At 44.1% G+C, this 72,089-nt stretch overlaps 1 protein-coding gene across 1 annotated transcript; it reads left to right on the top strand.

The window, feature by feature from the left end:
- Positions 1 to 37,116: 37,116 nt before the first annotated feature.
- On the top strand, positions 37,117 to 65,888 carry LOC140211345 (gonadotropin-releasing hormone receptor-like). The gene is made up of 3 exons (XM_072281024.1): positions 37,117 to 37,647; positions 59,889 to 60,096; positions 65,647 to 65,888. The coding sequence occupies exons 1-3, from the start codon at positions 37,117 to 37,119 to the stop codon at positions 65,886 to 65,888; spliced, it is 981 nt and encodes a 326-aa protein (XP_072137125.1).
- The last annotated feature ends 6,201 nt before the right edge of the window (positions 65,889 to 72,089 follow it).

Here is a 72,089-nt window from a genome sequence, read left to right as displayed (position 1 = left end):
AACAAGGTAAAATCCTATGCCATTACAGGAAAGATACTGGCATGAATAGCAGAATGGTTCACAGGCAGAAGGCAGAGTGTGGGAATAAAAGAGGCCTTTTCTGGTTGGCTGCTGGTGACTAGTTGTGTTCCTCGGGTCAGTATTGGAACTGCTGCTTTTCACTTTGTGTGTCAATGACTTAGATAATGGAATTGATGGATTTCTGGCAAAGTTTGTGGATAATATGAAGATAAGTGGAGGGGTAAGTAGTGCTGAGGAAGGAATGCAATTGCAGCAGGACTTAGACAAATTGGAAGAATGGATAAGTAAGTGGCAGATGGAACACAGTATTGGGAAATGTATGATAATGCATTTGGGTAAAAGGAAAAATAGTGCAGAATATTATCTAAATGGGGAGAAGGTTCAATCATCAGAGGTGCAGAGGGACTTAGGAGTCCTCGTGCAAGACTCCCAGAAAGTTAATTTACAGGTTGAGTCTATGGTAAAGCAGGCAAATGCAATGTTGGCATTCATTTCAGAGGGAATAGAATGTAAAAGTAAGGAGATAATGCTGAGCCTTTCTAAGACACTAGTCAGGCTGCACTTGTATTGTCAACAGTTTTGGGCCCCATATCTCAAAAAAGATGTGTTGTCATTGGAGAGAGTCCAGAGGAGGTTCACGATGATTACAGGAATGAAGGGGTTAATGTGTGAGGAGTGTTTGCAGCTTTGGGCCTGTACTCACTGGATTTTAGAAGAATGCAGGGGGATCTCATTGAAACCTACCAAATGTTGAAAGGACTAGATAGGGTGGATGTGGAGAGGATGTTTCCTATGGTGGGGGTATCCAGAACTAGAGGGCACAGCCTCAAAGTTGAGGGGCGACCTTTTAGAACAGAAGTAAGGAGGAACATTTTTTAGCCAGAGAGTAGTACATCTGTCGAATGCTCTGCCATGGACTGTGGTGGAGGCCAAATCTGTGTGTATAGCATATTTACGATGGAAGTTGATCATTTCCTGATTGGTCAAGGCATTAAAGGATATAGTGAGAAGGCAGGTGTATGAGGTTGAGTGGGATCCGGGATCAGCCATGATGGAATGGCGGAGCAGACTCAATGGGCTGAATGGTCTAATTCTGCTCCTATGTCTTATGGTACTATAGTCTTATGGACATGTCTTTGGAATCTGACTACCTCCATATCTGCTGTTTGAGCCTTTTTCTATGCTTTGGGAAGAACCTTGTGTGCTGCTCCTCTGTTTTCACAGCATGCACTGTTATGTCTGCCCTGTGCAGCTCCTTAGCTTGTGCTGGTGTGGTCTCTGCTGCTCTACACATATTCACAGCCTTTTCCTGCATCAGGTCCTTTTCATGCAGCAGCTTTTCTCTGAGTCCATTATCGGGAGTTCGGCAAAGTATTCTGTGTCTAACCAATAAGTTTCTCAAGTCTCAAAATTCACAAGACTTGCTGAGTGTATGAAACTCAACTAAGTATTGATCTAAACTAACATCTAGTTTCTGATCACAGAAAAAAAACTTATATCTCTTAAGTGTGATGTTTTTACTTGAGACAAAATAATCCTCAAATTTTGTCATCAGGGTATCCAACGTAAAAGCTGTCCAAAGCTTCTTTGCCAATTACATAAAAAAAATAGGCACTTTCCATTTTTCATCAGTCCCTCCCCCTCACTGGCAGCTAAATGTGTAATAAATCATTGGAGCATTTCCAGTTATCAGTCAGATTGCCGGTAAACTGCATAGGTGTGATGGGGCTTAGCTTATCCATGAAGGGAACTCTCAGTCTGTCACCGGTGATTGCTGAATTTTGGGAACAATGTGCTCTCTTGCCTCATTGTCCAGCTTTTCTCCATGGTAACCAGCATCTGACCTCACCTACTGCTTGCACATTTTGTACTCATGCAGTCTCTTTCTCAGTCATGCATGCTATTCATTTACTCTCCACGTTTAGACCTGACACCATGTTATGTTTGTTCGCAATAAAGACAAACTTGACGTGGGTTTACGTTAGAATATTTTTTAGTAAATTACTGCTCAACCTGAGCACATGCGACCAGTTCACTATTGAACTGCTTGCATTACCCACTGGGAACTGAAGCTCGTTATTATGCACACATAATAATAGAATTTGAATTTGCCTTTTGCCGCAATAGGTTGACAGCAGTTGCAATTTCACTGGCTTTCTACTTGGCCTTGGATCACCTGGATAATATCATTATCAAAGTCAAGCTGCTGTTTATTGATTACAATTTCCAGGTCACCATCAAGAAGGTGACTTGTGTGAGCTACTTCGATGGAATCTATCAAATATTCCCATTTCAGTCTGCTACAGCTGAGAGCCACAACCACATACAAGATCTGTACAGTTAGTAATATCATTTTAAGGTGACTAAAAAAGTCTGTTGCTACTCAAAGTCGATGGAAGTTGAATAGACTCTGGTCGCTAGCACAGTTCCCCTTTAAGACAATGGAAGAGAAAATGCAACTTTAGTTTAAAAGTTTGTCTAAGGATGTGTGGCTTTCGATGTGTGGCTTTCAATGTGTGGTAAACGTACTGTCTCTGGAAAATAATTAAATTGAACATCTCAGAACTAGATTTCTCTACCAGAGGGACGTTAAAAGCTGTTGTATTTTTTATTGTTTCTCAGAATCTTGGTTATCCCCCATCATTCTGGATGCAGTGATACAATGGCTTCACAATTCACCGTGAAGATAGAAATGCTGAGTCTTTCAAGGATAGAGGAGGTGATGTATGCTTTAAGATAAACTCTTTGTGGTGTACAAAGGTTGTGATGTTGTCCCAGTCCTGCTCACCCAACCTGGAATATCTTGCATGGTGTCGTCCATTTTATCTGTGACAGGAGATTTCAGTGATCATCTTGGTGTCAGTGTACAACCCACCTCAGGCCAGTGTCAAACAGGCTCGAGAGGAATTGAGCAATATAATCAACAACATTGAAAAAGCACTCCTGATGCCTCCCTTTATCACTTTGGGGTATTTTAACCAAGCCAGCTGGAAAAAGTCTCTAAATAATTATTGCCAACGAATCATTTGTAGTACCAGAGGAATCACTTGTAGTACCACTGGACCACTGTTACACCACCATCAAGAGTGCTATTCCACACCCACAGTTTGGAAAGTCTGATCACCTGGCTACACTTCTACTCCCTGAGTATAGGCAGAGACTGAAGACTGCAGCACCAGTAGCAAGGACCAAGAAGGTATGGACAAGGGAAGTGCAAGAGTGCTTACAAGACTGCTTTGAATTAGTGGACCGGACTGTATTCAGGGATTCATCTTCGATTCAGAATGAGTATGCCACAGCTATCACTGACTTCATTAAAACCTGTGTAGATGAGCATGTGCCTACAAAAACATACTGTACATTCCCAAATCAGAAGTTGTGGATGAACCAGGAGATTCGTAGTCTGCTAAGGGCTAGATCTGTGACATTCAAGTCTGGCAACCCAGGACTGTACAAGAAAACCAGGTACGACTTATGGAGGGTATCAGAAAAGAAGAGGAAGTAATCTGAATGAGATGGGAGGTGGAACTGGATGTATGTCAACTCTGGCAGGGTTTGCAGGAAATTACTTCCTACGAAGCAAAACCTAACATCATGAATGGCAGTGTTGCTTCTCTCCCAGACAAGCTCAATATCTTTTATGCTTGCTTTGTTGCACCTGGTGACCCTGTGATCTCTATCTCAGAAGCTGACGTCAGATCCCTGCAGCATCCGGTGACTCTGTGATCTATATCTCAGAGGTTGACGTCAGGTTCTCTTGCAAGGTGAAAATTTCCTGCTATTCCAAAAGGGCAACAATTATACCAGTGCCCAACAAGAACAGGGTGAACTGTCTTAATGACTATCATCTAGTAGCATTCACATCTATGGTGATGAAGTGCTTTGAGAGTTTGACTAGAATTAACTCCTGTCTCAGGAAGGACCTGAACCCACTGCAATTTGCTTATCACAGCAATAGGTCTACGGTGGATGTGATCTCATTGGCTCTTTATGTGGCCTTGGATTACTTGGACAATACAAGTACCTATGTCAGGATGCTGTTTATTGACTATATCTCAGCATTTAACACAACCATTCCTACAGTTCTGATTGGAAAAACTCCAAAACCTGGGCCTCTGTACCCCCCCCCCCCCCAATGAAATGGGATCCTCAGTTTCCTAACCAGAAAACCACGATCTGTGCAGATCAGAAATGACATCTCCACCTCGCCGACAAAACTGGCAGACCAGAGGGGTTGTGCTTAGTTCATTGCTGTGTTCCCTCCACACCCAGTTGCACTCCTGCGCTCAGTTGTGGCCAGTTGCAGCTCAAATGCCGTCTATAAATTTGCTGAGGATATAGCTATTTTTGGCAGAATTTCAGATGGTGATGAGAGGGTGTGCAGGAGTGAGATATCAGTTAGTTGAGTGGTGTTGCAGCAACAATCTTGTACTCAATATCAGTAAGACCAAAGAGCTGATTGTGCACTTCAGAAAGGGTAAGATGAGGGAATACAAACCAATCCTCATAGAGGGATCAGAAGTGGAACGGGTGAGCAATTCTGAGGTCCTGGGTGTCAATATCTCTGAGGATTTATCTTAGACCCAACATATTAATGTGCCTAGCTATAAAGAAGGCACAGCCATGGCCATATTTCATTAGGAGTTTGAGAACATTTGGTATGTCAAGAAAAAAACTCATGAATTTCTACGAATGTACCACAGAGAGTACTTTAACTGGCTGCGTCACTTTGGTTGAAACAGAAGATCAGAGTTATATTTCCAGATGAAACTTGGCTGGAAGTATATGTCTCCTTGGAAGTAAAATAATAAATGTGTTGATAATGTGATCCACTCTCTGCTGAAGTTTGTTACTATATATTGGAAGGCCTAGCTGTTCACGACAGAATTTGGAGGTTCCACCGAGACTTCCCTAGGTGCAACAGTGACACGGGAAAGTCCAATATCAGAATGTCTGCGAGAAACACTTCAGGAGTAGCAGCCACCAAAGGAAAAATAAGTATTTTACCCTTGGCAGTTCGGCTTCAGTTTTTTCTTGCTTACGTCCTGTACACTGCGATCAATGCTATGGTCTTGAGTGGATCAGTTTCTCTCATCATGATTCCAACGCATTTGGAGTGATGTCAGAAACTTTGAGTAAGGAAGGAGGTTGACCTAGTTTCTGGGACGCATGAAAGAGATGTGTGCAAGCATATAACCATATAACAATTACAGTACGGAAACAGGACATCTTGGCCCTTCTAGTCCGTGCCGAACTCATACTCTCACCTAGTCCCACCGACCTGCACTCACCCCATAACCCTCCATTCCTTTCCTGTCCAGATAGCTGTCCAGTTTATCTTTAAACAACAACATCGAACCTACCTCAACCACTTCTACTGGAAGCTTGTTCCACACAGCATGTATAGTACACAAGAATCCGAGAAGGAGAGAACTTTCAATTATGATGAACTTGAAGTTATAATTTTGACCTAACGTTAATAAGACTAGGCTTCTTTGTTCACCCTCAATGTTTTAGGAATAGCTTCTTCTCCTCCACCATTAGATTTCTGAATAGTCTTTGAACCCATGAACACTACCTCACTATTTCTGCTCTCTATTTGCACTACATATATACTTATATGACAAGGAAACACACACCAGTCCTCATCGAGGGATCAGAAGTGGAAAGGGCGAGCATTTTCAAGTTCCTGTGTGTCAGTATCTCTGAGGATCTAACCTGGTCCCAACATATCGATGCAGTTACAAAAAAGGCATGACAGTGATTATATTTCATAAGGAGCTTGAGGAGATTTGGTATGTCACCAAAGACACTGGTAAAATTCAGTGGAGGGCGTTCTAACTGGCTGCATCACCTTCTGATAGAGGGAGTGGGGGCACTGCACAGGATCGAAGTAAGCTTCAGAAAGTTGTATGCTCAGCCAGCTCCATCATGGGCACTGACCTCCCCAGCATCCAGGGCATCTTCAAGGAGTGATGCCTCAAAAAAGTGGCATCTATCATTAAGGACCCCTATCATTACAGACCCCCATCACCCAGAACATGCGCTTTTCTCATGCTACCATCAGGGAGGAGGTACAGGAGCCTGAAGGCACACACTCAATTATTCAGAAACAACTCCTCCCCTCTGCCATTAGATTTCAGAATGGACATTAAACCCATGAACATTATCACACTACTATTTATTTTTCGCTTTTATCACTACTTATTTAATATAAGATTTTTAATATATATACTTGTTACTGTATGTAACGCCCTGGTTAAGATTTGTACTGCTATGCTGTAACATGTTTTATTTTAGCAGTTTTCTGTAAAATTAGCATGTCTTGCTGGTAACAGTGATTTGGCTTCTGCTAAAGATAAAGAGCCATGTTGTCCAACGTAGGAATGTTGTGTCAGCCTTCCTGTAACTTCCTACCCAGTGGAAGATTTGGGAGAGCTGGACAGGATCAGATTTCCGAAGGACAGTAGTCTGGTTTGTTTTTTTTTTTGGCGGGAGCTGCAGAGTGGGGGTCAAGGGAAGATGTCACAGAATACTGTTGAAGGAGAGTCCCCATTGCAATAGGCGTTCTTTGCAGTTGAATGGCTCCAAGGAAGAAGGGCCAATACCCCTGAGAGAGCCAGTTCATTTGAAATGGTCCTTGAAAGAAGTTCAGAATGTGGTGGGTGCTTTCACGTCTAGTGCATGAATAAAGCAATACACCCCCAGCTACCCCAGAACGAGCTCCAACATCTATGTGCATGTTGGACTGATTTAACTGTAATGGGCCCTTTTATTGTTCTTTTCTTTTTCTGTAACTGTCTGAAGTTGAAAATTTGATAAATATACTTTATAATTTTATGCTGGTGTAAAACCTATCATTTCTATGTATGGGCAATAGTTACACAGTGTTCTCTACAGCCTATGTTCCTTAATTAGAACATCTTAACTTCCCTGTTTGGCTGAACCCCAAATCATACCGACCCTAGACGTGTATTTTTTATGAAAGGTGGCCTTCTCACTGCTGAGTCACGTAGCTGTTAGCAGAGTTAGCTGATGAGCCAAGTTTGTATGTGAGCCCTGGTGAGCAGGTTACATTCATGGGTGCCACATCTCGGATTTTGGATACTGTTTTAGGATTGATTAAGCAGTTTATTGTATGATTTATTTGTGTATTTAAACTACTATTTGGGGAAATTGAAGTGTGTCATAATTAAGGTACTTTATTATGGACGACATGGGGATTAATATTTGGTCATTTTGAAGTGGTTATCCACAAGTCATGGCTGTGTTCTGAGCAGGGTGGATATTTTTTCTCCCGATGAACTGCTACTCAGAGTGCTGAGTTCTATAAAAGTGTTGGGAAAAGTTATACTGCTTCAATAGCATTTTGACCAATTGGCTGGTACGGATGTCATGTTAGTCCAGTCTACCAGTGGTGTGACTGAAGACACGCTGTCTGATAGGATAGGGGCACCTGGAGAAGTGGGGCCATGGCCAGTTCATGTCTCTAGAGAAGGGGGAATATAGCTGAGGGTGAAGACTTTAAAGACAAGTTGTTTTCATTTCTGCGAAGTGAGGGTAAGGAATTGTCTGATGAGAGGGGTCTAATGGGTCAATCAGCAGTAGATGGAAATTCTGAACTGGTTTCAGCTATAACATCACTGGTTGATAAATGCCAAAGTGTACCTGCGGAGAGCCAATGTTATCATAGGCTGGGAGTGTTCTCTGGAGCCAGGCCTACCCCTGATGGCGAAGAAGAAAATGGGGCTTAGGCTGAGCAGACATCTCAATTGCTGGACAAATGACCATACTTGGATAATATGAGAAAAACAGTGACTGATAGAGAGTCTAAAGGGTCTGGTGGCTGATATAGAGAGTTTCCTAAAGGCAGAAAACCCATTACCCATGTCAGCTAATTACTTGCAAGCTCTGGAAGATGGTTTTGGCACTACTGAAAGTTCAAATGATCTTATGATGAAGTTTAGGCACACATTCCAGGAGAAAGGGGAGAAGCTCCCTGCCTACCTTTTCAGGTCGGAGAAACTGCTGCAGTCATTATGCCACAAGGGGGACAGTCCACTCTCTGAGAGAAATTACATGAAGATGGAGCGAGTTGTGAAGGGCGCACTGTGCCATGACATGATTGCTCTACGTATTCGAATGACCTGCAAGATGCGCCCAACTCAGAGAAGATAGGTGGAAAACGTGACTGAGTAGCGGAATATTTCCTAAAGCCAAGCAGTGTCTTCAGTGGTAGCCTCTGCTACTAAAGTATCCCCTGATGTCACAGAGATCGAGCTTTCGAGGAATGAGGTGAAAGCCTTCAAGCTGAGCCGATTCGATGGATTTCTTCTATCATGTTTCAGTCAAACGTGGTATTTCTGTTGGGAAACCCGACCTACCTGTCTGACTTACGATGCAGAGGAACACTGCTGACAAGGCACTCTCGACCAGAGAGGTGACTGGTGTTTTCTGTTACAACAGAGAATCCATCGCATATTGGACAGTTTTTAGTGTCAGGACACTTATACGAGGGGTGATCGATAAGTTCGTGGCCTAAGGTAGAAAGGGATGAGATATACTGCTCTTGTTACATGCACGTGCAGTTCAACTCTTTGAGTGAAAATGCAGGAAGTTTGAAGTTAATAACTCAGCTCCTTCTACCTTAGGCCACAAACTTATCAATTACTCCTGCTGTGGACCACTTCTGGAGGTCCAAGACGCCGACTTCTACAAAGAAGCGATCTGTATGCTCCACAACCGCTGAACTAAGTGCGTAAATGTAGGAAAAATAAATGTGCTAGGTTTTCTAAAATTGACTCCTTCTACCTTAGGCCATGAACTTATCAATCACCCCTCGTACAGGTCGACCTAACATTGGGGACAAATGAAAATTTTCTGAGGTAGTATGAGAAAGGAAATTAGTAAACTAACTAATAACGAAAGGGTGTCAGGGACACCAGGCACCAGAACTAAATGCTGAAATGTAGTGAAAACTGGCAAGTTGTTAGAATATTGGTAAACATAAATAGTACAAAATAATGATAAAGTAAAAGATGTGGTAGGGTGTGTCTTTCCCAGATCCTGAACGAGCAATCAGTGCCTGGAAAGAAAAAGTTACAGTGAAAATAATACAAAGTGTTTGAAGCAGATACAAAAGCTGCAGAGTCAACACTGCTCAGAGAGGAATAAAACATGCTTTTGGATCTGAAAGACGGGAAGAAGATGAATATGGAATGATGCAGCAGATAAGGTGACCAGATATGGTTATGATGAGGATCGTCCCCACCCCTAGTTACTATCAGAGAGGGAGGGGCCGGGGCAGAAAATCAAAACCAAAATATAATGTACACTACTCATTCTGGGAACAGCAGCTGAAGGGATATTGTTAAGAACTTTGGGACATATGTGCCCAGAAATGATTTTAGTGTGTTCCAAGTAATTAGTTACCAGACAGCAATACCCAGTCTAGTTGGTAAATGAAGAAACAAGATTGATTGTAATGTGTTTGCATCTGAACATACACTTCACTTTGCCAGAAGCACAGCGACATGCTAGGGGAATAAATGACAAATTAAAGAATGTGATACTGACTGTTCTGGGTAATAACAACGGGGACCCAAATAGATGAGTTACATAACTGTTACCAGAGTAAAGGAGAACACTTTGCTGCATTTGCAGCCCATTTGTGGATGGTGTTCCAAAGTTGTATGGATCAACATTAGATCAAGATCATTTAGAGCCAGACCCCACAAAATAGATGGTTAAGGACATTAGTGTCTCATAAACCGACTAATTCAGAAAGACGTTGGAACAGTTTGATCCCAATGACCCTACACATACTGAAGCATGGATACTTAGGAAAATGATTAGAGTATGGATATGATAGGGTCTTTTAAGAGACTCCTGCATAGGTACATGGAGCTTAGAAAAATAGAGGGCTATAGGTAACCCTAGGTAATTTCTCGGGTAAGGACATGTTTGGCACAGCTTTGTGGGCCGAAAGACCTGTATTGTGCTGTAAGTTTTCTATGTTTCTACGGGAGAAAGAACTACAGGAGCTAGATTTTAACTTTGGGAATACTCCAGAGGCAGCTAAAGTGTTTTCACTTTGAGAAAATTGATATGGTATGGGAAATGCAGGTGAAGGAACAAGCCAGCAGAGAGATTATAGAAGGGAAGTAACACATCACAGGAATGCACCTTCACCTAATCAGGGAAGCTGCTGTCAGGCTCAAATCTGCAGTTTCAACTGTAGATCTGGGTCATTATGCTCAAAACTGTACAGCAAGCAGTTAATGTAATTTAAATTCTAACTAAAATCAGAGATTGGAGTTACAGAAGGGTCAGAAAATGTTGGAATTTTGGTTAGTAGGGGTATTTCATGTGTTAAACTTGTTGAATGATGTTTGCTTGTGCATGATGGATAACTTCCAATATTCCTTTTTTCTGGATTCTTAGAGTAACATATTTCCTCAGTGTTGTCAAATTGTATCTGAATATTGTGGTAATGATTTAACCCTTAGGAGCAAGAGATTTTCTGAAATGGTATAAAGTGTGAATGGTTTGCAGGTAGAAGGGCTAAAGTGTGTGTACCTCAATGCAAGAAGCATCAGGAACAAAGGTGATGAACTGAGAGCTTGGATACATACATGGAATTATGATGCAGTGGCCATTACAGAGAATTGGCTGGCACCAGGGCAGGAATGGATTCTCAATATTCCTGGATTTCAGTGCTTTAAAAGGGATAGAGAGGGGGGAAAAGAGGAGGAGGGGTGGCATTACTGGTCAAGGATACTATTACAGCTACAGAAAGGGTATGTAATGTAGCAGTATCCTCTCTTGAGTCAGTATGAGTGGAAGTCAGGAACAGGAAGGGAGCAGTTACTCTATTGGGGGTATTCTATAGGCTTCCTGGTAGCAGCAGAGAGACCGAGGAGCAGATTGGGAGGCAGATTTTGGAAAGGTGCAAAAAATAACAGGGTTGTTAACATGAGTGACTTTAACTTCCCTAATATTGATTGGCACCTGATTATTTCCAAGGGTTTAGATGGGGCAGAGTTTGTTAAGTGTGTCCAGGATGGATTCCTGTCACAGTATGTGGACAGGCCAACTAGGGGGAATGCCATACTAGATCTAGTACCAGGTAACGAACCGGGTCAGGTCACAGATCTCTCAATGGGTGAGCATCTGGGGGACAGTGACCACTGCTCTCTGGCCTTTAGCATTATCATGGAAAAGGATAGAATCAGAGAGGACAGGAAAATTTTTAGTTGGGGAAGGGCAAATTATGAGGCTATAAGGCTAGAACTGGTGGGTGTGAATTGGGATGATGTTTTTGCAGGGAAATGTACTATGAACATATGGTCGATGTTTCGGGATCTCTTGCAGGATGTAAGGGATAAGTTTGTCCCGGTGAGGAAGATAAAGAATGGTAGGGTGAAGGAACCATGGGTGACAAGTGAAGTGTAAAATCTAGTCAGGTAGAAGAAGGCAGCATACATGAGGTTTAGGAAGCAAGGATCAGATGGGTCTATTGAGGAATATAGGGAAGCAAGAAAGGAGCTTAAGAAGGGGCTGAGAAGAGCAAGAAGGGAGCATGAGAAGGCCTTGGTGAGTAGGGTAAAGGAAAACCCCAAGGCATTCTTCAATTATGTGAAGAACAAAAGGATGACAGGAGTGAAGATAGGACCGATTAGAGATAAAGGTGGAAAGATGTGCCTGGAGGCTGTGGAAGTGAGCGAGGTCCTCAATGAATTCTTCTCTTCGGTATTCACCAATGAGAGGGAACTTGGTGACAGTGAGGACAATATGAGTGAGGTTGATGTTCTGGAGCATGCTGTTATTAAGGGAGAGGAGGTGTTGGAGTTGTTAAAATACATTAGGACAGGTAAGTCCCCGAGGCCTGACAGAATATTCCCCAGGCTGCTCCACGAGGTGAGGGAAGAGATTGCTGAGCCTCTGGCTAGGATCTTTATGTCCTCATTGTCCACGGGAATGGTACCGGAGGACTGGAGGGAGGGAAATGCTGTCCCCTTGTTCAAAAAAGGTAGTAGGGATAGTCTGGGCAATTATAGACCAGTGAGCCTTATGTCTGTGCTGGGAAAGCTGTTGGAAAAGATTCTTAGAGATAGGATCTATGGGCATTTAGAGAATCATGATCTGATCAGGGACAGTCAACTTGGCTTTGTGAAGGGCAGATCATATCTAACAAGCCTGATAGAGTTCTTTGAGGAGGTGACCAGGCATATAGATGAGGGTAGTGCTGTGGATGTGATCTATATGGATTTTAGGTAAGGCATTTGACAAGGTTCCACACGGTGGGATTATTCAGAAAGTTAGAAGGCATGGGATCCAGGGAAGTTTGGCCAGGTGGATTCAGAATTGGCTTGCCTGCAGAAGGCAGAGGGTGGTGGTGGAGGGAGTACATTCAGATTGGAGGATTGTGACTAGTGGTGTCCCACAAGGATCTGTTCTGGGAACTCTACTTTTCGTGATTTTTATTAATGACCTGGATGTGGGGGTAGAAGGGTAGGTTGCAAGTTTGCAGATGACACAAATGTTGGTGGTGTTGTAGATAGTGTAGAGGATTGTTGAAGATTGCAGAGAGACATTGATAGGATGCAGAAGTGGGTTGAGAAGTGACAGATGGAGTTCAACCCAGAGAAGTGTGAGGTGGTACACTTTGGAAGGACAAACTCCGAGGCAGAGTACAAAGGAAATGGCAGGATACTTGGTAGTGTGGAGGAGCAGAGCAATCTGGGGGTACATGTCCACAGATCCCTGAATGTTGCCTCACAGGTAGATAGGGTAGTTAAGAAGGCTTATGGGGTGTTAGCTTTCATAAGTCGAGGGATAGAGTTTAAGAGTCACGATGTAATGATGCAGCTCTATAAAACTCCGGTTAGGCCACACTTGGAGTACTGTGTCCAGTTCTGGTCACCTCACTATAGGAAGGATGTGGAAGCATTGGAAAGGGTACAGAGGAGATTTACCAGGATGCTGCCTGGTTTAGAGAGTTTGGATTATGATCAGAGATTAAGGGAGCTAGGGCTTTACTCTTTGGAGAGAAGGAGGATGAGAGGAGACTTGATAGAGTTGTACAAGATATTAAGAGGAATAGATAGAGTGGATAACCAGCATCTCTCCCAGGGCACCACTGCTCAAATCAAGAGGACGTGGCTTTAAGGTAAGGGTAGGAAGTTCAAGGGGGATATTAGAGGAAGGTTTTTTACTCAGAGTGTGGTTGGTGTGTGGAATGCACTGCCTGAGTCAGTGGTGGAGGCAGATACACTAGTGAAGCTTAAGAGACAACTGGACAGGTATATGGAGGAATTTAAGGTGGGGGGTTATATGGCAGGCAGGGTTTGAGGGTCAGCACAACATTGTGAGCCGAAGGACCTGTAATATGCTGTACTATTCTATGTTCTATATTCTATCCAAGTACCTATTCAAACTTCATTTAAATGTTGAAATTAAACGCACACGGACAATTTGAGCCAACAACTCAATCCACACTCTCACAACCCTCTGAGTTAAGAAGTTTCCACTCACAACTCCCTTAAACTTTTCACCTTTCTCCTGTAATGCCCTGGTTCATATTTTTTACTATTACGTTGTATGTATTTCATCTTGTGCTGCTCTGTGCGAGCTGCTTGTTTTCAACTTGTGTTTGGGTTACTGTTGAAGATAAGAGAGGAGGAGAAATGTCTGCCATCCAATTAGGATGGTTGAATTGAACGGGAGGTTTCTCTGGTGAGGGACACTAAGGTTGAGTTTGGGATTTTTTTTGCAGTTTGGGGGAGATAAAGAGAGAAGACGTCAGAGAGAAGAGGCCGTAAGATTTGACCCGGAGTGAGACCATGATTCGATGAAGCTCGCTGTGAGATCGAATGAGGATCAGTGACCTGGGAAAACTGTGAGCTCCAAAGTGTTCACATTAGGCTGTTTCTTTAAAATGGCTCCTTTTCTTTTATGGTCTTTTCATTACTAACCCTTGAGGCAAATTAGAATGATGAAGCTAAATCTTTCAATTGTATGTGGTGTACTGTCTGTTCTTTCATGCCATTCATTTGTAAAAGGGTAACGATTTACACAGCATCCACACAAACAGAGGTTTTGGGGTGGGCTCGCGTCTCAATCTCACATGTTTGGCAGGGCCGGAGGTTGTCTTTCGCAGCTGAGGAAACCAGGGGTTTTACACCCTTAACCCATGACCTCTGGATGAAGTCCCACCCAACCTCAGTGGAAAAAGCCTGCTTGCATTTATCCTATCTATACCCCCCATAATTTTGTACACTTCTATCAGGTCTCCTCTCAGTTTAGATTAGATTATTAGACTATGAGGACACTCAGTCCTCATTTATTGTCATTTAGAAATGCATGCATTAAAAAATGATACAATGTTCCTCCAGAAAGATATAACAGAAACACAGGACAAACCAAGACTAAAACTGACAAAACCACATAATTATAACACATAGTTATAACAGTGCAAAGCAATACCATAATTTGATAAAAAAAAGTCTCGTCTCAATTTTTTACATTCTAAGGAATACAGTCCTAACCTATACAATCTTTTCATGTAACTCAGTTCCTCCAGACCCAGCAATATCCTCGTAAATTTTTGCTGTACTCTTTCAAACTTGTTTACATCTTTCCTGTAGGTAGGTGACCGAAGATGCATACATAACTCAAAATCAGTCGTCACCAACGTCTTATGTAACTTCAACATAACATCCCATCTCCTGTACTCAATACAGTAATTGATGAAGGCAAAGTACCAAAAGCTTTCTTTACAACCCTATCTGCCTGTGACACCATTTTCAATAAATTGTGTATCTGTATTCCCTGGTCCCTTTGTTCTACCACATTCCTCAGTGCTCTACCGTTCACAGTGCAAGTCCTACCCTGGTTTGTCCTACCAAACCTCACATCTGTATTAAATTCGATCTGCCATTTTGCAGCCCATTTTCCCAGCTGATGCAGATCCCTCTGCAAGCCATGATAGTCTTCCTCACTGTCCACTACACCCTCAATCTTCATGTCAGCAGCAAATTTGCTGATACAGTTAACCGCATTATCATCCAGATCATTGATATGGAAGACAAACACCACTAGTCACAGGCCTCCAGTCGGAGAGGCAATCATCATGCTAACCAAAAACTTACTTGGTTTGTCTGGTTTATGTTTAGAGTTTTTCTTAAACAACAGAACAATACTGGCTATCCTCCAATCCTCTGGTACTTCTCCTGTCGCTAAGGATGTTTTAAATATCTTTACTAGGGCTCTGGCAAATTCTGCATTTGCTTCCTGTAGAGTTCAAGGGAACACATTGTCCGGCCCTGGGGATTTACCCAACCCGATTTACCTCAGGGTAGCAATTACCTTCTCCTCTGTAATCTGTACAGGGAGAAATACTTGGGTCCATCCAAGTACATCTTTGCCAGAAAACAGCCTGTCCCAATCCACACTTGCCACGTCAAATTTGGCCTTTCCAATCAAACAAATCAAGTTTAATCGCCATTCAAGCCGTACAGTGGTATGCGAAGGTTTGGACACCCCAGTCAAAATGTCTGTTACTGTGAACAGCTGAGCAAGTGAAAGGTGAACTCATCTTCAAAAGGCATAAAGTTAAAGATGACACATTCCTTTAATATTTTAAGGAAGAAAACTTTTTTTATTTCCATCTTTTACAGTTTCAAAATAACAAAAAAGGAAAAGGGCCCAAAGCAAAAGTTTGGGCACCCTGCATGGCAGTACTTAGGAACACCCCCTTTGGCAAGTATCACAGCTTGTAAACACTTTTTTGCAGCCAGCTAAGAGTCCTCCAATTCTTGTTTGGGGGATTTTCGCCCATTCTTCCTTGCAAAAGGCTTCTAGTGTCACAATGGTGGGGCATTGGGAGCAAAGGTGGACCCAAATGCAAGACACATCTTGTGAGGTTAATTAAATTTAGTTTATTGTTTGATATCAGGAGAGCTAGGCAGGAGCAGGAGTAGCGAACTGTACAAGGACTGAGGACTATGACTAGGCTGGGACCAAGGGTCTGGGCTAGGACTCAGAATCAGCTCCCAGAACTAGAGGAGACATGAAGAGGCTAGGGTATGGACTCCGAGCCCGAGACTAGGCAAGGACCCAGTACCTGGGTCTTACCTCGGGCTCGGACCCCAGAACCAGGCATGGACATGACATGGGCTAGGGAGAGGAGGAACATGGAACACAGAGCCTCGGTCTCGGGAGAGCAGGTACATGGAAACATGGACGCATACACAGAACAGAGAGCCGGGACCCCTCCTTGGGTACAGGACATAGGGCCAGGACTCGCACACAGAACAGAGAACGGGGACCCTCCTTGGGTACAGGACATAGGGCCGGGACTCGCACACAGAACAGAGAACGGGGACCCTCCTTGGGTACAGGACATAGGGCTGGGACTCATGACCCTCCGCGGGGCAACGGCAAGATGGCCTGACTTACCCCACGGAGGCGAGGACAGGACAAGACAAGACATGACTCCCCGCGGGGGAACGGCAAGACGGCCTGACTTACCTCACAGAGGCGAGGACAGGACAAGACATGACTCCCTGCGGGGCAACGGCAAGATGACCAGACTTACCCCACAGAGGCGAGGACAAGACAAGACAAGACCAACACGAATGAACACCAGACAGTACCTATCTAGCTCCAGTGATGGAACTAGACCGAAGTGCAGGCGGGGGCTGCAGACGAGGGCTAAAGGTGAGAGGGGCAGAGAAGCGATTCAGACAAGGGGGTAGGACAGTAATCACAGACCGCCAGGGCCAGGACTAGACTCAGAACTGGAAGCCGCCAGGGCCAGGACTTGACATGGTACTTGATCGCCGCCAGGGCCAGGATTTGACATGGTACTTGATCGCCGCCAGGACCAGGATTTGACATGGTACTTGAACGCCGCCAGGGCCAGGATTTGACATGGTACTTGAACGCCGCCAGGGCCAGGATTTGACATGGTACTTGATCGCCGCCAGGACCAGGATTTGACATGGTACTTGAACGCCGCCAGGGCCAGGATTTGACATGGTACTTGATCGCCGCCAGGGCCAGGATTTGACATGGTACTTGATCGCCGCCAGGACCAGGATTTGACATGGTACTTGAACGCCGCCAGGGCCAGGATTTGACATGGTACTTGAACGCCGCCAGGTCCAGGATTTGACATGGTACTTGATCGCCGCCAGGACCAGGATTTGACATGGTACTTGAACGCCGCCAGGGCCAGGATTTGACATGGTACTTGATCGCCGCCAGGGCCAGGATTTGACATGGTACTTGATCGCCGCCAGGACCAGGATTTGACATGGTACTTGAACGCCGCCAGGGCCAGGATTTGACATGGTACTTGATTGCCGCCAGGGACAGGACTTGACATGGTACTTGAACGCCGCCAGGGCCAGGATTTGACATGGTACTTGAACGCCGCCAGGGCCAGGATTTGACATGGTACTTGATCGCCGCCAGGGCCAGGACTTGACATGGTACTTGAACGCCGCCAGGGCCAGGATTTGACATGGTACTTGATCGCCGCCAGGGCCAGGATTTGACATGGTACTTGAACGCCGCCAGGGCCAGGATTTGACATGGTACTTGATCGCCGCCAGGGCCAGGACTTGACATGGTACTTGAACGCCGCCAGGGCCAGGATTTGACATGGTACTTGATCGCCGCCAGGGCCAGGATTTGACATGGTACTTGAACGCCGCCAGGGCCAGGACTTGACATGGTACTTGAACGCCGCCAGGGCTCGGATGTGGACATGGTACTTGATCGCCGCCAGGGCCAGGATTTGACATGGTACTTGAATGCCGCCAGGGCCAGGATTTGACATGGTACTTGAACGCTGCCAGGGCTCGGATGTGGACATGGTACTTGAACGCCGCCAGGGCCAGGACGTGGACGTGGTACTAGAACGCAGCCGGAGCCAGGACGTGGATGTGGTACTTAGATGCCGCTGGAGCCAGGACGTGGTGCTTGGAACCTCCGGGTAGTGCCGAGCTCTCGACTCGGCCCGGGAACAGTAGACAGTGGCTCTTGATTCTCTCCGGCGAGTTAACTGACGGACCCACCTTGATGAGGAAACTTTGCAGGCTCGCTTCGGCGAAGTAACTGGACAGGGTTGCTCCAGTGAGGAGAGGCGAATTACTGACACTTGCTTCGGGTGGAGACAAGGCTTGCTCCGGTCAGATGACATTGGCACACCGTGACTTTGCAGACGCTCCCGCGCCAAACGGCTGAAAGCCAGAGACTATAAACTACCGGTTCAGCCGAGTGTTAATTGTCCCTAATCATCAAAGTCGAGGGACACGGGAAAACAGGGAATAAACGGTCCGGATCGTAACAAACAAGGTAAATTTAAAGGGACCCTGATCCGGACCATGACATCTAGTTCTGTGAGATTCCTGGGCCGTCTTGCATGCACTGCTCTTTTGAGGTGTATCCCCAAATTCTCGATGATGTTTTGGTCAGGGGACTGTGAGGGCCATGGGAAAACCTTCAGCTTGCACCTCTTGAGGTAGTCCATTGTGGATTTTGAGGTGTGTTTAGGTTCATTATCCTGTTGTAGAAGCCATCCTCTTTTCATCTTGGGTTTTGTTACAGACGGTGTGGTGTTTGCTTCCAGAATTTGCTGGTATTTAATTGAATTGATTCTTCTCTCTACCAGTGAAATGTTCCCATGCCTCTGGCTGCAACACAAGCCCAAAAGCATGATCGATCCACCCCCGTGCTTAACAGTTGGAGAGGTGTTCTTTTCATGGAATTCTGCACCCTTTTTTCTCCAAACATACCTTTGCTCATTGCGGCCAAAAAGTTTTATTCAAAAGCTTCATATAGACAAGACTGATATATTTTGGAAACAAATCCTGTGGACTGATGAAAGTAAAATAGAACTTTTTGGCCGCAATGAGCAATTGAAGGAACTTACACCAGTCCTCACTGAGGGATCGGAAGTGGAAAGGGTGAGCAATTTCAGGTTTCTGGGTGTCAACATCTCTGAGGATCTATCCTGGGCCCAGAAATTGATGCAATTACAAAGAAGACATGGCAGTGGTATATCTCATTGGGAATCTGAGAAGAACTGGTATGTCAGAAAAGACACTGGCAAATTTCCATGAATATACCATAGAGATTGCATCATTGTCTGATATGGAGGATCGGAAAAAGCTGCAGAAAGTTTTAAACTCAGCAAGCTCCATCATGGACAGTAGCTTCCCAGCAGCAAGGACACTTCCAAAAGGTGATGCTTCAGAAAGGTGATACCCACATCATTAAAGACCCCTATCACCTAGGACATACCCTGTTCTCATTGCTACCAACAAGGACGAGGTACAGGAACCTGAGGAGACATAGTCCACATTTCAGGAACAGCTTCTTCCCCTCTGCCGTCTGATTTCTGAATAGACAAAGAACCTACAAACACAATCTCTCTATTTTCCATTCTCTTTTAACACTACGTATTTAATTTACTTTTTTACAAATATTTCTTATTGTCATTTATAGTTTTTATTACTATGTATTGAAATGTACATGTCTGTGGGCATGTGGCCAAGTGGTTAAGGCATTGGACTAGTGTCGTGGAGAGGGGAGACTTGCAGCATGGGCAACTGCTGGTCTTCCATACAACCTTGCCCAGGCCTGCACCCTGGAGAGTGAAGACTTTCCAGGCGCAGACCCATGGTTTCGCAAGACTAATGGATGTCTCTAAGATTGCAATGTACGACTGCTACAAAACAATAAACTTCACAACATATGTCAGTGATATCAAAGCTGATTATGAACCTGATTTGTCTTGATTAGTCAGTGTCAAAGATGACAGAGAGAAAGTAGGAGCATGGGGTTGAGAGGGACAATAAATCAGCCATGATGAAATGGTGGAGCAGACTCAATGGGCCAAATGGCCTAATTCTGTTCCTATGCCTTATGATATTATGACTCCAATTATCAACTTCCTTATTTTTCAGATTCCATTGCTGGTGACTTTTGTGTTGCTGCACATTACCCTCTGATACTTGTCTTTATCTTTAGCTCCCCACCCACCTTGCTCAGTATCTCATCTTCCAACTCCACCCAACCCTACCTGGATCAATCTGTTCATCATCCTTCACTCTTTCTCGCTCCACCAATCACCCACTGGCTCCTCTTTTACCACTCCCTTATCTCTTTTTACTGGCCACCTCCCGTCTCCACTCTTAGTCTTAATACAAAGTTTTTACCAAACATGTTGATAATTCTTATCTACATCATCACATGCTGCCCTTCCCACTGAGTTAGTCCATTAGATAGATCATTTCTCCAGCTTCCAAAGTTGTTGCTGATCAGTGACTCTGAAATTTCACATTCATTTCTCAAACATACTTCAGTATACATGTGCACAAGAAGAACAGCATGGCTCCTGCCACTACGATGTTCCAAATTCTGAACAGAGAAATATCATTCTTATACAGCATTTACAGATATGAACCATTCTGTAAACTGTTTATGTTTGAATTGTTTACTTGCAAGATAAATTGCCATTCACAATGCATGCATTAAAATTCAGTAGAAACTATAAACTAACAAATGATGATACTTTAAAGTTAGTAAAACAATTGTCCTTTAGTTTGTGCATGTATCTCAGATGCAGTAAACACAATGGCTCCAGCCACCCAACTGTGGCTGTTCTTCAAAGACCTCACTTAACTGAGTTGATTACACATTGGGTTCAGCTATTCTTACCTGGACATCATAAGACCAAAAGATATAGAGTGAGTTTTGCACAGCTCAGGGAGAAAAGTTTTAAAATGGAGCATTTTGCAGGGTTCAGAACATTAGTGGTGGACCAATTGATTCAAAGAGAGAGTGAGCTTTGCACAGGTTGTGGAGAAAAGTTTAACAGAGGAGCATTTTGTGGGGTACAGCTCATTAGCGGTGGGCCAATTGATTCAAAGAGAAGATGAGCTTCACACAGGTCGGGGAGAAGTGCGCAGACACAGTAACTCGTCATCGTGCAAGGACATCGAGAAAGCTCTGAAATAAATGAGAGACACTATCTAGAGGAGCAGTTGTCAGAGTAGTGCAAGTCAAAGTAGTAGAGCTTTGGCTCATCAGGGCTTCGCTGAGGATGGGTGAGGTAGGTTACTTTTTCCCCCCTCTAACAAGAGAAGTGGGTATGACTGCGAGGCCAGTTTTCTGTTCTGGGAGTCAGATGTAGGATGTCCAGGAGACTTCCAGTCTCCCTGATGGCCACGTTTGCACCAGGTGCGTCGAGCTGCAGCTCTTTAGAGACTGAGTTAGGGAACTGGAGCTGCAGCTCGATGACCTTCGGCTTGTTTAGGAGAGTGAGGGTGTGATAGACAGGAGCTACAGGCAGGTAGTCACCCCAGGACTACAGGAAACAGATAAGTGGGTAACCATTAAGAGACGGAAGGGATTGCATCAGGTAGTGGAGAGCACCCCTGTGGCTGTCCCCCTTAACAATAAGTCTTCCATTTTGAGTGCTGTTGGGGAACAGGGGACGACCTACCTGTGGGAAGCAACAGTGGCCATGTCTTTGGCACTGAGTCTGGCCATATGGCTCAGAAGAGTAAGGAGAGGAAGAGGAGGGCAGCGGTAATAGGGGACTCTATAGTTAGGGAGACAGACAGGCGATTCTGTGGACGCAAAAAAGAAACATGGTTGGAAGTTTGCCTCCCAGATGTCAGGGTTCGTGATGTTTCTGAGCACATTCACAATATCCTGAAATGGGCGTGTGAGCTGCCAGTACATATTGGTACCAACAACATAGGTAGAAAGAAGGTGGAGATCCTGAAAGCAGAATACAAGAAGTTAGGAAGGAAGCTGAGAAGCAGGACCTCAAAGGTAGCAATCTCAGGATTGCTGCCTGTGCCATGTGACAGTGAGTACAGGAATAGAATGAGGTGGAGGATAAATGCATGGCAGAAGGATTAGAGCAGGGGGCAGGGTTCAGATTTCTGCATCATTAGGACCTCTTCTGGGGCAGGTGTAACCTGTACAAAAGGGACAGGTTGCACTTGAATCCGAGGGGGACCAATATCCTGGCGGAGAGGTTTGTTAATGCTTTTGGGGAGGGTTTAAACTAGATTTTCAGGGGCATGGGAACCGAAGTGAAGAGGTAGAAGATGAGGAGGTTGGAGCACAAGTGGACGCAGCTAGTATGAAGTTTGTGTGGAAAGATATGCAGATGCATTCAATTTGATGGTTTCAGATGTGTCTATTTTAATGCACAGAGTATCATAAACAAGGCAGGTAATCTTAAGAGTATAGATCAATACGTGGAACTGTGATGCTGTGGCCATTACAGAGGCTTGGATGTCTCAGGAGCAGGAATGGCTAATGAGTGTGCCAGGCTTTAGCTGCTTCAAAAAGAACAGAGAGGGAGGCAAAAGAGGTGGGGGCATGGCATTGCTAATTAGGGATAGTGTCACGGCTGCAGATTAGGAGGGATGGTCTACTGAGTCAGTGTGGGTGGAAGTCAGAAACTGGAAAGGGGCAATAATTCTACTGAGTGTTTTTATTGACCCCCCAGTAGTACAGAGATATCGAGGAGCAGATAGGAAGGCAGATTCTGGGCCAGTGCAATGATAGTAGTTTGTTGTGATGGGAGATTTTAACTTTTCTAATATTGATTAGCATCTCCTTAGTGCAAGGGGTTTAGATGGGGTGGAGTTTGTTAGGTGTGTTCTGGAAGATTTCCTGACACAATATGTAAGTAAGTCAAATAGAGGAGAGGCTGTACTTGATCTGGCATTGGGAACTGAACCTGGTCAGGTGTCAGATCTCTCGGTGAGAGAGCATTTTGGAGGTAGTGACCCCAGCTCTATCTCCATCATAAAGCGCTGCAGAGGGATAGGAGCAGACAATTTGGGAAAACATTTAATTGGGGTGGGGGAAATATGATGCTATTAGGCAGGAACTTCGGAGCATAAATTGGAAGCAGATGTTCTCGGGAAATGCACAGCAGAAATGTGGCATCTGTTCAGGAAAGATTTGCATGGAATCCTGCATAGGTAAGTTGCATTGACGCAAGGAAAGGATGGTAGGGTAAAAGAACCATGGTGTACAAAGGATGTAGAAAATCTAGTTAAGAAGAAAAGAAAAACGTATGAAAGGTTCAAGAAACTAGGTACTGTTAGAGCTCTAGAAAATTACAAGCTTGCTAGGAAGGAGCTTAAGAATGGAATTTGGAGAGCCAGAAAGGACCGTGAGAAGCAACACTCACAACACGCTGGAGGAACTCAGCAGGTCGGGCAGCATCCGTGGAAATGGTCAGTCAATGCTTCGGGCCGGAACCCTTCGTCAGGACTGAAGAGGGAAGGGGCAGAGGCCCTATAAAGAAGGTGGGGGGAAGGTTGGAAAGGAGAAGGCTGGTAGGTTCCAGGTGAAAAACCAGAAAGGGGAAAGATCAAGGGGTGGGGGAGGGGAAGCAGGGAGGTGATAGGCTGGAAAGATGAAGAAGGAATAGGGGAAAACACAATGGGTAGTAGAAGGAGGTGGAACCATGACAGAGGTGATAGGCAGCTGGGAGAGGGAGCAGAGAGAAACTGGGATGGGGGAAGGGAGGGGGAGGGAATTACTGGAAGTTGGAGAATTCAGTGTTCATACCAAGGGGCTGGAAACTACCCAGACGGTATATGAGGTGTATTTTGTGAGGACCATGAGAAGGCCTTGGATTAAGGAAAACTCTAAGGCATTCTACAAGTATGTGAAGAGCAAGAGAATGAGTGTGTGAGAATAGGACCAATCAGATGCAATAGTGGAAACATGTGCGTGGAGTCAGAGGAGGTAGCGGAGGTATTAAGGAATACTTTGCTTCAGTATTCACCAGTGTAAAGGACCTTGGCAATTGTAGGGATGACTTACAGCAGACTGAAATGCTTAAGATTAGACATTAAGAAAGTGGATATGCTGGAGCTTTTGAAAAGCATTAAGTTAGATATGTCACCAGGACCAGATGAGATATATCCCAGGCTACTGTAGGAAGTGAAAGAGGAGACTGATGAACCTCTTGTGATGATCTTTGCTGCATCAATAAGGATGAGAGAAGTACCGGAGGATTGGAGAATTGCAAATGTTGTTTATCTCTACTCCCTTTAACATAGAACATAAAACATAGAATACTACAGCACAGTACAGGCCCTTCGGCCCACAATGTTGTGCCAACCCTCAAACCCTGCTTCCCATATAAGGTCCCACCTTAGATTCCTCCATATACCTGTCTAGTAGTCTCTTAAACTTCACTAGTGTATCTGCCTCCACCACTGACTCAGGCAGTGCATTCCACGCACCAACCACTCTCTGAGTAAAAAACCTTCCTCTAATATCCCCCTTGAACTTCCCACCCCTTACCTTAAAGCCATGTGCTCTTGTATTGAGCAGTGGTGCCCTGGGAAAGAGGTGCTGGCTATCCATTCTATCTATTCCTCTTATTATCTTATACACCTCTATCATGTCTCCTCTCATCCTCCTTCGCTCCAAAGAGTAAAGCCCTAGCTCCCTTAATCTCTGATCATAATGCATACGTTCTAAACCAGGCAGCATCCTGGTAAATCTCCTCTGTACCCTTTCCAATGCTTCCACATCCTTCATATAGTGAGGTGACCAGAACTCCTGTATACACAGTACTCCAAGTGTGGCCTAACCAGAGTTTTATAGAGCTGCATCATTACATCGCGACTCTTAAACTCTATCCCTCTACTTATGAAAGCTAACACCCCATAAGCTTTCTTAACTACCCTATCCACCTGTGAGGCAACTTTCAGAGATCTGTGGACATGTACCCCGAGATCCCTCTGCTCCTCCACACTACCAAGTATCCTGCCAAGTATCCTACCAAGTACCCTTTGTTCAAGAAAGGGAGTAGAGATAACCCAGGAAATTATAGACCAGTGAGTCTGACTTCAGTCATGGACAAGTTGTTGGAGAAAATCCTGAGAGGCAGGATTTATGAGCATTAGGAGAGATATAATCTAATTAATGATAGTCAACATAGCTTTGTCAAGGGCAGGTCGTGCCTTACCAGCCTGATTGAATTCTTTAAGGATGTAACGAAACACATTGATGAAGGTAGAGTAGTAAATGTAGTGTGTATGGATTTCAGTAAGGCATTTGATCAGATTCCCCATGCAAGGCTCCTTCAAAAAGTAAGGAGGCCTGGGATCCAAGAAGACCTTGCTTTGTGAATACAGAATTGGCCTACCAACAAAAGCCAATTCTGCATGGTTGTAGATGGTTTGCATTCTGCATGGAGGTCAGTGACCAGTGCTGTTCTGCAGGGATCTGATCTGGGACCCCTCCTCTTTGTGATTTTTATAAATGACCTGGATGAGGAAGTAGAAGGATGGGTTAGTAAGTTTGCTGATGACACAAAGGTTGGGGTGTTGTGGATAGTCTGGAGGGTTGTCAGAGGTTACAGCGGGACATCGATAGGATGCAGAACTGGGTAGAGAAGTGGCAGATGGATTTCAACCCAGTGAAGAGTTTCATTTTTTTAGGTCAAATTTTAAGACAGAATATAATGTCAATGGTAAGACTGTTGGCAGTGTGGAGGATCTGAGAGATCTTTGAGTACGTGTCCATAGGACACTCAAAGCTGTTGACAGTGTTGTTAAGAAGGCATATGGTGTGTGGCATTCTTCAACCGTGGCATTAAGGTCAATCATGAGGTAATGTTCACAAGATCACAAGACAAAGGAGCAGAAGTAGGCCATTCAGCCCTTTGAGTCTGCTCTGCCACTTCACCATGAACTAAACTATTCTCCCATCTAGTTCCAATTTCTGGCTTTTTTCCAATCTCCCTTGATACCCTGACTAATTAGGAGGGAGGAGCACGCGTGGCTGTTCTGAATGAATATCGATTATGTGTAACTAGGGGCCGTGCACAATCCAGATTTGATGGAGACAGCCGTGAGAAGCACAGAGGAACATCTGGAGTAACTTCTGAAATGCCTGCTTCGCTGCCACTGCTACTGTGCGATCGAGAATCTCCAGAGACGAAGGCCCCAAATCCTTGGCTTTGCCTATTGCCTGTTGCCTGGGCCAGGGTCGAAGCGCTCGGCAGAGATGGTGCTCAGTGCTCGGTGTCGAAGAGGTGGTCGGAGGCTCGGAGTTTTCGGACAGACTTGGAGTCGAACTGTGGTCGGAATCTTCCAGGATGCTGCGCTGGCAAGTTGGCGGCGCTGGAGGTTTCACCGTCTGTGTGAGATGATGGGACTTCCGAGAGACTTTGAGACTCTTACTGTGCCATAGTCTGTTCTTATCAAATTACGGTATTGCTTTGTACTGTTGTAACTATATGTTATAATTATGTGGTTTTTGTTAGTTTTTAAGTCGGTTTGTCATATGTTTTCGTGATATCATTCTGGAAAAACATTGTATCATTTCTTAATGCATGCATTACTAAATGACAATAAAAGGTGAGTATGTGACCTCATAATCATAATAATAATAATAATTAGATACCTATCAATCTCCTCCTTAAACACCCTCAATGATCGGGCCTCCACAGCTGTATGTGGCAATGAATTCCATAAATCCATGACCCTCTGGCTAAAAAAATTTCTCTTCATCTCTGTTTAAGTGGGTACCCTCTCATTCTAAGACTGTGGCCTCTTGTCGTGGACTCACCCACCAAGGGAAACAGCTTTTCCACATCTACTCTGTCCAACTCTTTCAACATTCGAAATGTTTCTATGAGATCCCCTCTCATTCTTCTATACTTTAATGAATACAGTCCAAGAGCCGCCAAATGCTCCTCATATGTTAGCCCCTGCATTCCAAGAATCATTCTCGTAAATCTTCTCTGAACTCTGTCCAACATCAGAACATCCCTTCTAAGACAGGGGGCCCAAAACTGCACACAGTATTCCAAATGAGGTCTCACCAGTGCCCCATACAGCCTCATCAACACCTCCTTATTCTTATACACTACTCCTCTTGAAATGAATACCAAGATAGCATTCGCTTTCCTTACTGCTGATCCAACTTGGTGGTTAACCTTTAGGGTATCTTGCATGAGGACCCCCAAGTCCCTTTGCACTTCCGATTTTTGAATTTTCTCTCCATCTAAATAATAATCTGCCCGATTATTTCTTCTTCCAAAATGTACATCTGTAGATTTCTCAACATTGTATCTCATCCGCTATTTCTTTGCCCACTCCTAAACTGACCAAGTCTCTCTGCAACCTTTCCGTTTCTGCAACACTTCCTGCTCCTCCACCTATCTTGGTGTCATCCGCAAACTTAGCTACAAAAACATTTAATCCATAATCTAAATCTCCCAGGAGGGGGGAGAAGATGGCGGCGCGATGGCAGCGCGCGCGGCCACTTCGGTGATGATATCTGTTATCTGTCAAGTAGGGGACCGTGCACAATTCTGATTTGATGGAGATGGACATGAGAGTACGGAGGAACATCTGCAAAATTTCTGAAATGTCTGCTTCGCTACCGCTGCTACTGTGTGGTAACCGGAATCTCTGGAGCTGAAGGCCTTTGCGTGGTTCAGCAGCCGGGGAGAGGTGGAAGGCGCTCGGCAGAAGATGGCACTTGGGAGGCTGTATCGGAGAGGCTGGTCGGAAGCTCAAAGTTTTTGGACGGATGGAATCAGTGTCGGCTGTGGTCGGCTGCTTCCAAGGTATCGGCAAGTTGACGGTGCCTGGAGGTTAATGGCAGGGAGCTTCTCCTTTTTGCTGCCTGCTATGGGGGACTCGGAAGTAGATTGACTCGGGACTTTGAGACTTTTTTTTACTGTGCCCAGGGTCTGTTCTTCATCAAATTATGGTATTGCTTTGCACTGTTGTAACTATATGTTATAATTATATGGTTTTGTCAGTGTTAGTCTTTGGTCAGTCCTGTTTTCTGTGATATCACTCCGGAGAAACATTGTATCATTTCTTAATGCATGTATGCATTTCTAAATGACAATAAAAGAGGACTGAGCGTTCTCATAAACTAACTCATTGATATGCATTGTAAAAAGAAGCGGCCCCAACACCGATCCCTGCGGAACACCACTAGTAACCGGCAACCAATCAGAATAAGATCCCTTTATTCCCACCCTTTGTTTTCTGCCTATCAACCAATGCTCCACCCATTCCAATATCTTTCCTGTAATTCCATGGGCTCTCACCTTATTAAGCAGCCTCTTATACGGCACCTTATCAAAGGCCTTTTGAAAATCCAAATACACAACATCCACAGCCTCTTATCAATCTTATTTGAGATTACCTCAAAAAATTCCAATAGGTTGGTGAGGCAGGATCTTCCCTTCATGAAACCATGCTGGCTTCGGCCTATCTTGTCATGCACCTCGAGGTATTTCATAACCTCGTCCTTGAGGATCGACTTCAATAACTTTCCAACTACCGATGTCAGACTAATAGGTCTGTAATTTTCTTTTTCCTGCCTCTCTCCTTTCTTAAACAGCGGAACTACATTTGTGACCTTGCAGTCCCCCAGAACCATGCCAGAGTTCATTGATTCCTGGAAGATCATTTCCAATGCCTTCACAATCTCCAAAGCGACCTCCTTCAGAACCCATGGGTGCACCTCATCTGGTCTGGGAGACTTATCTATTCTTAGTCCATTTAGCTTCCCAAGCACTTCCTCTCTAGTAATCTTGACTGTACCTAATTATATTCATAGATCATAGAATATAGAATAGTACAGCACATTACAGGCCCTTCAGCCCACAATGTAGTGCCGACTCTCAAATCTTGCCTCCCATATAACCCCCCCCAACTTAAATTCCTCCATATGCCTATCTAGTAGTCTGTTAAACTTCACGAGTGTACCTGCCTCTACCACTGACTCAGGCAGTGCATTCCACGCACCAACCACTCTCTGAGTAAAAAACCTTCCTCTAATATCCCCCTTGAACTTCCCACCTCTTACCTTAAAGCCATGTGCTCTTGTATTGAGCAGTGGTGCCCTGGGGAAGAGGCGCTGGCTATCCACTCTATCTATTCCTCTTAATATCTTGTACCTCTATCATGTCTCCTCTTATCCTCCTTCTCTCCAAAGAGTAAAGCCTTAGCTTTCTTAATCTCTGATCATAATGCATACTCTCTAAACCAGGCAGCATCCTGGTAGATCTCCTCTGTACCCTTTCCAATGCTTCCACATCCTTCCTATAGTGAGACGACCAGAACTGGACACAGCACTCCAAGTGTGGCTTAACCAGAGTTTTATAGAGCTGCATCATTACATCGCGACTCATAAACTCTATCTCTCGACTTATGAAAGCTAACACCCCATAAGCTTTCTTAACTACCCTATCTACCTATGAGGCAACTTTCAGGGATCTGTGGACATGTACCCCCAGATCCCTCTGCTCCTCCACACTACCAAGTATCCTGCCATTTACTTTGTACTCTGCCTTGGAGTTTGTCCTTCCAAAGTGTACCACCTCACACTTCTCCGGGTTGAACTCCATCTGTCAGTTCTCAGCCCACTTCTGCACCCTATCAATGTCTCTCTGCAATCTTCGACAATCCTCTACACTATCTACAACACCACCAATCTTTGTGTCGTCTGCAAACTTGCCAACCCACCCTTCCAGAATGAGGGGTCACAGTTTGAGGATAAAGGGGAAGCCTTTTAGGACCCAGATTAGGAAAAACTTCTTCACACAGAGAGTGGTGAATCTGTGGAATTCTCTGCCACAGGAAACAGTTGAGGCCAGTTCATTGGCTATATTTGAGAGGGAGCTAGATATGGCCCTTGTAGCTAAAGGGATCGGGGGTATGAAGGGAAGGCTGGTACAGGGTTCTGAGTTGGATGATCAGCCATGATCATACTGAATGGCGGTGCAGGCTCGAAGGGCCGAATGACCTACTCCTGCACCTATTTTCTAAGTTTCTATGTTTCTACCCCTACATCCAGGTCATTAATAAAAATCACGAAAAGTAGAGGTCTCAGAACAGATCCTTGTGTGATACCACTAGTCACAATCCTCCAATCTGAATGTACTCACTCCACCACGACTCTCTGCCTTCTGCAGGCAAGTCAATTCTGAATCCACCTGGCCAAACTTCCCTGGATCCCATGCCTTCTAACTTTCTGAATAAGCCTACGTGTGGAATCTTGTCAAATGCCTTATTAAAATTCATATAGATCACATCCACTGCACTACCCTCATCTATATGCCTGGTCACTTCCTCAAGGAACTCTATCAGGCTACTTAGACACGATCTGCCCTTCACAAAGCCATGCTGACTGACCCTGATCAGACCATGATTCTCTAAATGCCTATATATCCTATCTCTAAGAATCTTTTCCAACAGCTTTCCCACCACAGACGTAAGGCTCACTGGTCTATAAATACCCGGACTATCCCTACTACCTTTTTTGAACAAGGGGACAACATTCACCTCCTTCCAATCCTCCGGTACCATTCCCGTGGGCAACGAGGACATAAAGATCCTAGCCAGAGGCACAGCAATTTCTTCCCTTGCCTCGTGGAGCAGCCTGGGGAATACTCCATCAGGCCCCGGGGACTTTTCCATCCTAATGTATTTTAACAACTCCAACACCTCCTCTCCCTTAACATCAACATGCTCCAAAACATCAACTTCACTCGTATTGTCCTCACCATCATCAAGTTCCCTCTCATTGCTGAATACTGAAGAGAAGTATTCATTGAGGACCTCGCTCACTTCCACAGCCTCCAGGCGCATCTTCCCACCTTTATCTCTAATTGGTCCTACATTCACTCATGTCATTCTTTTGTTCTTCACATAATTGAAGAATGTCTTGGGGTTTTCCTTTACCCTACTCACCAAGGCCTTCTCATGCTCCCTTCTTACTCTTCTCAGCCCCTTCTTAATCTCCTTTCTTGCTTCTCTATATTCCTCAATAGAACCATCTGATCCTTGCTTCCTAAACCTCATGTATGCTGCCTTCTTCCACCTGACTAGATTTTCCACTTCACTTGTCACCCATCGTTCCTTCACCCTACCATTCTTTATCTTCCTCACCGGGACAAATTTATCCCTAACATCCTGCAAGAGATCTCTAAACATTGACCACATGTCCATAGTACATTTCCCTGCAAAAACATCATCCCAATTCACACCCGCAAGTTCTAGCCTTATAGCCTCATATTTTGCCCTTCCCCAATTATAAATTTTCCTGTCCTCTCTGATTCTATCCTTTTCCATGATAATGCTAAAGGCCAGGGATTGGTGGTCATTGTCTCCCAGATGCTCACCCACTGAGAGATCTGCGACCTGACCCGGTTCATTATCTAGTACTAGATCCAGAATGGCATTCCCCCTGGTCGGCCTGTCCACATACTGTGACGGGGATCCGTCCTGGACACACTTACCAAACTCTGCCCCATCTAAACCCTTGGAACTAAACAGGTGTCAATCAATATTAGGGAAGTTAAAGTCACCCATGATAACAACTGTGTTATTTTTGCACGTTTCCAAAATCTGCCTCCCAATCTGCTCCTCTGTATCTCTGCTGCTACCAGGGGGCCTACAGAATACCTCCAGTAGAGTAACTACTCCCTTCCTGTTCCTGACTTCCACCTATACTGACTCAAAAGAGGATCCTGCTACATAACCCATCCTTTCTGTAGCTGTAATAGTATCCCTGACCAGTAACGCCACCCCTCCTCCCCTCCCCCCCCCATCCTTTTTAAAGCACTAAAATCCAGGAATATTGAGAATCCATTCCTGCCCTGGTGCCAGCCAAGTTTCTGTAATGGCCACTACATCATAATTCCATGTATGTATCCAAGCTCTCAGTTCCTCACCTTTGTTCCTGATGCGTCTTGCATTGAGGTACACACATTTCAGCCCTTCTACCTTACTACCTCTACACCATTTATTCTGCTTCTCTTTCCTCAAAGCCTCTCTATATGTTAGATCTGGCTTTACTCCATGCACTTCTTTCACTGCTCTATTGCTCCAGGTCCCATCCACCTTGCAAATTAGTTTAAACCCTCCTGAGCCATGCTAGAAAACCTACCTGCAAGGATATTGCTCCCCCTCGAGTTCAGGTGCAACCCATCCAATCTGTGCAGGTCCTACCTTCCCCAGAAGAGATCCCAATGATCTAAAAATCTAAAACCCTGCCCCCTGCACCAACTCCTCAGCCACGCATTCAACTGCCATCTCCTCCAATTCTTACCATCACTGTCACGTAGCACTGGCAGCAACCCTGAGAACGTCACCCTTGAGGCCCTGTTCTTCAGCCTTCTGCCTAGTTCCCGAAACTCACACTTCAGGACCTCATCCCTCTTCCTGACTATGTCGTTGGTACCAACATGTATGATGACTTCTGGTTGCTTTCCCTCTCCTATCAGGATGTCATGCACCTGGTCAGAGACATCCCGGACACTGGCACCCGGGAGACAACAAACCATGCAGGTGTCCTTCTCACATACACAAAGTCTCCTGTCTGCTCCCCTGACTATAGAGTCTCCAATGACGACAGCTCTCCTCTTCTCCATCCCACCCTTCTGCACCACAGGGTCAGACTCAGTGCCGGAGGCCCTGCCACCGTGGCTCACACCTGGTCGGTCGTTCTTGCCAACAGTATCCAGGATGGTAATCTTATTATTCAGGGGAATGGTGATAGGGGTGCTCTGCACTACCTGTCTGCTCACCTTCGCTCTCCCCCCTCTGACTGTCACCCAACGACCTGCTTCCGACAGCCTAGGTGTGACTACCTCCCTGTAGCTCTCATCTATGACTGCCTCATTCTCCCTTATGAGTCAAAGGTCATCCAGCTGCTGCTCCAGATTCCTCACATGGCTTCCAGATTGCCCAGCGGCATGCACTTCTGGCAGATGTGAAAGCCATGTCTTCTTGCATTGAGCAGTGGGACATGGCTTTAAGGTAAGGGGTGGGAAGTTCAAGGGGGGATATGCTTTCTTCGCAATTGCACTTAAATGCTGGGTCCATAAGACCATGAGACATATGAGCAGAATTAGGCCATTCAGCCCATCAAGTCTGCTCCGCCATTCCATTGTGGCTGATCCCTAACCTTTGATGCTCTGCTCAATCAGGAAACTCTCAATTTTTGCTTTAAATATACTAATGGTCTTGGCTTCTGCAGATGACTGTAGCAGCACATTCTACAGATTCACAACCCTCTGGCTAAAAAAAAGATCCTTCTTACCTCTGTTCTAAAGGGTCGCCCCTCAATTTTGAGACTGCGCACTCTAGCTCTGGATACCCCCACCATAGGAAACATCCCACCATCTCCACCCTGTCTAGTCCTTTCAACATTTGGTAGGTTTCAATGAGATCCCTGCCCCCCTCCACATTCTTCTAAATTCCAGTGAGTACAGGCCCAAAGCTGCTAAACGCTGTCCATATGTTAACCCCTTCATTCTTGGAATCATCCTTGTGAACCTCCTCTGGACTTTCCCCAATGACAACATATCTTTTCTGAGATATGCTGCCCAAAACTTTTGACAACACTTCAAGAGCAGCCTGACTGGTGTCTTATAAAGTCTCAGCATTATCTCCTTGTTTTTATATTCTATTCCCCTTGAAATAAATGCCAACATTGCATTTGCCTTCTTTACGCAGACTCAACCTGTAAATTAACCTTCTGGGAGTCTTGCAAGAAGACTCCTAAGTCCTTTTACATCTCTGATGTTTGAATTTTCTCCTACTTAGATAACAGTCAGCACTTCTGTTCTTTTTACCAAAATGCATTATCATACATTTCCGAACACTGTATTCCATCTGCCACTTTTTACATATTCTTCCAACTTGTCTAAGTCCTTGTGCAATCGCATTGCTTTCTTAGCACTACTAACCCCTCCATCTATCTTCATATCATCTGAAAACTTTGCCACGCCATCAATTCCATGATCTAAATCTTTGACAAACAATGTGAAAAGTAGCAGTCCCAATACCAACCCCTGAGGAACACCACTAGTCACTGGCAGCCAACCAGAAATGGCCACCTTTATTCCTACTTGCTGCCTCCTGCCTGTCAGCCATTCCTCTATCTATGCCAGTATCTTTCCTGTAAAGGAAACATAGATGTTCTATGTTCTATGTTCTATGTTCTGTAACGCCATAGGATTTTATCTTGGTAAACAGCCTTAAGTTGGGCACTTTATCAAATGCCATCTGAGAATCTAAGTGAATGACATACACTGCCTCTCCAAGACAAAATCTCTGAAATAGTAACACTTAGGAATTTAAAGTTGCTGAACAGATTAGATATGGCGAAGTTATTTCCCATGGTAGGGGAGCCTAGGCAAGAAGGCACAACTTCAGTATTGAAGGACAACCATTTAGAACAGAGATGCGGAGAAATTACTTTAGTCAGAAGGTGGTAAATCTGTGGAATTTGTTGCAACGAGTGGCTGTGGAGGCCAAGTCATTGGGTGCATATAACACAGAAAGATAGGTTCTTGATTAGCCAGGGCATCAAAGGGTACGGGGAGAAGGCAGGGGAGTGGGATGACTGGAAGAATTGGATCAGCCCATGACTGAATGGTGGAGAAGACTCGATGGGCCAAATGGCCTACTTCTGCTCCTATATCTTATGTTCTTATGGTCTCTCCAATTCTGATCCTCCAGTGAGACTGGCTCATGGACTTCTGGTTTCCCTTTCCTGAAGTCTATAATCAGTTCCTTGGTCTTGCTCACATTTAGTGAAAGGTTGCTGTATGCCACCACTCAGACAAATTTCCAGTCCCCCTCCTGAATGCTCATTCATCACCACTTTTGACTGGGTCCACAACAGTAATACCATCAGAAAACTTGAATATGGTATTGGAGCTCTACATAGCCACACCGTCACCAGTATAAAGTAAGTGGAATGGGGCTAAGCACACAGGCCTGTGTGCCCCTGTCTTGATGAAGATCTTGCACAAGGAGTTATTGAGCTTAGTGATTTTTTTTAGGGAATGATGGTATTGAATGCTAAGCTGTAGTTGATAAAGTGCACTGTGATGTATGCATCTTTGCTGTGCAGATATTCCAAGATAGAGTGAAGAATCAATGAGATGGCATCTGCTGTGGACTATTTAAAGGTTTTAATGTAAATAAACAGTCCTGGTTTGCTATGCTATGAACCAAGGACAGGTAAGTGAAATTAACCTATATTTTCCACTTCTGGCCAATATGAATGCAAATGGTCAATTGTACGCCTTCCCCCCTTCCCTTCGACTCAGATAACTCTGCAATTCATTGATGAGACTTTTCATGAGGTATTGTGTGCTGTTTTGGTCACCCAGTTATAGAAAGGGTACAGAAAAGATTCACAAGATTATTACCAGGAGTAGAGGGTTTGAGTTGTAAGGAACAGATGGACAGAATGTCATTAAGGATGTCATATAGGAAGAATATCATTAATCTGGAAACAGTGTGGTAAAGCTTCAGACTGGAAGATTTAGACCATGAGACATAGGAACAGAATTAGGCCCAACAAGTCTGCTCCACAATTTCATTAATGCTGATTTATTATTCACCTCATTATTATCCTACATGAGATATAAGGAGAGATTGTGTAGGTTGGGTCTCTCTTCCCTAGAGCAAAGTAAATTGAGGCACAATATGCCTCATGAGACAACTGAGTGGGTAGTTTGTGGGGTGTTGTACTCCTTCTGTGTGCTTCTAGCCTATGGCCTTGTGCTTTTCAATGTGCTTATGAATTATTCTTCTCCACATTGAAGGGTGAAGAGTTTTCTTTTTTTTTAGGTTTTAATGACATCTTTAAATCTTTCCCACTGTTCTTCCAATGACGCAGCTTGGAACAGAGCATCTGTATCAGGGGAAGAGGGTGTGTCTAAATGATGAAACCTGCCTAATGGAACAACCTGAATAAAATAACAGATTAGAAAGGAAAATTATCAAAAGTGCTGGTGTTTAGATCAAGTGCATTTGATTGTGTGGGTATAGAATTTCAGCTGCACTTATGCTAAATTAGTCCCATGCATCACATCGTAGGAAGAGAATATTACCCTCGAGGGAGTCCATAGGAGAATTGCCAGGAAAACATCTGAACAAGAATTAAACTATGAGGAGAAGAGCTTGCATTAATGAAGGATGAATTTTCTAAAATGTTGGAAGTTAATAGACGACTTGATAGAAATTATCACGAGGAGCTAATGGGGTTGATAGAGTGAAATGATTCTCATTACTGGGATCTAGGATCGGGTAGGTTTGGTCTGAAAAACTACAGCTAAGCCTATTAGTCATGAAGTTTAGAACACCTGAATGCTCAGTGGATGTTAGATTTTTGGAACTCTTCATCAAATGGTCATTGATGATAAATTTCAAATCTGAGATTGATAGAATTGTGTTATTAATAATGATGTTAAAGCTCATTTTATCATGGAACAGGTTGATGTGCTGAATGCCCACTGCCGTTCCAGTGTCCCAGATGGATAGTCTTTGGTATAAGAGTCTAAGATATTCTATCCTTTTTCACATAATTTTCTGAGTAATTACTGGTTGTTGCATAAACAACCAATGACCTTGCAAATAATTCATCAGCTGTGAAATATATTCAAAACCTAATTTAATCGACAGTAAACAATTTTTTTCTCTGTAAAAGCGCCACATCATAAAAAAGTTAGAATTGATTTGAAATCACTGTCACATCCTGAAAATTCTGGAGCCTAATGAATGGAGAACTGATCACTTTGTGAATTTGCGTTTCATAGCCAGAGTCTTTTAAACATGAAGTATGCAATATTTTGACTATTTTACACTACACTGAATCTGCTCAGGTCTCCAGCTTTTGTAAATTGGAAAGACATGGTTGACGATTTAAATGATAAGAAATTAGATTAAAAGCAGTATGACATTTTTCAAGAAGGCTATTGCTAAGTACGATAAATTTAAGATAATGGGATGAAATGAAAACAGTCTTTTCAAGGACCAAATTTAAAGTGCTAGCAAATAAAACTGTGTGTATTGCAGAGGGATTACAGGTACTTTTCATTACCAAGGTTTCGTAAATCTGGGTGAGGGATCCGATTTCACATCTCTTCATATATACCTGTGCTTGCATTTGACCTTGCCAGATAGCTGCAGAAACACTAAGACACAGTTTTCCGTACTGCTGAATGCACTGTCAGGTTAACAAGCATCCAACAGCATGGATTTAAGGTTGAAGTTGAATGATACATTGGACGACATAGATTTGAGAAAGAAATCCTTCAACCTCAACGAGAGCCTGTTTGCCTCTGCATCCAATTGTTCCATGTCTCTGCCAACTCTCAACACCTTCGGTATCATCAGAGTGGTCATCACCTTCATCCTTTTCATCTTTTCTGTTGGTATGAATATAACATTTCTGGTGAAACAGAACAAGAAGAAAGCATCACGACTCAAAACACTGCTGAACAGCCTTACAGCAGCCAACCTGGTGGAGACTGTGATTATCATGCCAATGGATGGCACCTGGATAATCACAGTACAGTGGCACGGTGGAGAGTTCCTCTGCAAGGCCCAAAACTTCCTCAAGCTCTTCTCCATGTATTGTCCTGCTTTTATGGTGGTAGTGATCAGCTTGGATCGTTACTTGGTGATTACAAAACCCCTGAAAAGCATAACTTCTGGGGTCCACACCAGAAAGTATATGATTGCTGCAGTTTGGCTCTTTAGTCTGATCTTGGCTTTGCCTCAGGTAATCACTCTATGTTAATGTGTATGACTTTCAATATCATTATTGTATGGGGTGATATGATTTCAAACTCAGCTGATAGAGCAAAAACCTTTTTATATAGAAGCATTCATTTATATTTGGTATCAAGAGGCAATCAACATTCATGTTTCATAGAAACCCAGAAACATAGAAAATAGGTGCAGGAGTAGGCCATTCGGCCCTTCGAGCCTGCACCGCCATTTAATATGATCATGGCTGATCATCCAACTCAGAACCCTCCCCCTGCCTTCCCTCCATACCCCCGATCCCCGTAGCCACAAGGGCCATATCTAACTCCCTCTTAAATATAGCCAATGAACTGGCCTCAACTGTTTCCTGTGGCAGAGAATTCCACAGATTCACCACTCTCTGTGTGAAGAAGTTTTTCCTAATCTCGGTCCTAAAAGGCTTTCCCTTTATCCTCAAACTGTGACCCCTCGTTCTGGACTTCCCCAACATCGGGAACAATCTTCCAGCATCTAGCCTGTCCAATCCCTTTAGGATTTTATACTTTTCAATCTGATCCCCCCTCAATCTTCTAAATTTCAACGAGTACAAGCCCAGTTCATCCAGTCTTTCTTCATATGAAGGTCCTGCCATCCCAGGAATCAATCCGGTGAACCTTCTTTGTACTCCCTCTATGGCAAGGATGTCTTTCCTCAGATTAGGGGACCAAAACTGCACACAATACTCCAGGTGTGGTCTCACCAAGGCCTTGTACAACTGCAGTAGTACCTCCCTGCTCCTGTACTCGAATCCTCTTGCTATAAATGCCAGCATACCATTCGCCTTTTTCATCGCCTGCTGTACCTGCATGCCCACTTTCAATGACTGGTGTGTAATGACACCCAGGTCTCGTTGCACCTCCCCTTTTCCTAATCGGCCACCATTCAGATAATAATCTGTTTTCCTATTTTTGCCACCAAAGTGGATAACTTCACATTTATCCACATTAAATTGCATCTGCCATGAATTTGCCCACTCACCCAACCTATCCAAGTCACTCTGCATCCTCTTAGCATCCTCCTCACAGCTAACACTGCCACCCAGCTTCGTGTCATCCGCAAACTTGGAGATGCTGCATTTAATTCCCTCATCCAAGTCATTAATATATATTGTAAACAACTGGGGTCCCAGCACTGAGCCTTGCGGTACCCCACTAGTCACCGCCTGCCATTCTGAAAAGGTCCTGTTTATTCCCACTCTTTGCTTCCTGTCTGCTAACCAATTCTCTATCCATATCAATACCTTACCCCCAATACCGTGTGCTTTAAGTTTGCACACTAATCTCCTGTGTGGGACCTTGTCAAAAGCCTTTTGAAAATCCAAATATACCACATCCACTGGTTTCATTTACTGAAGGAGGATGTGGGCTAGACCAGCATTATTGCCCGTTCATTTTACCCACTAGAAGATGCTGATGAGTCATATTCTTGATCCACTGCAGCTCTTCTAGTAGAAGGTACTCCTGTAAAGCTACGTATGGGTGAGGATTTCTAAGAAGTAGATTCAATAACAATTAAGGACTGGTGCATTTTCCGCTCTGGGTGTTGTGCGACCTAGAGAGGAACCTTCTAGTGGTGACAAACCCATGTGCCTATTGCACTTCATAGGTTTGGGTGTGTGGGGCTGGGAGGTGCTGTCTGAGTAGCTTGAGGGGGGCTGCTATAGCAGCAATGGTCTATTGGTGACTGAATGAATGTTTAGGGTGTGGATAGGGGGCTGATTATTCAGCTGCATGGAAAACTGTATCATACTAGATTGTAAGGGCTCAAATTGGTCTGCTTGTTGAAGGAACGGTTAAGAACTGTCAGACTGCAGACCCAAATGCTTGGTCTGTACTTAGTGTCAAGGCACATGGTGGAATATTGCATACAGTTGACATCAGGCTAAAAGTCTACCCTTTCCATGTGGAATGTGTGTTCCCTTCCACAGCCAATAGCCAGAATGGTGGAATACCTTTTAACATTCTTCAGTTTCCAAAGCAAAACACAAAATGCAGGTTCAACTCAGCAAGTCAGGCAGCATCTATGGAAATAAATAAACAGTCGATGTTTCGGGTGAAGACCCTTTTTCGGGACTGGAAAGGAAGGGAGAAGACACCCAGTGAATTCCAGTGAGGTGGTCACTCCTGAGGTGCAGGTAGCTGCGTGATCACCAGGAAAAGCAAGGGGATTAGCCAAAGAATTACTCTGTGCCTATTCCCTTTACTACAGGTAAATATCTTTGGATATCATTGCCAGGATGACCTACAGGGTTACCAGCAGCTATTAGATCTGTGGCACTGTGATCTGTTTAAGTTTCAATGGGAAAGAGTGCAGTTAGATGGAACAATGGTGCTAGGAAATTTGCCAAATGGGGGCTATGAAGCTTGTGAAGACAGTGGACCGCTCCAGGGAGCTGTTGAAGATGTCTGTTAGAACCTCTGTTAACTGGCTGCACAGTCTCTCAGGACTTGACCTAGTATATTATCATTTCATGCAACAATACATGGATTGATGCTGGCTTGGGTCTGCCACACATCAGTGCAGCCAGACAGAGTGCCTACTTCTCAGGGGGAGGTGGAAGCCGTCCTCGCCAGTGCATCAGTCCATGCATAGAAGACATTCAGCCTATTGGGAAGAGAGTGAGTGTCACTGGTGTGCAGTCCCTTATGATCTGAATGCCCTGTCACACGCTCCTTGTGTCTCTGGACTCACAGAAATTACGGTACATCAGAATCAGGTTTAATATCACCGACATACGACATGAAATTTATTAAATTAGCTGCAGCAGTACCATGCAATGCATGATGATATAGAAAAAAAAGTAAATCAATTACAGCAAGTATATATATGTAAATTAAATGGTTGAATTTAGAATAGTGCAAAAACAGAAATAATAAAAAAAAAGTGAGGTAGTGTTCACAGGTTCAATATCCATTTAGGAATTGATAGCAAAGGGGAAGAAGCTGTTCCTGAATCACTGAGTGTGTGCCTTCAGGCTGCTGTGCCTCCTCCCTGACAGTAACAATGAGAAGAAGGCATGTCTTGGATGATTGGGGCTCTTAAGAATGGATGCTGCCTTTCTGAGGCATCACTCCTTAAAGATGTCTTGGATACTATGAAGGCTAGTACAGAAGCTGGAACTGATTTATTTTACGAATTTCTGTAGCTTCTTTCGATCCTGTGCAGAAGAACCCACAACGCGCCCCCCCCCCCACCATACCAGACAGGGATGCAGCCTTTCAGAATGCTCTCCATGGTATTTCAGTAGAAATTTTTGAATGTTTTGTGTGACAAACAAAACTCCTAATGAAATATAGCTGCTGGCTTGCCTTCTTATTCAATTCGATTCAATTTTAAGTGTCATTTAACCATACATGAATACTCATGAATACAGCCAAATGAGACAGTGTTACTAAGGGGCCAAGGTGCAAAGACACATTACCAATAGTCATACACAAGATCACAATCATGTAATAAGAGCCCCAACGCCCACACCGCCCCCCAACCTGTGACGCTGCGGCTTGATGCATACAAGTCAGGTTGGTGTTGAATCACAAGAGAGGGAATTTGTTGAATGTCTGTGAGATGGCTTTTTAGAGCAGATTGTGCTTGAGCCTACTAGAGGAAAGGATAGCAAAACACACAAAATGCTGGAGGAACTCAGCAGGTTAGGCAGCAACAATGGAAAAAGGTATAGCTGATGTTTTGGGCCGGGACCCTTTGGCAGGACTGGAGAAAAGAAGATGAGGAGTAAATTTAAAAGGTCGGGGAGAGGAAGGAGAAACACCAGGTGACAGGTGAAATTGGAGAGGGGAGGGGTGAAGTAAAGAGCTGAGAAGTTGATCGGTGAAAGAGATACGGGGCTGGAGAAGGGAGAGTCCAATAGGAGAGAACAGAAGGCCATAGAAGAAAGAAAAGTGGGGAGGAGCACCAGAGGGAGGCGATGGGCAGACAAGGAGATGAGATGAGAGAGGGAAAAGGGGATGGGGGATGGTGAAGGGGGAGGGGGGGACATCACCAGAAGTTCGAGAAATCAATGTTCATGCCATCAGGTTGGAGGCCTTCCAGATGGAATATAGGGTGTTATTCCTCCACCCCGAGTGTGGCCTTGTCACAACAGTAGAGGAGGCCATGGACTAACGTATTGGAATGGGAATGGAAATGCAATTAAAATGTGTGGCCACTGAGAGATCCTACTTTCTCTGGCAGATGGAGTGTAAGTGCATGGTGAAGTGGTCTCCCATTCTAGGTCGGGTCTCACTGATATAGAGGAGGCCACACCAGGAGCACCAGACACAGTATATGACCCCAACAGACTCACAGCTGAAGTGTTGCCTCATCTGGAAGGACTGTTTGGGGCTCTGAATGGTAGTGAGGGAGGAGGTGTAGGGGCAGGTTGGCACTTGTTCCGCTTGCAAGGTTAAGTGCCAGGAGGGAGATCAGTGAATGGACCAGGGAGTCATGTAGGGAGCGATCCCTGCTGAAAGCAGAAAGTGGGGGTGGGGGAGGGAAAGGTGTGCTTGGTGGAGGGATCCCATTGGAGATGGCAGTAGTTCCAGAGAATTATATACTGGATGTGGAAGCTGGTGGGGTGGTAGGTGAAACGGCTATCTTACATTGGGTGTTGTGTAATAACCCCGATTTTATTAGTCAGCTTAATGTAAAGGAACCCTTGAGAGGCAGTGATCATAATATGATTAAATTCATACTGCAATTTGAGAGGGAGAAGCATACAATGGTACTAGAAGGTTTGTAATCCCTGTAGAATTTTCTCTATTACTGCATAAATATGACCTAAAATGTGATCAGATCTTCATGCGTCCTAAAACTAGATAAAGATAATCCAATTAAATAAATAACACAAACACATTATGCTTATTCATTTATTTATTGAGAAAAATGATCCAATATTACTGGTATTTATTGGAAAAAGTATGTGAACCTCTGAAGTAATACCTTCTACAAAAGCTATTTGGAGTCAGGTGTTCCTGTCAATGAGATGGGATTGGAGGTGAGAGTTGTAGAGGTGCCTGCCCTATAAAAAAGACACAAAGTCATGTTACTGACCAAGCCTGCCCTTCTCAAGAAAGATATGTTTATGTGCACCATGCCTCGATCAAAACAACTTTCAGAGGATCTTAGAAGAAGAATTGCAGAGATGAATCAAGCTGGAAAAGGCTACAACAGCATTTCTAAAGACCAGTGTGTTTATCAGTCCACAATAGGAGAAATTATCTACAAATGGAGGAAAAAGTACTCTTGCTACTCTCCCAAGGAGTGGGGATCTTGCAAAGATCATACTAAGCACAATGTCCAATGCTGAAGGAGTTGACAAAAAACAAGGGTAACAACAAAAGACCTCCAGAAATCTCTAGAACTTGCTAAAGTCACTGTTCGTGGGTCCACTATAAGAAAAACACTGAACATGAATGGTGTTCATGGAAGGACACAATGGAGGAAACCACTGCTCTCCAAATAAAAGATTGCTGCACATCTCAAGTTTGCAAAAGACCACCTGAATGTTCTACAATATTTCTGGGACAATGTTCTGTGGACAGATGAGACAGAAGTTGAAGTTTTTGGCAGAAATGCCAAAAAACATAGCACAAAAATCATATGTTTGGAGGAAAAGGGGCACTGCGCACCAACACCAAAACTTCATCCCAACTGTGAAGCATGTGGAATGAACATTATGGTTTTGGGCTGCCTCAGGGCCTGGGCAGTTTGCAATCGTTGAATTAAATGAATTCAAATTTGTATCAAAACATTTTACAGGAGGGTGTCAGGGTAGCAGTCTATCACCTGAAGCTCAATAGAAGTTGGATAATGCAACAATGACCTGAGAGTCAAGAGTAAATCAACCACAGAATGATTTAAGATAAGGTTGGATAGATTTTTGCATAGTAGGGGAAATACGGGTGATGGGGAAAAGGCAGGTAGGTGGAGATGAGTCCATGACCAGATCAGCCATGATCTTATTGAATGGTGGAGCAGGCTTGAATGGCCAAATGGCCTACTCCTTCTCCTATTTCTTATGTTCTTATGTTAACAAGGAGAATACTCGTGTTTTGGAATGGCCATGTTGAAGTCCTGACCTTAATTCTATTGAAATGTTGTGGAAGGACCTGAAGGAAGCAGTTCATGCAAGGAAGTCCACCAACATCCCAGAGCTAAAGCAGTTTTGTGAGGAGGAATGGGCTAAAATTCCTCCAAGCTGATGTGCAAGACTCAGCAACAGTTACTGGAAATGTTTGACAGAAGTTATTGCTGTACAATGGGGTCACACTAGTTACTGAGAGCAAAGATCCACATACCTTTTTCAACATATACATGTAATATTGCATCATTTTTCTCAATAAATACATGAACAAGTATAATGTTTAGGTGTTCATCAGTCACTGAAAGCAAGCATGCAGGTACAGCAGGCAGTGAAGAAAGCTAATGGCATGCTGGCCTTCATAACCAGGAGAATTGAGTATAGGTGCAAAGAGGTCCTTCTGCAGTTGTACAGAGCCCTGGTGAGACCACACCTGGAATATTGTGTACAGTTTTGGTCTTCAAATTTGAGGAAGGACATTCTAGCTATTGAGGGAGTACAGCGTATGTTCACGAGGTTAATTCCTGGGATGGAGGGACTGTCATACGTTAAAAGATTGGAGCGACTGGGGTTGTATACACTGGAACTTAGAAGGATGAGAGGGGATCTGATTGAAACATATAAGATTAATAAGGGATTGGACACGCTAGAGGCAGGAAACATGTTCCTGATGTTGGCGGGAGTCCATTTCCAGAGGCCACAGTTTAAGAATAAGGGGTAGACAATTTAGAACGGAGTTGAGGAGAAACTTTTTCACATAGAGGGTTGTGGTTCTGTAGAATGCTCTGCCTCAGAAGGTAGTGGAGGCCAATTCCCTGGAATTCTTTCAAAAAAGAGTTAGATAAAGCTCCTAAAGGTAGCGGAGTGAAGGGATATGGGGAGAAGGTAAGAAAAAGGTACTGATTGTGGATGATCAGCCATGATCACAGTGAATGGTGGTGCTGGTTCGAAGGGCTGAATAGCCTACTCCTGCACCTATTGTCTATTGTCTATTGTTTTTTGTGTTATTTATTTCTAGTTTTAAAACATATGAAAAATCTGATCACATTTTAGGTCATATTTGTGCAGAAATAGAAAAAATTCTATCGGACTCAGAAACATTCTAGCACCACTTTAAGTCACATGTATCAGAATCACAATGGAATAAAGGGAATTACAGAGGCATGAGGGAGGAGCCTGCCCAGGTGGATTGGAGGGAGATACTGGCGGGGATGACAGCAGAACAGAGATGGCTGAAGTTTCTGGGAATAGTTCACAAGGTGCTGGATAGGCACACTATATCCCACAGAAGTAGTTCTCAAATGGCAGGTCAAGGCAACCGTGGCTGACAAGGGAAGTTGAGGACTGCATAAAAGCCAAGGAAAAGGCACATAAGGTAACAAAAGTGAGAGGGAAGTTGGATAATTGTGGAGCTTTTAAAATAAACAAAGGTAACTAAAAAAACTGTAAGAAGGGATAAAATAAAATATGAAGGCAAACTAGCCAATAATATAAAGCAGAACACCAAAACATTTTTTTCAGTTTTATTAAGAATAAAAAGGAGACGAGAGTTGATATTGGACCACTGGAAAGTGATGCTGGTGAGGTAGTAATGGGGGCAAAGAAATGGCAGATGAACAATAAGTACTTTGCATTAGCCTTCACTGTGGAAGACACTAGCAATGTGCCAGAGGTCTGTGACTGTCAGGGAGCAGGAGTGAGTGCTATTACTATTACAAAGGAAATAGTGCCAGGCAAACTGAAAGGTCTTCAGGAGGCTAAGTCACTAGGACCAGATAGACTACATCCCAGAGTCCTGAAAGTGGTTGCCGAAGAGATAACCAATGCATTGTGCTGTAGGTTTTCTATGTTTCTATTTTTCTATCTCTGTTCTAAATGAACGTCCCCTGTTCTGAAGCTGTGTCCGGCCTAGACTCCCTCACTGCAGAACGAGGGGTTACAGGTCACAGTTTGAGGATAAAGGGGAAACTTTTTAGGACCGAGATGAGGAAAAACTTCTTCACACAGAGAGTGGTGAATCTGTGGAATTCTCTGCCACAGGAAACAGTTGAGGCCAGTTCATTGGCTATATTTAAGAGGGAGTTAGATATAGCTCTTGTGGCTAAAGGGATCAGGGGGTATGGCTGGTCCAGAGTTCTGAGTTGGATGATCAGCCATGATCAGACTGAATGGCAGTGCAGGCTCGAAGGGCCGAATGGCCCACTCCTGCAGCTATTTTCTATGTTTCTATGTTTCTAAGAATCACTTGATTCAAGCATGGTCCTGGAGGACTGGAAAATTGTAAATGTCACTCCACTCTTTAAGAAGGGAGGAAGACAAAAGGGACGAAATTATAGGGCAATTAGCCTAACCTCAGTGCTTGGGAAAGTATTGGAGTCCATTACTAAGGGCAAGGTTTCAGGGTACTTGAAGACTAATGATAAAATAAGTCAAAGTCAGTATGATTTCTGTAAAGGGAAATCTTGCCTGACATATGTGAGGAATTCTTCAAAGAAGTAACAAGTAGGTTGGAGATGGAGAGTCATTTACTTAGATTTTCAGAAGGCATTTGATAAAATCCAAGATAAAATAAAATCCTCTGGACTTACAGGAATTGTATTAACATGGCTAGAGGAATGGCTGACAGGCAAAAAGCAGCGAGTGTGAATAAAGGGAGCCTGTTCTGGTTGGCTGCTAGTGACTCGTTGTGTTCCTCAGGGGTCAGTTATGGAACCACTACTTTTAACATTGTCAATGCTTTGGATAGTGGAATTGATGACTTTGTGGCAAAGTTTGCGGATGGTAGGAAGGTAAGTGGAGAGGTAGGTAGTGCTGAGGTAGCCCAATGTAATTGCGGCTGGACTTAAACAATTTGGAAGACTGGCCAAAAACATGGCAAATGGAATACAGTGTTGGGAAATGTATGATAATGAATTTTGGTAAAAGGAATAATAGTGCAAGCTATTATCTAAATGGGGAGAAAGTTCAAACATCAGAGGTGCAAAGGGTCTTAGGAGACCTCATGTAAGACTCCCAGAAGGTTAATTCACAGATTGAGTCTATGGTAAGGAAGGCAAAGGCAAATGCAATGCTGGCATTTATTTCAAGGGGAATAGAATATAAAAACAAGGAGATAATGCTGAAACTTTAAAAGACACTTGTCAGGCCGCACTTGGTGTATTGTCAACAGTTTTGGGCCCCATACCTCAGAAAGGATGTGTTGTCATTGGAGAGAGTCCAAAGGAGGTTCACAAGGGTGACTCCAGGAATGAATGGGGTTAACATATGAGGAGCATTTGGCAGCTTTGTTCCTGTACTCACTGAAATTTGGAAGAATGGATGGGAATATCATTGAAACCGACCGAATGCAAGGTTGTTGCTGCTACACCACTCAAATACCCAGTATATCTCACTCCAGTACAGCCTCTTGCATCCATCTGAGATTATGGTTATATCAATGGTTATATCATCAGCAAATTTATAGACGGTGTTTGAGCTATACCTAGTTCCATAGTCATGGTTATTGAGAGAATAGAGCAGTCATTTAAGTACACACCCCTGAGGTATACCAGTGTTGATAGTCAGCGGGGATATTCTCTGTGAATAATTCCATTTTGCCCTCCTGCTGCTGTGGGAAAGCGCAGGTCTTGCTGCCCTGCGAGCTGGCTTTGAGGAAAAAGAAGCAGAATAAATGGTGTAAAGACAGTAAGGTAGAAGGGCTGAAATGTGGGTACCTCAATGCAAGAAGCATCAGGAACAAAGGTGATGAACTGAGAGCTTGGATACATACATGGAATTATGATGTAGTGGCCATTACAGAGACTTGGCTGGCACCAGGACAGGAATGGATTCTCAATATTCCTGGATTTCAGTGCTTTAAAAGGGATAGAGAGGGCGGAAAAAGGGGAGGAGGGGTGGCATTACTGGTCAGGGATACTATTGCAGTTACAGAAAGGGTGGGTAATGTAGCAGGATCCTCTTTTGAGTCAATATGGGTGGAAGTCAGGAACAGGAAGGGAGCAGTTACTCTACTGGGGGTATTCTATAGGCCCCCTGGTAGCAGCAGAGATACAGAGGAGCAGATTGGGAGGCAGATTTTGGAAAGGTGCAAAAATAACAGGGTTGTTATCATGGGTGACTTTAACTTCCCTAATATTGATCGGCACCTGATTAGTTCTAAGGGTTTAGATGGGGTAGAATTTGTTAAGTGTGTCCAGGATGGATTCCTGTCACAGTATGTGGACAGGCCGACCAGGGGGAATACCATACTAGATCTAGTACTAGGTAATAAACCGGGTCAGGTCACAGATCTCTCAGTGGGTGAGCATCTGGGGGACAGTGACCACCGCTCCCTGGCCTTTATAATTATCATGGAAAAGGATAGAATCAAAGAGGACAGGAAAATTTTTAATTGGGGAAAGGCAAATCATGAGGCTATAAGGCTAGAACTTGCGGGTGTGAATTGGGATGATGTTTTTGCAGGGAAATGTACTATGGACATGTGGTCGATGTTTAGAGATCTCTTGCGGGATGTAAGGGATAAATTTGTCCCAGTGAGGAAGATAAAGAATGGTAGGGTGAATAAACCATGGGTGACAAGTGAGGTGGAAAATCTAGTCAGGAGGAAGAAGGCAGCATACATGAGGTTTAGGAAGCAAGGATCAGCTAGGTCTATTGAGGAATATAGAGAAGCAAGAAAGGAGATTAAGAAGGGGCTGAAAAGAGCAAGAAGGGGGCATGAGAAGGCCTTGGCGAGTAGGGTAAAGGAAAACCCCAAGGCATTCTTCAATTATGTGAAGGAAAAAAGGATGACAGGAGTGAAGGTAGGACCCATTAGAGATAAAGGTGGGAAGATGTGCCTGGAGGCTGTGGAAGTGAGCGAGGTCCTCAATGAATACTTCTCTTCGGTATTCATCAATGAGTGGAAATTGATGATGGTGAGGACAATATGAGCGAGGTTGATGTTCTGGAGCATGCTGTTATTAAGGGAGAGGAGGTGTTGGAGTTGTTAAAATACATTAGGACAGATAAGTCCCCGGGGCCTGACGGAATATTCCCCAGGCTGCTCCACGAGGTGAGAGAAGAGATTGCTGAGCCTCTGGCTAGGATCTTTATGTCCTCGTTGTCCACGGGAATGGTACCGGAGGATTGGAGGGAGGTGAATGTTGTCCCCTTGTTCAAAAAAGGTGGTAGGGATAGTCCCGGTAATTATAGACCAGTGAGCCTTACGTTTGTGGTGGGAAAGCTGTTGGAAAAGATTCTTAGAGATAGGATCTATAGGCATTTAGAGAATCATGGTCTGATCAGAGACAGTTAGCATGGCTTTGTGAAGGGCAGATCGTGTCTAACAAGTCTGATAGAGTTCTTTGAGGAGGTGACCAGGCATATAGATGAGGGTAGTGCAGTGGATGTGATCTATATGGATTTTAGTAAGGCATTTGACAAGGTTCCACACGGTAGGCTTATTCAGAAAGTCAGAAGGCATGGGATCCAGGGAAGTTTGGCCAGGTGGATTCAGAATTGGCTTGCCTGCAGAAGGCAGAGGGTGGTGGTGGAGGGAGTACATTCGGATTGGAGGATTGTGACTAGTGGTGTCCCACAAGGATCGGTTCTGGGAACTCTACTTTTTGTGATTTTTATTAACGACCTGGATGTGGGGGTAGAAGGGTGGGTTGGCAAGTTTGCAGATGACACAAATGTTGGTGGTGTTGTAGATAGTGTAGAGGATTGTCGAAGATTGCAGAGAGACATTGATAGGATGCAGGAGTGGGCTGAGAAGTGGCAGATGGAGTTCAACCCGGAGAAGTGTGAGGTGGTACACTTTGGAAGGACAAACTCCAAGGCAGAGTACAAAGTAAATGGTAGGATTCTTGGTAGTGTGGAGGAGCAGAGGGATCTCGGGGTACATGTCCACAGATCCCTGAAAGTTGCCTCATAGGTGGATAGGGTAGTTAAGAAAGCTTATGGGGTGTTAGCTTTCATAAGTCGAGGGATAGAGTTTAAGAGTCGCGATGTAATGATGCAGCTCTATAAAACTCTGGTTAGGGCACACTTGGAATATTGTGTCCAGTTCTGGTCACCTCACTATAGGAAGGATGTGGAAGCATTGGAAAGGGTACAGAGGAGATTTACCAGGATGCTGCCTGGTTTAGAAAGTATGCATTATGATCAGAGATTAAGGGAGCTAGGGATTTACTCTTTGGAGAGAAGGAGGGTGAGAGGAGACATGACAGAGGTGTACAAGATAATAAGAGGAATAGATAGAGTGGATAGCCAGCGCCTCTTCCCCAGGGCACCACTGCTCAATACAAGAGGACATGGCTTTAAGGTAAGGGGTGGGAAGTTCAAGGGGGATATTAGAGTAAGGTTTTTTACTCAGAGAGTGGTTGGTGCGTGGAATGCACGGCCTGAGTCAGTGGTGGAGGCAGATACACTAGTGAAGTTTAAGAGACTACTAGACGGGTATATGGAGGAATCTAAGGTGGGGGCTTATATGGGAGGCAGGCTTTGAGGGTCAGCACAACATTGTGGGCCGAAGGGCCTGTACTGTGCTGTACTATTCTATGTTCTATGTTCTAAACCCCAATCTGAAAGCAGCATCCAGTCCTGCTTAGACCTCTGCTGTCAGCTACGGCTTCTGCTTTGCCCTCTCATAGATGTGTTTTATAATGTTGATGTCCTCAGTACACTTCTCTGAATAGCCAGTCACAGATCTCACATAAGCCACCTTACTGAATATGTTGCAGATGATGTTTTCAAAGCAGTTCTGCAATGCTGAGGTTCCTACTTCTGGTCAGGTCTTTATCTCCCTTGCAACACACTCAAGATTCAGCAAGTCAAGCAGCTTCCATGGAAATGAATAGTAGTCAACATTAGAAAAACAGAGGGCTATGTGGTAGGGAAATTCTAGCTGTTTCTAGAGTAGGTTACATGGTTGGCACAACATTGTGGTTCGAATGGCCTGCAATGTGCTATAGCTTTTCTACGTTTCTATATTTTGGGCGAAGAAGGACAGGGCCTTATCTCCCTTCAATCTGGTTTAATCTGTTTGATCAGTGGTCTGTGTGCAGGAATTAGCATAAAAATAAATGAATGGAGTACCAAAGTGGGGGCAAGGAGCAGTTTTTGTATGCAGCAGGGACTTTCGTATAAATCAGGTTTACTGTATTTTCACTTCTGGTAGTAAAATCAACATGCTGATAGAATTTAGGCAGGACTTTTTTTCCAACCCTAACCCAATAAAGAAACCATTGGGGGTTCTTTACAATGAATCAATGAATTTATTTAAATCTTCCATCCATCCCACAATGTGAGGGAGTAAAAATCTTTGTGTTATGACTCAGTCACAATGTACAGCCATGTGAATTTATAAGTCTAATGGCTTGTAGAAAGAATCTGTCCCATAGCCTGTTGATCATGGCTTTAATGCTGTGGTAGCATTTACCAGACAGAAGCAGTTGAAAAGGTTTATGGTTGGAGTGACTGGTGTCTCGATGATCTTCCAGACCTTTTTCCTGCACCTGCTGCTGTAAATGTCCTCAATAGAGGGAAGTTCACAACCTCAGATATGCTGGGCTGTCCGTACCACTCTCTGCAGTTCCCAGTGATCAAGGTTGGTGCAGTTCTTGTACCAGGTGGTGATACAGCCAGTCAGGTTGCTCTCAGTGGTGCCCCTGAAGAAGGCTTGAGGATCTGGGGACTCATGCCAAACTTCTTTGGTCACCTGAGGTGGAAAAGGTGCTGTTGTGCTTTTTCTTGCCATACAGCCAGTGCGTACAGTCCAGGTGAGACCTTCGGTGATGTGTATCCCGAGGAGCTTGAAACTACTCACCCTCGACTACCACCCTCTGTCTTCTGTGGACAAGCCAATTCTGTATCCATAATCTCATGTTTCCCTGAATCCCATGCCTCATGACTTTCTGAATGAACCTGCCAAACGGAATCTTATCAAAAACCTTACTAAAATCATTATGCACCACAACCACCGCTCTACTTTCATTAATGTGCTTTGTCCTTCCCCTCACAAAGCCATGCAAACTATCCCTCATCAGACTATGCTTCTCCAAATATTCATAAATCCCGTCTCTAAGCATGTTTTCCAATCATCTTCCCACCAAAAGGAAAGGCCGGAACGCAGAGTGGTGAGGTAGCTCTGTTGGTCACCTGATCCCCACCCACCCCCTCAGACCAACAGTAGAACTTCCTGTTCCTTCTAGGCCAGGCGGAGGCAAATTTAATTGCTCGGTCTGGCTTTGCTAGAGAGATGTGGAAGTTGGATTTGATGGTTGGTGAATAGTTATATTGGAAAGTTAACAACAAAGTGTGTCGTAGAAAAAGCCTCTGTATATTTGAAATTTCTTGTACATACATGTTTGTTTTCATAGAGCATAGAACATAGAAATTTACACCACATTACAGGTCCTTCAGCCCACAATGTTGTGCAGACCATGTAACCTACTCCAGAAACTGCCTAGAATTTCCCTAGCGCATAGCCCCCTATTGTTCTAAGCTACATGTACTTAGCTACTGTGCTCAGTCCTGGTCGTCCAACTACAGAAAGAATGTGGAAACCATAGGAAGGGTGCAGAGGAGATTTACAAGAACATTGCGTGGATTGGGGACCATGGCTTATGAGAATAGGTTGAGTGAACTCGGCCTTTTTTCCTTGGAGTGATGGAAGATGAGATGTGACCTGATAGAGGTGTGTAAAATGATGAGAGGCATTGAACGTGTGGAGAGGTTTTTTTCCCAGGGCTGAAATGGCTAGCACGAGAGGGCACAGTTTTAAGGTGTTTGGAAGTAGGTAGAGAGGAGATGTCAAGGATATGTTTTTTATGCAGCGAGTGGTGAGTGTGTTGAATGGGCTGACGGCGATGGTGGTGGAGGTGGATACGATGGGGTCTTTTGAGAGACTCTTGGATAGGTACATGGAGCTTAGAGAAATCGAGAGCTATGGGTAACCCTAAGTAATTACTAAGGTAAGGATAAGTTTGGCATGGCTTTGTGGGCTAAAGGGCCTGTATTGTGCTGTAGGTTTTCTATGCTTCTATGTTTCTATCTAAGAGGCCCTTAAAAGACCCGATTGTATCCGCTTCCACCACCTCTGCCAGCAGTGCGTTCCACACACCCACCACTCTCTGTGTGAAAAACTTACCCTTGACATCCTCTCGGTACCTGTTTCTAAGCACATTAAAGCTATGCCCTCCCATGTTAGTTATTTCAGCCCTGGGAAATAGCCTCTGGTTATCCACATGATCAATGCCTCTCATCATCTTATACACCTCTATCAGGTCACCTCTCATCCTCCGTCGCTCCAAGGAGAAAAAGCCAAGTTCACTCAACCTATTCTCATAAGGTACACCCTCCAATCTAGGCAAATCCTTGTATATCTCCTCTGCACTGTCTCTATAGTATCCACATACTTCCTGTAGTGAACTGAACACAGTACTCCAAGTGGTCTGACCAAGGTCTTATATAGCTGTAACATTACCTCATGGCTCTTGAACTCAATTCTACAGTTGATGAAGGCCAGCACACCATACACCTTCTTAACAACACTGTCAACCTGCGCAGCAGCTTTGAGTGTCCTACCGACACGGACCCCAAGTTCTGTAAGGTCATTCACACTGTGAAGAGTCTTACCATTTATATTATATTCTGTCTTCAAACTGGACTTACCAAAATGAACCACTTCACACTGGGTCAAACTCCATCTGCCACTTTTCAGCCCAGTTCTGAATCCTATCAATGTCCCTAAACTCTGACAACCCTCCAGACTATCCACAACAGCCCCAACTTTTGTGTCATCAGCAAATTTGCTAACCCACCCTTCTACTTCTTCATCCAGGTAATTTATGAAAATTGCAAAGAGGAGATGTCCCAGAAATCCCTACAGAACACCACCGGACACTGAGCTCCATGTAGAATATGAACCATCTGCAATCACCCTTTGCCTTCTGTGGGCAAGCCAATTCTGGATCCATGAAGCAAGGTCTTCTTGGATCCAATGCCCCCTTGCATGGGGATCCTTATCAAATGCCTTACCGAAATCCATATACAGTGCATCTACTGCTCTACCTTCATCAATGTGTTTTGTTACTTCCTTAAGGAATTCAATCAGGCTCATAAGGCGTGACCTGCCCTTGACAAAGCCATACTGAAGATCCTTAATCAGATTATGTCTCTCCAAATCCACATAAATCCTGCCTCTCAGGATCTTCTCCAACTTCTTGCCCACCAATGAGGTCAGACTCACTGGTCTATAATTTCCTGGGTTATCTGTTCTCCCTTTCTTGAACAAGGCAACAACATTTACAACCCTCCAATCCTCCAGTACTTCTCCTTGCTCATACATGCTTTTTCAGTTCTGCCCGCAAATTTTTTATCGAATTGAGGTCAGGGCTTTGTGATGGCCACTCCAATACCTTGACTTTGTTGTCCTTAAGCAATTTTGCCACAACTTTGGAGGTACGCTCGGGGTCATTCTCCATTTGGAAGACCCATTTGCGACTGAGCTTTAACATCCTGGCTGATGTCCTGAGATGTTGCTTCAATATATCCACATAATTTTTCTTCCTCATGATTCCATCTATTTTGTGAAGTGCACCAGTCCCTCCTGCAGCAAAGCACCCCCACAACATGTTGCTGCCACCCCCATGCTTCACAGTTGGGGTGGTGTTCTTCGGCTTGCAAGCCTCACCCCTTTTCCTCCAAACATAATGATAGTCATTATGGCCAAACAGTTCAATTTTTGATTCATCAGACATTTCTCCAAAAAGTAATATCTTTGTCCCCACGTGCACTTGCAAACTGTAGTCTGGCTTTTTTATGGCGGTTTTGGAGCTGTGACTTCTTGCTGAGTAGCCTTTCAGGTTATGTCAATATAGGACTCGTTTTACTGTGGATATAGATGCTTGTCTACCTGTTTCCTCCAGCATCTTCACAAGGTCCTTTGCTGTTGTTCTGGGATTTATTTGCACTTTCTGCACCAAAGTACGTTCATCTCTAGGAGACAGAATGCATCTCCTTCCTGAGTGGTATGACGACTGGGTGGTCCCATGGTGTTTATACTTGCGTACTATTGTTTGTACAGATGAACATGGTATCTTCAGGTGTTTGGAAATTGTTCCCAAGGATGAGCCAGACTTGACATCACTTTCTGACCTCAATCCGATAGAAAGTTTGTGGGAAGAACTGAAAAAGCATGTGCGAGCAAGGAGGCCTACAAACTTGACTCAGTTACATCAGTTCTGCCTAGAGGAATGGAACAAAATTCTAGCAGCTTACTGTGAGAAACTTGTGGAATGCAATCCAAAATGTTTGACCCAAGTTTAACAATTTAAAGGCAATGATACCAAATACTAACAAAGTGTATGTAAACTTCTGACCCACTGGGAAAGCGATGAAAGAAATAAAAGCTGAAATAAATCATTCGCTCTACTATTATTCTGACATTTCACATTCTTAAAATAAAGTAGTGATCCTAACTGACGTAAGACAGTGAATGTTTTCTAGGATTAATTGTCAGGAGTTGTGAAAAACTGAGTTTAAGTGTATTTGATTAAGGTGTATGTAAACTTCTGACTTCAACTGTATATACTCAAGCATTTCAGTCCGCTGTGAGTCATACCCACAATTGCCCAAGTCTTTTTTCCTGGAGAATACTGAAGTATTCATTAAGTACCTCTGTTACCTCCTCTGATTCCATGCATACATTTTCACTATCGCACCTGATAGGTCCTAGTCTCACACGGCTCATCCTCTTGCTCTTCACATACTTGTAGAATGCCTTGGGCTTTTCCTTAATCGGACAGGATGTACTCCAGGCTACCGTGGGAAGCCACGGAGGAGATTGCTGAGCCTCTGGCGGTGATCTTTGCATCATCAATGAGGATGGGAGAGGTTCCGGGGGGTTGGAGGGTTACGGATGTTGTTTCCTTATTCAAGAAAGGGAGTAGAGATAGCCCAGGAAATTATAGGACAGTGAGTCTTACTTCAGTTGTTGGTAAGTTGATGGAGAAGATCCTGAGAGGCAGGATTTATGAACATTTGGAGAGGTATAATATTATTAGTAACAGTCAGTATGGCTTTGTCAAAGGCAGACCGTGCCTTATGAGCCTGATTGAATTTTTTGAGGATGCGATAAAACACATTGATGAAGGTAGAGCCGTAGATGTAGTGTATATGGATTTTAGCAAGGCATTTGATAAGGCACCCCATGCAAGGCTTATTGAGGAAGTAAGGAGGCATGGGATCCAAGGGGACATTTCTTTGTGGATCCAGAACTGGCTTGCCCACAGAAGGCAAAGCGTGGTTGTAGATGGGTCATATTCTGCATGGAGGTCGGTCGCCAGTGGTAAGCCTCAGGGAACTGTTTTGGGAACCCTTCTCTTCGTGATTTTTATAAACGACCTCGATGAGGAATTGGAGGGATGGGTTAGACCATAAGACCATAAGGCAAAGGAGCAGAAGTCGGCCATTCAGCCCATTGAGTCTGCTCCGCCATTTTATCATGAGCTGATCCATTCTCCCATTTAGTCCCACTCCCCCGCCTTCTCACCATAACCTTTGATGCCCTGGCTACACAGATACCTATCAATCTCTGCCTTAAATACACCCAATGACTTGGCCTCCACTGCTGCCAATGGCAACAAATTCCATAGATTCACCACCCTCTGACTAAAAAAATTTCTTCGCATTTCTGTTCTGAATGGGCGCCCTTCAATCCTGAAGTCATGCCCTCTCGTACTAGACTCCCCCATCATGGGAAACAACTTTGCCACATCCACTCTGTCCATGCCTTTTAACATTCGAAATGTTTCTATGAGGTCTCCCCTCATTCTTCTAAACTCCAAGGAATACAGTCCAAGAGCGGACAAACGTTCTTCATATGTTAACCCTCTCATTCCTGGAATCATTCTAGTGAATCTTCTCTGTACCCTCTCCAACGTCAGCACATCCTTTCTTAAATAAGGAGAACAAAACTACCCACAGTAGTCCAAGTGAGGTCTCGCCAGTGCCTTATAGAGCCTCAACATCACATCCCTGCTCCTATACTCTATTCCTCCAGAAATGAACGCCAACATTGCATTCGCCTTCTTCACTACTGACTTAACCTGGAGGTTAACCTTAAGGGTATCCTGTACGAGGACTCCCAAGTCCCATTGCATCCCAGAACTTTGAACTCTTTCCCCATTTAAATAATAGTCTGCCCATTTATTTTTTCTGCCAAAATGCATAAACATTCACTTTCCAACATTGTACTTCATTTGCCACTTCTTTGCCCATTCTTCCAATCTATCCAAGTCTCTCTGCAGACTCTCCATTTCCTCAGCACTACTGGCCCCTCCACCTATCTTCGTAACATCAGCAAACTTAGCCACAAAGCCATCTATTCCATAATCCAAATCGTTGATGTACAATGTAAAAAGAAGCGGCCCTAACACGGACCCCTGTGGAACACCACTGGTAACCGGCAGCCAACCCGATTAGTAAATTTACTGATGAAACAAAGGTTGGGGATGTTGTGGATAGTGTGGAGGGCTGTCAAGGGTTACAGCGGGACATTGATAGGATGCATAACTGGGCTGAGAAGTGGCAGATAGAGTCAACCCAGATAATTGTGCGGTGGTTCATTTTGGTAGGTCGAATATGATAGCAGAATATAGAATTAATGGTAAGACTCTTGGCAGTATGGAGGATCAGAGGGATCTTGGGGTTGGAGTCCATAGGACACTCAAAGCAGTTGCGCAGGTTGACTCTGTGGTTACTTGTGCATTGGCCTTCACTAATATATGGTTCATTGGCCTTCAACGACCATGGCGTTGAGTTTAAGAGCCGAGAGGTAATGTTGCAGCTCTATAGGACCCTAGTCAGACCCCACTTGGAGTACTGTGCTCAATTCTGGTTGCTTCACTACAGGAAAGACGTGGAAACCATAGAAAGGGTGTAGAGGAGATTTACAAGGATGTTGCCTGGATTGGGGTGCATGCCCTATGAGAATAGGTTGAGTAAACTCGGCTTTTTCTCCTTGGAGTGACGGAGGATGAGAGGTGACCTGACAGAGGTGTACAAGTTAATGAGAGGTATTGATTGCATGGATAGTCAGAGGCTTTTTCCCAGGGCTGAAATGGCTAGCGTGAGAGAGCATTGTTTCCAGGTTCTTGGAAGTAGGTACAGAGGAAATGTCAGGGGTAAGTTTTTTACACAGAGAGTGGTGAGTGTGTGGAATGGGCTGCTGGCAGCAGTGGTTGAGGTGGAAATGATAGGGTCTTGTAAGAGACTCCTGGATGGGTACATGGAGCTTCGAAAAATAGAGGGCTATGGGTAAGCCTAGGTAGTTCTAAGGTAGGGACATGTTCAACACAGCTTTGTGATCCGAAGGGCCTGTATTGTGCTGCAGATTTTCTATGTTTCTATATAAATCCTGCTCACCAAAGCCTTCTTATGGCCCCTTCTAGCTCTCCTAATTCCATTCTTAAGCTCCTTCCTAGCAACCTTGTAATTTTATAGAGCTCTAACAGTATCTAGTTTCTTGAAACTTTCGTAAGCTTTTCTTTTCTTCTTAACTAGATTTTCTACATACCTTGTACACCATGGTTCTTTAACTCTACCATTCTTTATTTACCTCAATGGAACATACCTATGCAGAAGTCCATGCAAATATCCCCTGAACATTTGCCACATTTCTGCCATGCATTTCCTTGAGAACATCTCCTCCCAATTTATGCTCCCATGTTCCTGCCTAATGGCATCATATTTGCCCCTACCCCAACTAAAAGTTTTCTCAAATTGTCTGCTCCTATCCCTCTGCAGTGCCTTGGTGAAGGAGATAGAGTTGTGGTTACTACCTCCAAAATGCTCTCCCACAGAGAGCTCTGACACCTGACCATGTTCATTTCCTAATGCCAGATCAAGCACAGCCTCTCCTCTTGTAGGCTTATCTACATATTGTGTCAAGAAACCTTCTTGAACACACCTAACAAACTCCACCCTATCCAAACCCCTTTGCACTAAGGAGATGTCAATCAATATTAGGAAAGTTAAAATCTCCCATTTGTCTACTTGTAAATACATTTTTTCTTCACAATTTTTGGTCGGTTTTTGTGTTTTTTCTTTCACTTGACGCTGATTAAAAGCCCTTGCACTAATGTGCTTTTTCAGCTGGAGACACTCATCAGGCACACTGATAGTGAGGCGTAAGATGCTCCAAGACTATGAGCTCTATCAAGTCATCTTTCATCCGCCTAGTTTGCTTAATCTATTCTCATAAGGTGTGCTCTCTAATACAGGCAGCATCCTGGTAAATCTCCTCTGCACCCTCGCTAAAGTGTCCACATCCTTCCTATAATGAAGCAAATAGACCTAAGCACAGTACTCTAAGTGTAGTCTAATCCCCCAGCTAATGAAAGCCTACACACCATTCACCTTAACCCCTTCTCAACTTGCACAACAGCTTTAAGGGATTTATGGACTTCCTCACTGTTCCTCCACACTGCTAAGAATCCTACCATTAACTTTGTACTATGCCTTCCAGTTACACCTTTCAAAATGTATCATTTCATGCTTTTCTGCCAATCTGCCAATTCTCAGAACATGCCTGCATCCTCTCTATATTGTATTGTAACCTTTTATATTATCCATAACGCCAAAAACCTTTGTGTCATCTGCAAACTTACTCATCCATTCTTCCACTTCCTCATCTGTCATTTATAAATATCACATAGAGCACAGTTCTCAGAATATATCCCTTCAGAACACCACTGGTTAGCACCTCCAGGCATAAAACACTTCAAATACAACCACCCCTCTGTCTTCTGTGGGCAAGCTAATTCTGAACTTATGTTGCCAAGTCTCCATGACTCCTTTGCCCCATGACTTTCTGAATGAGACTTCCATGGGGAAACTTGTCAAATGCCTAATAAAATCTATATATGCCACATCCACTGCTCTACCCACATCAATCTGTTTTGTCACTTGGTCAAACCTTCCGATCAATCTCATAAATCATGAGTTTCCCTTCATAAAGGATTGCTAACTGCCCCTAATAAGATTATATTTCCCCAACTGTTTATAAATCCTGCCCCTAAGAATCCTCTCTATTTGTTTGCCCATCTTTGATGTAAAAGTATTTTGATTTTCTTTCTCTTTCACTTTTGCAGCTATGGCTCTTCAGAATGACCCACTACACAGAACCATGCTTCTTCTCACAGTGTGCAACTCTAGGAGGCTTTCAGGGTCAATGGGACAAAGCCTTCTACAACTTCTTCACCTTTGGATTCCTCTTTGTTATTCCACTAATTATCATGCTGATCTGCAACTTCAAAATAATCATCAAGATGACAAATAATCTGCGTCCAAACTTCAATCGTATGTCCACAAACTTTCTCATTGTCTACTTATAGGGTGGGGACTCATTTTTAGAAAAGGTGTAATGTAATTATTGACTATTAGTCTTTCAGCTTAAAATCTTAATTCATCAAAATTAAGAGAAAATTAAAATACTACAGGTAACTAAAGACAAGAGTTCTTTAATGAGACTTGGATAACCTGGATTAACCAATTTCCCCCGGGATCAATAAAGTATGACTATGACTATGACTATGACTATAAGAAGTAATCTGATAAAGTGTTCTAATTGGAGAAGTTTCTAAGCCATTTTGGCCCCTTTAGGCCATTTGGCCAATTGGGTTTCTCCACCATTTCATGATGACTGATTCATTTTTCCTCTTAGCCCCAATCTCCTTCCTTTCTCTCATCTCCTTTCATGCCCTGACCAGTCAAGAATCTATCAACCACTGCCCTAAATATACATAAGGACTTGGCTTCCACAGCCTCCCGTGGCAAAGAAATCCACAGATTCACCACTCTCTGTCTAAGGAAATTTCTCCTCATCTCCATTCTAAAAGAACACCTCTCTATTCTTAGGCTGTGTCATCTGGTCTTAAACTCTCCCACCACAGGAAACATCCTCTCCACATCCACTCTATCAAGGCCTTTCACTATTCAGTAGGTTTCAATGCGGTCAGCCCTCTTTCTTCTGAATTCTAGTGAAAACAGGCCCAGAGACATCTAAAGCTCTTCATATGACAAGCCATTCAATATTGGAATAATTTTTGTGAACCTCCTTTGAAGAGTCAACACATTTATTTCTACTACCAAAGTGCATGCCCATACATTTTGCAACATTGTCCCATTTGCCACTCTTGCCCATTCTCCTAATCTAAGTTCTGTAGTCCACCTGTTTCCTCAACACTAACTGCCCTTCCATCAATCTTCACATCATTTGCAAACTTGACAACAAAGCCACCTATTCTATCATCTAAACTGGGTGTCAGATGTGGGAAGTCCAGGAGACTCCCAGCCTCCTGGATGGCCACATCTGCACCAGGTGCGTCAAGCTGCAGCTCCTTAGGGTCCGTCTTAGGGAACTGGAGATGCAACTCAATGTCCTCTTTCTGGTTAGGGAAAGTGAGGAGGTGACAGAGAAGAACTATAGGCAAGCAGTCACACTGGGGCCTGGGGAGACAAGTAAGTAGGTAACAGTCAGAAGAGGGAAGGACAGGTCAGAGGCTAGAGAGTACCCCTGTTGCTGTCCCACTTAACAATAAGTACTCCTGTTTGAGTACTGTTGGGGGGGAGGGCCTACCAGGGGGAAGCAACGGTGGCCATACCTCTGGCACAGAGTCTGGCCCTGTGGCTCAAAAGGGTAGAGAAAGGAAGAAGGCAGCAGTAATAGGGGACTATATAATTAGGTGGTCAGACAGACAATTCTGTGGATGCAGGAAAGAAACACGGATGGTAGTTTGCCTCCCAGGTGCCAGGGTCTGGGATGTTTCTGATCGTGTCCAAGATATCCTGAAGTGGGAAGGAGAACAGCCAGAGGTCGTGGTACATATTGGTACCAACGACATCGGTAGGAAAAGGGAGGAGGTCCTGAAAACAGACTACAGGGACTTAGGAAGGAAGTTGAGAAGCAGGACCTCAAAGGTAGTAATCTCGGGATTATGGCCTGTGCCACATAACAGTGAGTATAGGAATAGAATGAGGTGGAGGATAAATGCGTGGCTGAGGGATTGGAGCAGGGGGCAGGGATTCAGATTTCTGGATCATTGGGACCTCTTTTGGGGCAGGCGTGATCTGTACAAAAAGGACAGATTGCACTTGAATCTGGCAGGGAGGTTTGCTAAGGCTATTGGGGAGAGTTTAAACCAGAATTGCTGATGGGTGGGAACCAAACTGAAGAGATGGAGGAAGGATCTGCTGGCTCACAGATGGAGAAAGCTTGGAGACAGTGTGAGATGGAGGATAGGTAGGTGATAGAGAAGGGATGCGCTCAGACCGATGGTTTGAGATGTGTCTATTTTAACGCAAGAAGCATCATGAACAAAGTGGATGAGCTTAGAGAGTGGATCAGTACTTGGAGCTTTGATGTTGTGGCCATTACAGAGACCTGGATGGCTCAGGGGCAGGAATAGTTACTTAGAGTGCCAGGCATTAGGTGTTTCAGAAAGGATAGGGAGGGAGGCAAAACATGGAGGCGTGGCCCTGCTGATCAGAGATAGTGTCATGGCTGCAGGAAAGAAGGAAGTCCTGGAGGGATTGTCTACAGAGTCTCTGTGGGTGGAAGTTAGAACCAAGAAGGGGACAATAACGCTACCGGTTTTGTTTTTATAGACAACCCAATAGTAACATGGACATCAAGGAGACAGATTCTGAAAAGGTGTAATAATAAGAGGGTTGTCGTGGTGGGAGATTTTAATTTCCCAAATATTGATTGGCATCTCCCGAGAGCAAGAGGTTTAGATGGGGTGGAGATTGTTAGGTGTGTTCAGGAAGATTTCCTGACACACTAAATAGATAAGCCTACAAGAGGAGAGGCTGTACTTGATCTGGTATTGGGAAATGAACCTGGTCAGGTGTCAGGTCTCTTAGTGGGAGAGCACTTTGGTGATAATGATTACAATTCCATCTCCTTCACCAAAGCATTGGAGAGGGATAGGAACAGACAGGTTAAGGAAGTGTTGAATTGGAGTAAGTGGAAATATGAAGCTATCAAGTAGGAACTTGGAAGCATAAACTGGGAACAGATATTCTCAGGGAAATCTACGACAGAAATGTGGCAAATGTTCAGGGGATATTTTCGTGACGTTTTGCATAGGTACCTTCCAATGAGACGGGGAAAGGATGGTAAGGTACAGGAACCATGGTGTACAAAGGCTGTTGAAAATCTAGTCAAGAAGAAAAGAGGAGCTTACAAAAGGACCAAAAAATTAGGCAATGATAGAGATCTAGAAGATTATAAGGCTAGCAGGAAGGTGCTTAAGAATGAGATCAGGAAAGCCAGAAGGGGCCATGAGAAGCCTTAGAGAGCAGGATTAAAGAAAACCCCAAGGCATTCTACAAGTCTGTTAAGAGCAAGCGGAAAAGAAAATAGGAACAATCAAGTGTGACAGTGGAAAAGTGTGTATGGAACCGGAGGAGTTAGCAAACATACTTAATGAATACTTTGCTTCAGTATTTACTATGGAAAAGAATCTTGGCGATTGTAGGGATGACTTACAGAGGATTGAAAATCTTGAGCATATATACATTAAGAAAGAGGATGTGCTGTAGTTTTTGGAAAGCATCAAGTTGGATAAGTCTCCGGGACCGGAGAAGATGTACCCCAGGCTACTATGGTAGGTGAGGGAGGAGATTGCTGAGCCTCTGGCAATCATCTTCGCATCATCAATGGGGACGGGGGAGGTTCCAGAGGATTAGAGGGTTGCAGATATTGTTCCCTTATTCAAGAAAGGGAGTAAAGATAGCTCAGGAAATTATAGAACAGTGAGTCTTATATCAGTAAGTTGTTGCAAAAGATCCTGAGAAGCACGATTTATGAACATATGAGCTTTCATAAGTCAAGGGATAGAGTTTAAAAGTCGCGAGGTAATGATGCAGCTCTATAAAACTCTGGTTAAGCCACACTTGGAGTGCTGTGTCCATTTCTGGTCACCTCACTATAGGAAGGATGTGGAAGCATTGGAAAGGGTACAGAGGAGATTTACCAGGATGCTGCCTGGTTTAGAAAGTATGCATTATGATCAGAGATTAAGGGAGCTAGGGATTTACTCTTTGGAGAGAAGGAGGATGAGAGGAGACATGATAGAGGTGTACAAGATAATAAGAGGAATAGATAGAGTGGATAGCCAGTGCCTCTTCCCCAGGGCACCACTGCTCAATACAAGAGGACATGGCTTTAAGGTAAGGGGTGGGAAGTTCAAGGGGGATATTAGAGTAAGGTTTTTTACTCAGAGAGTGGTTGGTGCGTGGAATGCACTGCCTGAGTCAGTGGTGGAGGCAGATCCACTAGTGAAATTTAAAAGACTAGTAGACAGGTATATGGAGGAATTTAAGGTGGGGGGTTATATGGGAGGCAGGGTTTGAGGGTCGGCACAACGATGTGGGCTGAAGTGCCTGTACTGTGCTGTTCTATTCTATGTAACATTTGGAGAGGCATATGTTTAGGAATAGTCAGCATGGCTTTGTCAAAGGCAGGTCATGCCTTATGAGCCTGATTGAATTTTTTGAGGATGTGACTAAACACATTGATGAAGGTAGTGCCGTAGATGTAGTGTATATGGATTTTAGCAAGGCATTTGGTAAGGTACCCCATGCAAGGCTTATTGAAAAATTAAAGAGGCATGAGATCCAAGGGGACATTGCTTTGTCGATCCAGAACTGGCTTGCCCACAGAAGGCAAAGAGCAGCTGTAGATGGGTCATATTCTGCATGGAGTCGGTGACCAGTGGTGTGCCTCAGAAATCTGTTCTGGGACTCCTTCTCTTTGTGATTTTTATAAATAGCCTGGATGAGGAAGTGGAGGGATGGGCTAGTAAATTTGCTGATGCCACAAAGGTTGGGGGTGATGTGGATAGTGTGGAGGGCTGTCAGAGGTTACAGCGGGACATCGATAGAATGTAAAACTGGGCTGAGAAGTGACAGTTGGAGTTCAACCCAGATAAGTGTGAGGTGGTTCATTTGGTAGGTCAAATATGATGGCAGAATATAGTATTAATGGGAAGACTCTTGGCAGTGTGGAGGATCAGAGGGATTTTCGGGTCCGAGTCAATTGGACACTCAAAGCTGCTACGCAGGTTGACTCTGTGGTTAAGAAGGCACACGGTGCATTGGCCTTCACCAACCTTGCGACTGGGTTTAAGAGCCAAGAGGTAATGTTACAGCTATATAGGACCCTAGTCGGAGCCCACTTGGAGTTCTGTGCTCAGTTCTGGTAACCTCAATACAGGAAGGATGTGGAAACTATAGAAAGTGTGCTGAGGAGATCTACAAGGATATTGCCTGGATTGGGGATAGGTTGAGTGAACTTGGAGTTTTTTCTTGGAGCGACAGAGGATGAGAGGTGACCTGATAGAGGTGTATAAAATGATGAGAAGCATTGATCATGTGGTTAGTCAGTGGCTTTTTTGCAGGGCTGAAATGGCTATCATGAGAGAGCGCTGTTTTAAGGTGATTGGAAGTAGGTACAGAGGAGATGTCATGTGTAAGTACTTAATGCAGAGAGTGTTGAGTGCATTGAATGGGCTGCTGGCGATGGTGGCAGAGGTGGATACGACAGGGTCTTTTAAGACATTCCTGAATAGGTACATGGAGGTTAGAAAAATAGAGGGCTATGTGTAACCCTAGGTAATTTCTAAAGTAAGTATGTGTTTGGCACAGTATTGTGGGCCGAAGGGCCTGTATTGTGCTGTAGGTTTTCTGTGTTTCTAATTTTCTCAGTGTCCGGTGCACATATCCACTTGATGCACTTTCTGAGAACCAAGAAATTCTGTGCTTTACTGGAAGTATTATTCTTTTTGGCATTCTCTACTGTTATCAGTATAACTTTAGAAATTGTTGGACTTCTTTATTTTGCAGAGATGGATCTGAACCAGTCAAGGAACGGCATACCAAAAGCTCGTATAAAAACAATGAAAATGACCATTGCTTTTGTCACTTCTTTCATCATCTGCTGGACCCCGTACTACCTGATGGGGATCTGGTATTGGTTTGATCCTGATCTGGAATATAAGTTGCCTGAAGCAATCAACCATTTTTTATTTGTGTTTGGATTACTGAATCCTTGCCTTGATCCACTTATTTACTGGTATTTTTCTTAGTTTATCTCAATTGTGATGCTTGTCTTTTCATTGTTTATTGTCCAGTGCTCAGATATCTTGCTGTTGTTACTGTCACCTTAGGAATGCTATGGTATCATTGGCACACCCAGGACTATGTTGTGAAAGGCAATGCTTGGACTAAGTGAATTTACAGACAGACCAACCAAATGCTCAGAATCAGGTTTATTTTTACTGATATATTTGTGAAATGTGTTGTTTTGTGGCAGCAGTACAGTGGAAGACATACTGTACAAACTACAATGAGTTTCAAAAATGAAGAAATAGTGTAAAAAGAGGAATAAGATCATAGTCAGGTGAAGAGGAGGTGTAGTCCTAAATAATGGATACTGCCTCAAGATTCCACCTCTTGAAGATGTTCTCAGTGATGAGAAAGGCTGTACCTGGATGGAACTGACTCCAGCCTTCCCAGTTTCCTGCAATCCTGTGCATTGCAGGCTCCATACTGGGCTGTGATGTAACTAGCCGGAATGTTCTTCACCATACATCAGTAGAAATTAGTAAGTGTCTTTCACCATGTCATATCCAATCTCCTCAGACTCTGAATGAAGTTGAGCTGCTGGTGTGTCTTGTTTGTAATTACATCAATGTGTTGAGCCCAAGACAAATCCACTGAGATGCTAATGCCCAGGAACCTGAAGCTGCTCAGCCTTTCCACTGTTGATCCCCTCTTAGGACTGGAGTATGTGTGGTCGTAAACACATGTCTTCTCACAGTCTAACAGACCAGATTTTACCATTTCCATGGTGTGCCATTTTCAACAATGGTGCAGAACATTTTATGGAAACCTTTGCCCTTAAATGCAGCACATGCCTTTATAATCTATGCAGTTAATCAGTTTATGTGTAATGTTTCTGTGGGAAAACTACAATGTTCTTAATGCAGCATCTGTTAAAGGCATAAAGGATGTGTTTAAACATCCCAGAGCTTGGTTATTCCATCGGTACAGAAGTACAACAGATGCTATTTTGAACAGCAAACCCATCCAAACCCAGAAGATTTTCAATATTTTCACTTTTGTCATGGGGGGCTGTTTTTAGAAATTGGAGCAGCACAATCATAAATCTGACCATTCATTCTGTGTTATTCATTATGCTCTGCGTGAAGTTATGCTGTACTTAATCCTCTGATGCAGTCTCACTAAATAAATCCGGAATGTCTCAGTGCATGATCTGCAGCTGCTCCTTGGGAGAAAGAATCTGAGGCCTCCGCAACACAACTCAACTCTTAGAGCCTATAGAACACAGAACTAGACAACACAGGAACAGGCCCTTCAATCCAAGTTCAATTGTCATTCCATCATGTATGAACAATCAAGAATACAGCCAAATGAAACAACGCTACTCCAGGGCCAAAATGCAAAACTTGCACCATCAATCCACAGTCGATCACAACAGTGCAATAGAGTCCATCTCCCGCCAAGCTAACACTAGTGGGTGAGGGGGGTGGCAGCACCAACTCCAGCCTGGGCGCCGCACCACACCACCTCTGGTCGAACGCGCTGGCCCTGACAATATATGTATATAGTGCAGACCCTTCAGTCCATTGAAATCTTCAGCCAACCACAACCACAACAGAGCTTGTCCTCCGCTAAGTGAAAAGCAGGGGGGCAGCACCAAATTGAGCCCTCACACTAGCTCAGGTGCCTCTCTCCTGGTGGCTGTAAAACAGGTGATCTTGTGGCTTGAGGCCCTGAGTCCACTGAGTGCTACCAAAATCTGCAGTTGACCACAACAGATTTTGTCTTCTGCTGAGCGAAGCACTGACTGTGTCCTGGCTGCCACACCACACCATCCCTGATGGAGCACAGCAACTTCAACAGCCGTCTCCTGGCAGCTTGAGGTCTAGTCCTTGCTATGACCAGGTCACACAACTCTCCCACCATCTGCCCCTGTTCTCAGTCGATAAATCAGTGAATGAAAATTGCAGCATACCAGATTAACAATGTCCAAAAGGATCCTTTAATCACAAGAAAAACAACCAAGATGTCATTTGCCATTAGACTAAAGCCTCCTTTGACTCAGGCAGCAGCATGTTGTGCACCTCCTTCATTTTCTCCGCCAGCAAGCAACTCATTGATGGTGTAGACCCACAGAACTTCAACTTCCTAATGTATAGCAGGATCTTGCGATCATTAGAAGTACGCTTAAATAGAACAGTAGCACCTTTTGATGACCCCGTAGAAGCCACAGCAACTGAATATGCCACCATCTTACCAGAAAACAATGTTGTGCCGAACCAGCTAAAAAGCAAATTGAAAATACCCAAACACTAATTCCTCCCTCCTACATCATGTCAATTCCTCCCATCTTCCTTACATCCATGTGCCAATCTAAAAATCTCTTAAAAGTCTCAAACGTATTTGCCTCTACCACCATATCAGGCATTCACCTCCCTGAGTAAAAAGCCTACCCCTCCCATCCCCTTTGAACCCACCCCTCTCACTTTCAATGCTGTGCTCTGGTATTAGACATTTCAACCCTGGGAAACAAATACTCCCTATCTAATCTATCTATGCCTCTCATAATCTTATAAACCTCTGTCAGCTCTTTCCTCAGCCTTCGAGCCTTCACCACTCCAGAGAAAACAACTCAGTTTATTCAGCCTCTCATAATAGCACATGCCCTCTAAACCAGGCAGCATCCTGGAAAACCTCTTCTGCACCCTCTCCAAAGCCTCAACATCCTTCCTATAGTGGGGTGACTGGAACTGTATGCAATATTACAGATATGGTCTAACCAGAGTTTTATAAGGTTGCAAAAAAAACTTCTTGACTTTCAAACTCAATTCTACAACTAACAAAAGCAAGCATTCCATAAGCCTTCTTAACCACCTTACCAACCTGTGTAGCCACTTTCAAGGAGCTATGAACTTGGAACCCAAGATCTCTCTCCTGAGCAACACTGGTATGGACAGTGTACTTAACAGTGTACTTTCTCCTTGTATTTGCCCTACCAAGGTGCAACACCTCACATTTATCTGGGTTAAATGCCGTCTGCCATTTTTCAGCCCATATCTGCAACTGATCTGCATTGTGCTGTATTTTTTGCCAGTCTTCTGCACTATCCACACCCCACCAATCTTGGATCATCTGCAAACTTACTAACCCACCCATTCTACATCCTCATCCAGGTCATTTATTTACATCACAAGCAGCAGACGTCTCAGCACAAATCTCTGCGGAACACCATTAACTACAGACTTCCAGCTTGAATAAGTCCCTTCCACCATTACCCTTTGACTTTGACAGATGCCTTACTCAAATCCATGTGGACAAAATACACTCATCAATCTCTCTCATCACCTTGTCAAAAAACTCAGTCAAGTTAGTAAGACATGATAAGCCATGCTAGCTCTCCCTATTTAGGCCATGGGTCTCCAAATGCTCATATATCTCCTCCCTAAGGGTTTTCAATAGCAACTTGCCAACAACTGACGTGAGACCCACCAGTCTATAATTCCCAGAATTTTTCCTTGTTCCCTTCTTAAATAGAAGTACAACATTAGCCAATCACCAGTCCTTCTGGACCTCACCTGTGCCGAGAGAGGACATGATGAAACCAGTCAAGGCCCCAGCAATCTCATTTCTTGTCTCCTTCAATAACCTGGGGTAAATCCTATTAGGTCCTGGGAACTTAGCCACCTCAGTACTCATTAGGAGGCCAAACACTTTCTCCCACTTGATCTCTAAATGCCCTAACCTACACTGAGATCAGCACTGATCTTCTGGTCTTCCATATCCTTTCCCTTGGTAAATACTGAAGCAAAGTACTCATTTAGTACCTCACACACGTTCCCCACAATCAAACAAATGTTCCCCCCTTTATCCTTGAGTGGTCCCACCCTCTCCCTAGATATCCTTTTGCTCTTGATGTATGTATAGAAAGCCTTGGGATTCATATTCATCTTACTTGCCAAGGACTTTTTATGGCCCCTCCTGGATTTCACAATTCCCTTCTATAATCAGACCATAAGATATAGGAGCAGAATTAGGCCATTTGCCCATTGAGTCTGCTCCATCATTTCATCATGGCTGATGTATTTTCCTCTCAGCCCCAATCTCCTGCCTCGCCCCACCCCCATATCCCTTCATGCTCTGACCGATCAAGAATCTATCAACCTCTGCCTTAAGCACACATAAAAACTTGGCCTTCGTAGTTGTCTGCAGCAAAGAATTCAACAGATTCACCACTGTGTGGCTAAAAGTTCTTTTCTGCCTTCTTTATACTTCTCATATCCTTTGTTTGATCCTAACTTCCGAAGGCTACCTGTATTTCCTTTTTTTTCTTGTCAAAATTCAACCCTTCTCTGGACATCCATGTTCTCTTATCTTTAATTGAACATAGAATAGTACAGCACAGTACAGGCACTTCAGCCCACATCGTTGTGCCGACCCTCAAACTCTGCCTCCCATATAACCCCCCACCTTAAATTCCTCCATATACCTGTCTATTAGTCTTTTAAATTTCACTAGTGTATCTGCCTCCACCACTAACTCAGGCAGTGCATTCCACGCACCAACCACTCTGAGTAAAAAACCTTCCTCTAATATCCCCCTTGAACTTCCCACCTCTTACCTTAAAGCCATGTCCTCTTGTATTGAGCAGTGGTGCGCTGGGGAAGAGGTGCTGGCTATCCACTCTATCTATTCCTCTTAATATCTTGTACACCTCTATCATGTCTCCTCTCATTCTCCTTCTCTCCAAAGAGTAAAGCCCCAGCTCCCTTAATCTCTGATCATAATGCATACTTTCTAAACCAGGCAGCATCCTGGTAAATCTCCTCTGTACCCTTTCCAATGGCTTCCACATCCTTCCTATAGTGAGGCGACCAGAACTGGACACAGTACTCCAAGTGTGGCCTAACCAGAGTTTTATAGAGCTGCATCATTACCTCGCAACTCTTAAACTCTATCCCTTGACTTATGAAAGCTAACACCCCATAAGCTTTCTTAACTACCCTATCTACTTGTAAGGCAACTTTCAGGGATCTGTGGATGTGTACCCCCAGATCCCTCTGCTGCTCCACACTACTGAGTATCCTGCCATTTACTTTGTACTTTGCCTTGGAGTTTGTCCTTCCAAAGTGTACCACCTCACACTTCTCCGGGTTGAACTCTATCTGCCACTTCTCAGCCCACTTCTGCATCCTATCAATGTCCCTCTGCAATCTTCGACAATCCTCTACACTATCTACAACACCACCAACCTTTGTGTCGTCTGCAAACTTGCCAACCCACCCTTCTACCCCCACATCCAGGTCATTAATAAAAATCATGAAAAGTAGAGGTCCCAGAACAGATCCTTGTGGGACACCACCAGTCACAACCCTCCAATCCGAATGTACTCCCTCCACCACAACCCTCTGTCTTCTGTAGGCAAGCCAATTCTGAATCCACCTGGCCAAACTTCCATGTATCCCATGCTTTCTGGCTTTCTGAATAAGCCTACCGTGTGGAACCTTGTCAAATGCCTTACTAAAATCCATGTAGATCACATCCACTGCCCTACCCCCATCTATATACTTGGTCACCTCCTCAAGGAACTCTATCAGGCTTGTTAGACACGATCTGCCCTTCACAAAGCCATGCTGACTGTCCCTGATCAGACCATGATTCTCTTAATGCCCATAGATCCTATCTCTAAGAATCTTTTCCAACAGCTTTCCCACCACAGACGTAAGGCTCACTGGTCTATAATTACCCAGACTATCTCTACTACCTTTTTTGAATAAGGGGACAACATTCGCCTCCCTCCAATCGTCCGGTACTATTCCCGTGAACATCCCCATCCTTCCTTCCAACAGGATCATACCTTTCCTTTACTCTGTGCAATTGATCTTTAACACCCTCTACCTGTCTGTTGTGGACTTACTGAAAAAAATGTTTTCCCATTTGCCTAATGCCTTCATAATTTGCCCTACACCAATTTAAAATTCTCCTACAAGAACCAAATCTATCCTTATCTATAGCTACCCTCAAAGTTTAAGAGTTGTGGAGTTCCCTAAATGCTTACCCACTGAAAGGTCAGTCACTGAGCCAAACTCATTATCCAACGCCAGGTCCAATACAGCCCCTCCTCTCATTGGGCTGTCTTCATATTGATTTAAAAAATCTTCCTGGATATACTTAACAAATTCTGCCCCATCTAAATGCCCTGCACTAAAAAGGTCCCCGTTTATATT

The sequence above is a fragment of the Mobula birostris genome, chromosome 17, assembly GCF_030028105.1.
Source record: "Mobula birostris isolate sMobBir1 chromosome 17, sMobBir1.hap1, whole genome shotgun sequence".
NCBI classification, from domain to species: domain Eukaryota; kingdom Metazoa; phylum Chordata; class Chondrichthyes; order Myliobatiformes; family Myliobatidae; genus Mobula; species Mobula birostris.
Note: the sequence above shows the minus strand (reverse complement) of the source record. Positions and strands in the feature narration are given on the sequence as shown.

Bases quoted from the DNA above. Each gene is read 5' to 3' on its own strand.
- LOC140211345 (XM_072281024.1), top strand. From the start codon at position 37,117: ATGGATTTAAGGTTGAAGTTGAATGATACATTGGACGACATAGATTTG. The intron at 37,648-59,888 runs GTAATCACTCTA...TCACTTTTGCAG, and splicing joins TGATCTTGGCTTTGCCTCAG to CTATGGCTCTTCAGAATGAC. The intron at 60,097-65,646 runs GTATGTCCACAA...TTTATTTTGCAG, and splicing joins TCTGCGTCCAAACTTCAATC to AGATGGATCTGAACCAGTCA.